The sequence below is a fragment of the Ruditapes philippinarum genome, unplaced genomic scaffold (genome assembly GCF_026571515.1).
Source record: "Ruditapes philippinarum isolate M1 unplaced genomic scaffold, ASM2657151v2 ctg4735_1_1_1_1, whole genome shotgun sequence".
NCBI lineage: Eukaryota > Metazoa > Mollusca > Bivalvia > Venerida > Veneridae > Ruditapes > Ruditapes philippinarum.
The window spans coordinates 1-65,183 of record NW_026859244.1 but is presented as its reverse complement, the minus strand read 5'-3'; the positions used below and the strand labels follow the sequence as shown (position 1 = coordinate 65,183).

Below are 65,183 nucleotides of genomic sequence, written 5' to 3'. Positions count from 1 at the left end.
TTTCTCAACAGAATGTCAAGAACTCACAGGCGTGATGCAGCCAAAGGGGTCTGGACTTAATAACCAGCTATCACACTCAGGTAAGCGTTAAAGTGTTTAAAATGACAAATTGTGTTTTGTTTTCCTGTAAATTCAAATAAAAAAACAATTGACGTTACAGAAAAAAATTATCGTTTATAGAATCTCTATACATGCAGTTTTGAAAAATGTTTTAAATTGAGAAGTAAGCGCTTTAGTATGAAGGTAAATCTTAGAGACCAGGTTTATATGTTTGCTTAAAACCGTAGAATCGGCAAAGACCGGATGCTGTGTTGGTTAATATTGATACCTGTCATAAGCTAGATAATTATAGTAGGTTAAATCTATCTATGTATTAAAAGCATTTCATTTAGATCTACCTATAAATAAACTTGTTTTTAAACGCATAATTCTAAAACAAACAAATAAAACATGTCAACCATTCACTGTACAATCTTATTGTTTTAGAGATTGAATTCAAAGAGGCGACGAGCATATATATATATTTAAATTTGTTTACTAACTTGTTTTTGCGCACTTTTAAACGAAACAAACAAAACAAACAAACAAAAACAAACCATGTTAACCACTTTCAATCTTTCTGTTTTAGAGTTTGAAAAACAAAGAGGCAAACGGGCGATAAAGGTGCAGCGGGTGACGTATATGAACAGTTACATGAAGAAAACAATTACTCACATACTTACGGAAGATTAGAAGTCAATTACGAACAGTTTGATAACAGTGTTGCAGATATATACACAAACATTACACAAGATACAAACTACGAAGCGCTTCAAAACAGGTTAAAAGACCGCAAAACGTACGATTACATATATATACAAAACAATATATGATTTTTATACGAATAAAAACGTTTGTGAAAATAATTGTTATTTTCAATAACATAACATTAATGTGTATTAATTTGTAAATAAACAGTGTATACTTTATTTATACCAAACAATATTGATAAAATCATAATTTTACTATGTTCTTATAGTATGTATTTTTAAAGAAGACATCATACGATAACAATGTTAGATATAATAAAGATAATTTTAAAGGCCGTTAATGACAATAATTTTAAATATAGGAGGACGAACAAGGCCGTAAGTAAAAGATATGGTAAAGGATAACTGTTATTTTTTTGCCCTGATTTTGAATCTTAAATGTTCAAATATTAGATTCAGTATTATTATTTCAAAGTATCTTAATGTCTTAGTGCACATTTTTTTCTAAATCCAGTGTAATTTTGGTATACCTTTACATTTATTCAAGTATCTTCAATATATCTAGTCTACCTTCCAATTCAGTTACATCGCATCTAAACTCCCGATTTACACAAAATGCATATTTTAACGGTAATTTATGCCGGAAAAAATTGAAGCTATTTTTATTTATTACAAATATGGATTATCAATTTTATGTAAGTATGGACTCCGCTTTATAAGAATGGTTTTATGACTTACGTTTGCATATTTTACAGGAAAGCCTAGACATACATATGTAAGTATGAAGTAATGTACATGTATTGTGTAGCCAAAATGATATGTACGTTCACATACATTACAGTATGACATACATCAGTGGCTTAGTGTACAGACACCCGTACCACAGGCATCATTTAACACAACCAGTATAACAAGCAAACACAAACACAATACTATCAATGCAATATATGTATTATGTATTCAAACTTAGAAATAAATAAATAAATATATAAATAAAATAAGATAAAGATAAAAAATAAAGATTTTTATAAACGTCATTTTTTTCTGAAGAAGACAAAAACGTCTAAAGCTAAAGAAATGCGTTTGTTTTTATGTAACTGATTATATTTAGTATTCAAACTTATAAACAAACACATTATTCAATGGGTATACGAGGGATGATCCAGAATTACCGGAAATTCGTTTATAATTCTGATAAATTTCATGGTGTCTTCATTAAATTTATGCCTCAGTAAAGTTTGATTTTTTATCTATTTGATCGCAAAGTATTTCTGATAAAAAATGCCATCCAGTAGTGTCGCCTGAAATAGTCATAAAGAAACACCACAACGTCACAGCTTAAAAAAACGCGATGTACGTTTGAAATTTTATAATACGATTTTACAATTTCATATGTAAAAATTAACCATTGAACATTTTGGCAATGATTCATACTTGGACATAACAAACAAGTGTGACTATACCTACCTATCTAAATTAGAAAAAAAGGAAAAACTACTTATTTTTCTTTAATGTTTGCTTTAAGAGAAAGTAAAACAAAAGTTGAGCGTTGCCATCGCCAGGCGGAGGCTCTTATTTTAAATAAAGTCCTATTTTGACGCGGAGCATGCGCATAACAACATCCGTAGACTAGTTCAAATGATTTTAGGCTGCAAAAGAGATTCAGTAACTTCAATTTGATACGCAAAAATTGATGCCGCCAGCAACAATCCTCAACACTTTGGAGAGGTGTGATTTCTCCAATGACTAGACTGTAACATCGGGTAATACATTGTAATTATGAAGTTCACAGCTGTAAACGTTGGCTTTATACAGTTACCTTAAAATGGGTCGCCGTCTTCACATTTGTAAATCAAATGGTGAATACATGTATATATGTTTAATAAACATCATAGTTACAAATTAAATACAAAGTAAATTAAAAATATAAATGCATAAGATATAGAATTTAATCAAAATTTGATCAATTTACATATTATATATAAAACTTTATGTATAAAGTATTGTTAACCAAAGAATTAATTATATATAATCAGTTACACACCCATTCATTTTTTTTCTTCTGTTTACACGCTTGAAATCTATGCGTTTTTCACTTTTTGTCGTCAAATAAATCAAACTTTTGATATTCCTAAAATAGTATTGCACAACTTAACCTTTTAATGTAATACTTTCCAATCGTTCAATTACTTTATTTTCGCGTTGCATGGTTTATTCAGCATTTTTTGTTTATTTTGTAGGAAGCTATTATCTTCGGACCAATAAGTTATAAGTAATGAGCGGAAAGTTTCTTGCACAAGGAGTAAACGGCATGCTCCTGGTGAATTTTGAATCCACGCGGTCAGCGATTCCTAGATTATTAGAACCCTAAGTATGTGCGTTGTTCTAAAAATCAATTTGATGATATGCCCTTTTCAAGTCAAATGAAAACAAAAATGAGTTTTTCTCAAACATTTTACTGCTACCTAGATACCTTTAGATTTTACCTTAAATTTATGAGTCTACAGTTGAGTACTAATCTAGGTTTTCCCGATTTGCAACATGCAACAGTTAAGAGATTTTCTACTTGTTGTTTAACCTCTTCGGATGTTTCAAAATTCAAAATTGTACCAGTTCATGTTAAATGTTGAATTCTGCTTAAGCCGGTGCTAGGGGGCGTGGACGGTAGTTTGCACTTGACAGTACCGTCCATGAACAGGCTCAATCAAACCGAGCCTGCAACATTTTTAATTTTGCCGTGTTGGGCTTTCTTTAGGGATTCTTATTTTCTCTATTTTAACCTTAAACCTAGATATAACTTTCTTTTCTAAAAGACGCCCTATTACTCGTGTCTTAACAAGATAGTCAGGAAATGAACCTGAACTTTGAAGTTTTTTATCAAATCAAAATATTTACAAAACTATTAACAATGAGTATGTCGTGGTAAAACAGGCTATTAGGAGTAAAAACCCTAGTTAAGATATGCATCGCCCCTTTTCCAATTCTATTTACCGTCTAGGAGTTGGAAGTATTTTAAAACATTGTTTAAACAATAATTGTTGTATTAGGTGAGGTTAATATCTTACTGAATTCTTAAAGTTACTTTTACTTACCTGCCCTTCACTTTTGTCTTGCAAGTATCATAATTTTGTTTGTTTCGTTTAATTTGAAATAAAGTTAGGGTTTAAAAAACAACAACAGTTACTATATAATCAGTTTTAAGTTTATTTCACTAGTAATGGCAATAACCCTGCTATGGCAGCTTGAGTGTGTCGGGGGCTGCGTCCTGTGAACGTTGCCGTCGCCTTGTTGATCTTTATTCCAGTTTTCCTTTTTTACCCTTACACCGCTCTCAATTTCTTTTCCACCGGGAAGCTTCAATATATTGATAACATTAAAGCACAGATCAATTGACCCATCACTAGTAGGGAGGCCTTCCAATAATAAAGAAATTTATCAAGATATCTGCTCAAGCATACAATCAATAATGATAATAGTAATATTAATGATAGATAGTAATCTTCTTATCAACAAAGTTAACATCCAATCCGGATAAATATGCAAGTATGTGTGTAAAATGATAAAAATAAAATTTCAGATCTATTTAGCAAAGGACATCGATTTTTTTCTTGTAGAATTTTAATTATATGCACTAGACATACATACAAATTACTTACTGATAAAGTTGACGCCTAATTGTCCTATAATGTGGCATGAAGCCAGTGCTTTCAGTGCTTTGATCCGAGTTAAGAGGAAACGAAATCGTTTTCTCTGGAATGAAATTGTGTGTGTGGTGTGATTTTTGATGCTTTCTTGTTCGTTGACTTGTATAAAAGGTATTACGGTGTTTTTTTCTGAACGGGTGTCAGATAAACCAAAGTGACCTTTGAAATAGGACCCATCACACGGTCTTGATAAAAGAAATTTTCTTAGCCTATATATCTTGATATTTTAACCATAACAAAGTTAATACATAATATTTATTAATTACACGAAAGCACTCAATTTAATATAGAATATTTGTAAAGTTTGTGTATGCCAGTTTCAAACTCCGTACGTTTAGCTAAATTCATCATTGTAACGGAGTAAAAAAACATGATTACAAGAATATAATGCTTTAAATATATTGAAATTGCTTTTGAATGATTTTATTAACAAGAACATATGCGCACAACAAGAAATTTAACAAACAAACCCATAATTTGCTCTTAAATTTATGCATTGTTGGTATGTGTCACTTTCGCACTTTCGTTGCTGCCGATACACAAAAAATTCATTGTTTCGCTTTTTAGTCCTCCCGAAACTCGTCACGTGACCGTTGTTTACATTCAAATTTGCAAACTGAAAGGCGTTTAAACGCTTTTCCCACGAAATTGGAGATAACATATGTTTCAAACGAATTGCCAAGCCAAAGAAGACATATCAATGTATCACTGATTCTGTATAAATGTCCCTAGCACGCAGGTAACAAAAAATTATCGGTTCGTGAAATTTTACTTTTTTTGTGACATTCGACCATACCTCAGTGGAGTACCTTTAATTGCCTCTTATCTTTTCAAAAAGGCTGCCTATTATCTTCAGCATGTCCTCCTTATGTTCTACCAAGGACGGTTTGACCTTGTCCTCTACAACTCTGTCAAAACCTCCCGCTGATTATCTTGTAAGAGAAATATCGCTAGAACTGATTTTCATACTCTGCCGCGGGTATATGAAATACAAATGTAAACTATGCTTGAAAACATTCAAGCCATCGGAACCGGTTTATTTAATCCGTTACAGTTAGATTATGGTTCCCCTCTATACGATGTAACGTGGATAACCATAAATAAGTTACGCCAACATAATATCGCCTTACGCTCAACATCGGACCTTTCTACGGTGTTCCGTTTGGACACTCGCGATTTTTATTTCGTTCCTACCCGCAATGCACGATGGTACGATGGTGTAAATGCCATGGTACGATGACACGATGATGAAAACACGATGGTATGATGGTGAAAACACGATGGTACGATGTATTAAATTGCAATGGTACGATGGTGAAAACGCGATGTTGTATCGCGTTTTCACCATCGTACCATTGCCTTTTCACCATCGTACCATCGCGCTTTCACTATCGTGCCATCGCGTTTACACCATCGTACCATCGCGTTTTTCACCATCGTGCCATTGCGCATCGCGGGTACAGACAGATAAAAAATCACGATTGTCCAAACGGAACACCAGACCTTTCACTCCACCTCTTGCCCTTTTGCTTCACTTCTTTCGCAAATCGACATATAAATTAAAGAAATCAAACATGAGTATTTTAGTTTGTATGAAAGACAAGTTCTTGTTACGGGAAGATATTTTTGAGACACTTAAAAAAAGAAGAGCAGGCCGTTTCCATGGTTAGAAAAAAAGTGCGTGCGTGTAAGAGAGAGAAAGTCTGTCTGTCTGTCTGTCTGAATGTATTCATGCATGCATGCGTGTGTATTTTAGGCTTATTGAGGGTCAATTCGCCCTTTCTGGCACTGAGAGTACGGACCACGGACATGACACCATTCATGTCGTTAAATGTTATCATCTACCCCAAAAATAGAGAAAAACAGAATTCCTAAAGAAATCCCAACACGGCAAAAGTTTGAAAATGTTATAGGCTCGGTTTGATTGAGTCTGTTCACGGACGGTACTGGAAGTGCAAGTTACCGTCCACACCCCCTAGCACCTGCTTAAGCAGAATTCAACATGAAAATGGTGAGATTTTGAATTTAGAAACGGTCGCAGATGTGTTCATAAGGTGGAAATCATGGTACCTTCAATGTGACACAGGAGTGCCATTCCATAAAAAGCGGCGTACGGTCCCTAAGTAAAAGAATTGGCGGAACTAAATAAATGGCATTTTGTAAGGGGATCTGAAATGTTGAAGCCTGCATATCTCAGACAATACGTCAAAAGACACATTTAAAACCACCTAAGTTGAAAAAGGCCAAAAAGAAGAAACTAGAAGTACATGTACCACATAACATGTATACAGAAAATATGTCGTGCTGAACGAAAAGGATACCTATACATTTTGAAATCAGTGATATATACAGTGATATATCAACAACAACAACAACAAAAAAAAAAGAAACAAACTAGAAATGTGTCGTCACGCCACGGATGCCCCCGCATGCAACCAAATTTCAGATTTTATAATATTTAGTTCCAAATTTGTTTGCACAAATTATTTTTTTCATTTTAAGTTCAAAGCCCTTAAAATTATTCAATGTTAACACAAACCATTTTTATACAAAGTTCAAGGCACTGAAACTATTCAGTGTTAACCTTTTGTAAATTGCATATTGCATATTTGTAGCCAATATATGTATAATGGGAACATATATTTCCACAAAAGTATGAGTGCTGAAACTGAAAATTCAAATTTTTTCCAACATTCAAGAAAGATAACTTTGTCCAAAACCATTGAACCACGACCAAATTCAAACTCGAACTGCTTATTTCTAAGATGTATCTATATGTCAAATTTGAGTTGAATGTGTACAACCATTGGGGAGATAATGAACGGAAACTTAAAATTTCTGATTTTTTTTTCAAAGTTCAAGAGGGATAACTCTGTCAGCTATCATGACCAAATTCGAACTTAACAAATCCATTCTTATGACATATCTATATCTTTAATTTGTGTTGAATATGTAAAACTTTTGGGGAGATAACGAATGTGAACTGAAAATTTCATATTTTTTTCAAAGTTAAAGGGACAAAACTCTGCCAAAAATCATCAAACCATGACCCAATTCGAAATTGACCTGTGCATTCCTTTGACATATCCATATGTAAAATTTGAGTTGAATATGTAACACTGTTGGGGAGATAATGAAAAGAAACTGAAAATTTCATATTATTTTCAAAGTCAAAGGGGCATTACTCTGCCAAAAATCATTAAACCATGAGCTTTTTAAACTTGGCCTGCACATTCTTTTAACGTATCCATATGACAAATTTGAGTTAAATGTGTAATATTGTTGGGGAGTTTGAGTTGAATGTGTAATATTGTTGGGGAGATAATGAACGGAAACTGAAGCTAAAGGGGCATAACTCTGCCAAAAATCATCAAACCATGACCAAATTCGAACTTGACCTGTATTTTCTCATGACATTGCCATTTGTCAAGATTGAGTTGAATGTGTAATATTGTTGAGGAGATAATGAACGGAAACTGAAAATTTCATATTATTTTCAAAGTAAAAGGGGCATAACTCTGCCAAAAATCATCAAACCATGACTAAATTCGAACTTGACCTGTATTTTCTCATGACATAGCCATTTGTCAAGTTTGAGTTGAATGTGTAATATTGTTGGGGAGATAATGAACGAAACTGAAAATTTCATATTATTCTCAAAGTAAAAGGGGCATAACTCTGCCAAAAATCATCAAACCATGACCAAATTCGAACTTGACCTGACATATCACTGTAGCCAAATTTGAGTTGAATGTGTGCAACCGTTACTAAGATAATGAACGGAAACTGATGATGACGGAATAACAGAATGACGGAATGACGGAACAGGGTAACACTATATGCGGCGGGGGCATTACAACCCCAAAACGCACAAGTAATATAATAGCACAAAATATTATGGCTTGAAATTATCTTTTCGTTTCATATTACCTCCGTTTACATTCATAACATTACAATCCGCACAGACATTCACTTTATGTTTATAATTTGTACAAAACTGATAATACTACTTTAATTAAGTCAATATTTGTGTTGCTACATGCGAAATGTCTATGCTCTGCACGTTGTAAGTTGGAGGAAAAGATTTTGAAGATTTGTTTACGATATAAACTTTTTCACATGTAAATTGTATGAAATCTACCCCCTATCCCTCTATGGAAACAGCCATTTTTAATATCAGTGACATTTTTGTAATTATGGCAGGTTCTCTTAGACAAACAATAATACATACCAAATATCTAAAATCAGGTCATTGTAACTTTACGTAAGAATACATACATCTACATAAAGCTTCCTTTGTAAGTGATCACTAGGTCGTGGACAATATCAACCCCAGGAGCATGTTTTGTATAATTTTGTAGATGTCAACAAGCCAATGCTTCATAAGAACATCTTTAGAAACTTTTTTATTTCAACCAAAATGTTACAATTTCTTTCCAACAGTTTAAAAGATACAGAACAAACACGAAATTTTGAAATTGATACAAAATGACTAAGTGTGACACTGAACTTGACCTTGAAAGTTTATACCTGCGCTTTGCACATTGTCTCATTAATTATAGTTAACATTTCTGCAAAGTAGTTTTAATTTTCTTGCATCGGTTCAAAAGATAAGACCAGACACAAGAACCACTAACAGACGGACAGACGACCAGTTGCATGCCATTTTATAAAATGTTACTTCCCTTAAATATATATTTCAAATACAAAATGAAGTTATTTTCTATAGGCGTGCATGTAGCTTAGTAATATTTTCTTGACATGTATACTAACATAAGATTATCAACAATTCTCAATGATTGGCCTTATGAACACAGCTTACAAGTCTTGAAAAAAATAGCAAGAGGTAAATACAAGAATATATCTTATTACAATTAACTATTTATTTCACAAACTGCTTTTCATATTCTCTCGCCCAAACACATTATCTAGGACAGATTATATGACCCAAGGCTGAAGACGATTTTTGCAAGACAAATAGTCTTTAATTATATCAAGACTATACAAATTATTTTCTACAGTCTAATACCAGTTTTTTAGTTTAATGGATTTAAATTTTACAAATACAAAGTTTTACATGGCATAATTATGACTCTTGGAAACTGACCAACAGGAACCATCCCAAAGACATGTGTAAAGTTTTCCCCCTTTTACCGTCAGTTGTTTTGAAGATTAATCCTGCGCGTAGGAATTTAGTAAAAAATTCAATATTCATAATGGGCTATAAGTCAATCAAACTAATGTCTTGCACTAGATATTTTTAAGTGTGCAATAGGGGATAATTCAGTCACCATGCACGGCAAAGAACATTAAGGTATGCGCCCCAAGGCATATTTGAAGTATTGAATATAATTTTGGCCATGAAGTCATAATAGAGTATTGGATACTAATCTTAAGTTATAATAGCGAATTTACGACTTTTATATATCTATAATAACTTGTTGATATGATAAGAAGATGTACTAAAAGCTGCACACAAACCTTAAAGGGACTCCACTGAGGTTTTTTGATTGACATGATTGGATTGAAAATATTTTTTCCAGATGAATGTACTATTTGATGTAGGTTAAGACCACAAATCTTTGTGCAAAATTTCAGATCATTCGCGCACTTCGTTTTTCCAGAATAATTATTCAAATTGTAAAAATATGACCCAAAATGAAAAGCGTTTAAACGTTTTTCACTCAAATCGGGCTATAAAAGCATAAAAATACGATTTTCAATTCATTTCAAAATATATTTCCAAACTATCTTTGCATATATTTCTGTTTAAAGTGTCCCAGCTTATTTATGTGTTATGTTTTTAGGCCTTTAAACCTTAGTGGAGTCCCTTTAAACCAAAACGGTACGGAGAAGCCGATAGTAGACTATCTCTACTTCACTTCAAATTGTCAAGTCAAAAGAATATGTAGATGAATATTAAACATTCAAGAACTATTTATTGGAATGGTAAATATTTTGTTGATTATAATAAAAAGAAAACCAATGACGAAATTCGCATGCATTTAGAAAAGTTTTTTTGTTTGGTTTTAAAAATAAAATCAATAGAAACCTAGCTTGAAGAACGTCCAAAACGGCAAAATGAAAAAAATGCTGACACGGTTAAATTGAGCCTGTTCATAGACGGTAACGGAAGTACAAAAGTGCTGCCCATGTCCCCTAGCACCGGATTGCGAAGAATTCAAAATTTAAGCATAAAAATGGTGAAGTCACATCGGCAGTCATATGGCGACTTTCCAGCCTTAGTGGTAGAGGAAGACCTTAGGTGTCCATTAATGCATTTTTTCAGGCATCAGCGGACATCTGAGTAGAACCTCCATCCTCCTGTTAGCTAGTTGGATACCTTCTCCACAAGAAATGATCCAAAGAACCTGACAGTTTGGAACCTTTAGCGAAGAGGAGCATGTGTTTTGTAGTCAGCAACATTAACTACTTGTCCACCTGGGTCCAACATATAAGATACGTATATTTTTCCTTAGTACTATAGATTAAGACGTTCTTTTACAAAGTGAAAACAGAGCATATTGGTAAAAAAACCTAGAATTTGTTTGAAAGATTTAAAGTTTATTGTTTATAATTTGGAATGTAGCTTCTCAAACGCAGAGTTATCTGTTGAAATGCTTGGTCTATTGAACTGCCACTTTCTTTTACAGTGGTAGTTGTCATGCTTGAATCTTCTTGTCGTGATTTAAAATGCATTGGGTTATCAACGTATTCGCGAAGCTCTTTCAAATTGCTGATATTCTCCAAATAACCATCTTTTCTCGACATTTCTTCTTCTCCGATCAACAAATCAATAAATTCCTGCACTGTAATGGGATCGGGTCTCAAAGCGATTTCTTTAAGCCGTTCGTTACATTTTTGAATAAGCATTATCAATTGCTCTATATTATAAGTAAGCTCTCTGAGCATTTGTTCATTTCTATCTACAATCTCCTTATGTGTCAATAACTTTCCTTCAGCTTCACAATATTTCTCTTTCATGTCGGCACAGGTTTTCTTTACCTTCATATATACATATTCATATCTAAAATCTTCTCTTTGGTGTATCTTGACATGACATTTTCCAGGACACACTTCACAAAAGCCCTCTGTATTCATAACCTTGCACATTGGTTTATCTTCACTTTCATGGCACATACAATAAGTATGGCATTTAAAACTGCACCTTTTACAGTTAACGTCATTGCCACCTTTTGGAATTGGCATTTTAATCTGTTTTGTTTCTTGAACTTCGTACTCAAAATGTCGATTTTCTTCTATCACTGACTTGTTTTCTCGAATTATTCTTTTCTCTTGCTTTAGAAAGTTATAAATTTTAAGGCCCACATCAAGACTGTCCTTCAGATTTTGAAAATTAGCTTGTAGGCAGAACCTTTCACGAAGTACATTATTAGACATTTTTAGACTTTTTGATTGAAGCTGGTCAAGATGTTCAAAAAATACATTAAAACTTTTTTGTCCCATATTCCAAAATAAAACATCAAAATCAGGTTCAACTTTATCCTCGTCAGATTTGAGAAATAGACAAGAGTTGTTAAATGAAAATGGTTTTCCAAAAGGAAGTCCGCTATGCTGTAATGCAGCCAAGACAGGCGGAGTACCGCCATCGGCAAAGGTAATGACAGAGCATACATTGCTTTCTATGTCTCTTCCAAATAATGACATAATTGAATGAAAAATGTAGGACTGTAAAGGTGTCAAACGTGCATCTGGTGCTTTATTTAGAAAGCAGACTGCATCAATAAAAGTGATACCATTTGGCTCAGTCTCGGAGAAAAGATTACGAATCTGTTCAACTATTTCCTGATCTCTTTCAATTCCACGTGTATCACCGAATCCTGGTGTATCGATAACATGCAGTTGATAGTTCAAACGGCTTCCCTTTTCCGGATTTATTGTAAACCATTTAATGTATTCTGTTTGAGAAATCGCCTGAAATCGTTGATACAAAAATTAGATTTATGCGTTAAAAACAACAAAATGCATTTTAAAATAAATTAGGCAAAGAAAATTTATATTTTAACAAGCATTTTGTTTCCATGCAACCAATTGATAAGTTCAATTAACAACATTAAAAACTACAAGAACAACAACAGGTATTTCTTCTGTACAATTATGATCATTTATTTCATGAGACATTAAATCATGAGTTAATAGAGAAAGATACAAATGTTTTGCACAGATCTTTAATATTTTAAACAAACTGTTTTCATTTAAGTATAATAGGTACGTATACTGAGCCGAAAAGAAATCTGAACTTGACACTCGGTATTTTTGTTTCAGTATTAGTGTTGAGTTAAGTTATATGCTCTGCACAGAACACCTGGACATCAGCAGAAAATGAAAACACATTAAACCGTTAAACTAGATTAATTAGTGGGACAACCCTTAAAAATGAAGTTCACGAAATGAAGAACAGTGGGGGCGAGGTGTTCACTAACGATTGTGTCTACCAAGAGTCTTGTATAGCCATACAACGTCTTCGTATGGTAATCTGAACGGTTTTGAACTTTTCCCGAGGAAGACGTTGTCAGTGTTCAACAAGGACACGCTGAAGTGCTAGCTTGCATCGTCTGTTGTGGATTGAGACGTTGATGAATTCGTCAACCTAGTTCGTCCAGCTTCACGACGGCATTTCACAGAAAAATGTACGTAATAGTTGATTGAATCAAGGGCTATGTCTCTGAATAAATGGAAGCAGCACTTCTTGCAAAATCTTCATACTGGACAGCAGATAATTTCCCCTAAAAGATGAAATCCGTGGGCATAAATCAGCCTCAAACCCTGACACTTTCAACGCCAAAACGGTCAGCTCAGACTTGTGTGTGGCGTTCAACTCGTCTGCAGTACACACGAACTCACAAACCGCAAATCTCAAGGTGAATCACCGCTCTTCACTAGAGACAATAACATTCCACTGTCTTTGGTTAAACCTTAAGTGACTTATGGTCAAAATTAGTCCGTTACGGCGATAAAGAAGTGTTAAAATTTAAAAATAAGATTTCTGACAGTTTTTACAGAACTTTATCCTTTCAGCAAACATTGTCCTACTTTTGGAAGTTGCAGTAACAAATCGACGATGATCTACTCGTATTGCCTGATCAACTCAGCAGTCTCAGCGTGACGTCACACGTAACACTCCTGATTGAGCGAGAATACAGATTTTAGAGTTCACGAGATAAAATAAAATGACCATCTTACACACCAAACAAACACACTTTCTTTTTATTTTAACCTTAAATACCATTTTAAATGAAATTTCCTCAATATTAACTTGAATATCAAAATATGTTTCCCCGCTGGTAGCCCTCAAGCTCAGACGAATTTCTCATAAATACATAAGCCTTGAACTAAAAATATGTTCAAATTCAACGTTAAATGGTGATGATATTATTTATTTTAAAAAATGAGTGATCGCTTGTTTTAATAATTAAAAAAGAAAAAGTTACATCATGCCGAGCTTATTTCCGTCATTTTCGGCTGAAGTTTACATTCAGAGGAATTTCATTTGTTTTGTCATTTACATCTATTTATAATAAAGAGCAGTGTTACAGGCAATAAATAATCGTTGACAGATGTGTAAACATTAAAAAAGACGACTAGGAATTTGGAAAACATGGACCTTTTGAAAAACTGTCTAACGAACGTTGGGTAGTTTACTTGTTCTTCTGACTGTCATTGCATTCAACATTGCATTAGACAGATTTGCTCGTAGGTTACTTACATATGCCCACATGTCATCAAGAGCATGTGGAAGGAAGTAAATTTTCAGACTGTTAAAACCCTTAACTTCACTTAGCATGTCAGCATACTTTTGGGTGAGCACGTGCATTTTTCCTGTTTGTCATCTTGCAGGCTACACCGTCATTTAATGCACGTGACCACAGTTTCAAGAAATTCACGAAAGTACAATTTTTGCATTTGTTAGGGTTACTGTTTAAAATATTTGATTTAACAGTAAAAGAAAAAATACCAGTGTCAAATTATCATTTTAGCTCAGTATACTTTTAAGTGTATTTCAAATATTGTTATAAGATATACTTCGTGTTCATACTATCACTTCATTTTCAATATTTCAATAGATTAACTACCTGGTTCAAATGTTCCTCATCCTCTACATTGGTCACCGTAAATCTGAACGGATCTTCCCATGTTACACCTAAAATATAGTTTACGATACCATCTACAAACGTGCTTTTTCCTGTTCCAGTTGCACCAACTAATAGTATTGTTTTTGATTCAACATATCCGTCTGAATGTGGATTTCCTACAATGAGATATAATAATAAGATTGATGAAGAGGGTAATATTTTATAAATTCTAATAGTTTAAGTAACACTCAGCTTCAAAATGAATTCCTCATAAAAGAACTGCAAAAAGTATTGTGTCTTTCGACACAATACTTTATCACAACAAATTTACTGATTACAAAGTAGTTAAAAACGAATAATTGGGGGGATAGATGTGTAGCATTTTAATATGGGGATTAATGAGCTTTTTTTGAACATATAATGCAAAACAATACAGAGTTACATGAAGTGTATTTAAGGTTTGCTGGTATCTGTTAATATCATTTTGGTGTTCTTACTTTCATTTTACTGTCCTCGTTTGGCATGTATTTTAAATAAGAGTCTTACCAAAAGTAAATCTTTTTGCACGGGCCCTGCTATTTTCCACTGCTTTCATTTCAGTAAAGGGCAACGAATATATAGATGATGATCCTATCGTTTGTTTGGGAGTCAAAGTCTTTGTTAATCTTAATGCAAGTGAGGGTAGTGTTCGAATTTCCGCAGTTGCCTGACTGTATGGACCTTCCTCGCCGTTTTCGTGTATAACTTTCACACGAAATATATATATGGTATTAGGCTGCAGACATGAAATTGTGGCAACTGGTACGGTGTATTCACATTCATCAACTTTCCATTTTCTATTGTTGCTTACATCCTTGTACGATATCTGGTAGTAATCCCCTTCTTTTGACTTTAGTGGAGGCTCCCATATCAGTAGTATTGAATCATAATCAATTTTTCCTGCCAAGGGTTTTCCAGGGTGATTCTAAGATAAACAAGAATTTGTTACCAACGTCCCCCGCCTCGGGTAGTTTTATATGAAGCATAAAATTGTGCTATTTCAAAAGATTGAGGTATGGATTTCAGGACTTTCAGTCCAAAATTATGGTCAATGCTAGATCTGTAAATGCAACAATGAATTTTTTAAAGAAATACTAGTAAAATGAAACACGGAATTTAAAATTCTACCATGTTAACCTTTGACCTCTAAGTGTGACCTTGACCTTGGAGGTAGTGGTGCAGGTGTTGTGCATACATATCGTCTTATTAATATCAATATTTGTGCCAAGTATTTTCAAAATCCCTTTAACTATGTAGAAGTTATAGATCAGACACAAAATATACCCTATAACAGACTATGTCAATCTTTGACCTTTAAGTGTGACCTTGGAGGTAGAGACCCATGTTTTGAGCCTGACATATCATCTTGTTATTGTGATTATTTGTGCAAAGTATTTTTAAAATCCCATGTTATGGACTGGACACAAAATATACCCTATAACAGACTATGTAAATCTTTGACCTCTATGTGTGACCTTGACCTTAGAGGTAGGGACACATGTGTTATGCATGACATATCATCTTATCATTGCGACTATTTGTGCCTAGTTATTTCAAAATCCTGAAGAAGTTCTTGATCAGACACAAAATATACCCTAAAACAGAATATGTTAACTTTTGATCTCTAAGTGTGACCTTGAACTTGGAAGCAGGGATGCAGGTGTTGCACAAGACACATTGTCTTATTATAGTGACTACTTGTGGCAAGTATTTACAAAATCCTTTATCTATGAAAAAGTTATGGACTTGACACAAAAAATACCCTGTAAAAGACTGACTGCACACAAAATATACCCTGAATAAGGCTATGTTAACCTTTGACCTCCAAGTGTGACCTTGACCTTGGAGGTAGGTGACCGGTTGTTGCGCATGACACATCGTCTCATTATTGTGAACAATTGTCACAAGTATTTACAAAATCCCTTCAAAGATAAGAAAGTTATGAACCGGACACGACATATACCATCAAATAGACAATGTTGACCTTGAATGAGCAAGTGCGACCTTGACCCTGGAGGTAGGGGTCTGGTTGATGCGCATGACACATCGTCTTATTATAACAAACATTTGTGCCAAGTTATTTCAGATTTCTTTGATAAATGAAAAAAGTTATGGACCGGACACAAAATATACCATGTATTAGACTATGTTAATCTTTGACCTCCAAGTGTGACCTTGACCTTGGAGGTAGGTGACCGGTTGTTGCGCATGACACAACAATTGTGGCAAGTATTTACAAAATCCCTTCAAAGATAAGAAAGTTATGGACTGGACACGGCATATACCATCAAATAGACAATGTTGACCTTGAATGAGCAAGTGCGACCTTGACCCTGGAGGTAGGGGTCTGGTTGATGCGCATGACACATCTTATTATAACAAACATTTGTGCCAAGTTATTTCAGATTTCTTTGATAAATGAAAAAGTTATGGACCGGACACAAAATATACCCTGTATAAGACTATGTTAACTTTTGACCTCCAAGTGTGACCTTGACCTTGGAGGTAGGTGACCGGTTGTTCCGCACGACACATCGTCTCATTATTGTGAACAACTGTGGCAAGTATTTACAAAATCCCTTCAAAGATAAGAAAGTTATGGACCGGACACGACATATACCATCAAATAGACAATGTTGACCTTGAATGAGCAAGTGCGACCTTTACCCTGGAGGTAGGGGTCTAGTTGTTGCGCATGACACATCGTCTTATTATAACAAACATTTGTGCCAATTTATTTCAGATTCCTTTGATAAATGACAAAGTTATGGACACGAAAGTGTGACGGACGGACGGACGGACGGACAGACGGACGGAGCCTATTACTATATCCCCCTTTTTTCTTCGAAAAGGCGGGGGACAATAAATATGTACATACATGAGTTTATTTGTCCATTTCTCAATAATGAATATTGTCTATAACACAAACCGGTTGAACCGGGTGATGCTCCTGAATAGTTTTGGACAAAGGAAAGTATATATTGTCACAGACAAAGTTCAAAGTATAAAAATGACCAAAGGACAATAACTCCAAAATTAGGCAAGACATAATTATGGTTCTTTTACACTGCACTTCTACTCAATAAGATATATCTATCTACAAAGTTTCAGGTTGATATGTCTTATAGTTTAAGAGCTATGTCCCAGACAATGTCCAAAGTGTAAAAATGAACAAAGGACAATATCTCCAAAATAATACAAGACAGAGTTATGATTCATTTGCACTGCATTTCTACCTGATGAGATCTATTTATCTACAAAGTTTCATGTTGATATCTCTTATAGTTTAAGAGTTGTGTCCCGGACAAAGTTCAAAGTGTAAAAATGAACAAAGGGCAATAACTCCAAAATAAGGCAAGACAGAGTTATGGCTCTTTTCCACTGCACTTCTACTCAATGAGATCTATCTACCTACAGGGTTTCATGTTGATATCTTTTATAGTTTCAGGGTTATGCCCTAGACAATGTTCAAAGTGTAAAAATGAACAAAGGGCAATTACTCCAAAATAAGGCAAGGCAGAGTTATGGTTTTTTGCACTGCACTTATACTCAATGAGATCTATCTACCTACAAAGTTTCATGTTGAAACTTCTTGTTGTTTCAAAGTCCCGGACAAGAATAGCGGACGGATGGAAGGACGGGCGGACGGACGGACAAAGCGGCGAGTTTATGCTCACCCTTCGGGGTGTAAATAAAGAACCACATATGATACCTAAATACGAATATTAAAATTATCTTGTAGTTTATACGGAATAGTATGTTGTAGTAGTTTTCTGAGGCTTTGTATTTTGATACGAGCAGTGGTGGAAAATTGATATCTCGCGACACTGAAGGTCGAGCGAGATATCAATTTTCCAACGTTGCGAGTAGAAAAATGCATACCCTCAGAAAGCTACTACAACATTTATAAGTATAAAATAAAATATATCATTGCAATTACTTTGTTTGAAATGTAATAGTGAAATACCTCTGATACCAGGTCAACTATTTCTTTTAAAACATGATGCCTTAACAACTTCATTTTCCTGTGATACTTTGCGCAACTTAAACAAAGGTGTTCATCACACATCAGACAGTATGCAACCGAGTTTCTTTGGACATCCTCTTCCAGGCACGCACCACAAAAAACATTTCTGTTTGGCTGATATTGTGAATGAAATTCATCTGTATTTCTTGGTCGCACGGCCATCATGAAAACTAAACACAAATATCAACTTATATAATTATGAACAATATTTTAGTCATAATGATTTCTAATTATGTGTAAAAAATGAAACTTACTAGTAAGCTAAATCGTTGATATTACAATTTCATTTTAGGGTGTAATGCCCTATGTTTTTCAATTTAAAATGCCTGCTAAATGAATTAGAGTACTTTGCATTGTTAAATAGTAACAAATGTCTAGAGCATTTGTATACGCTAGATACATGTATAGAGTTGTCATTGAGGTAACCCATCATTTTAATCGCCCAGGCAGTGATCACCCCTTATAGGATAAGATTTCTGCCGTCACAACCCTTTCGTCGATATATGAATTTTTCAATTTTGATATTCATTTTAAAAAGCAAACAAGGTTTTGCTAATGTTTCAAGACCGTAAAGTGTTAGATGTAAACTATACTTAAAAATAATTTCGGAAACATAAATATAATGAAAATAATGTTTTTATATCGCACCTCTTATTTCCAAAATAATGGCCGCTTTCGAAAGAGAAATTATTTAAGTAATAAAATAATTTCGATTCTACACATAACAAAAAATGAAATGTATTCAAACATATCGACACCAGAATTCAAGTTATAATGTCTTTGTTTATTACAGAAAAACAATTGTTCAAGTAACCGCCATCTTGACACAATCACGTGATAAGACTATCATCACGTGATTTGTACTGGCCGTAGCGTAACCGTTGCGCAGAGCGCTTTCTTTCGTTAACGATGATAATGACCGATAATCTTACTTTTTATCTATTGCATTTTTCAAAATGGCAACTCATTTTACTATTTATCAATTCAATGTTGTTATTTTATTACTCTCAGTTTCAAGCATAAATTTTTTAGAACCATGTGCATGTAGCAAGTTTTTATTTATTGCAAAAATCAATGGCCATAATGACATCTGACAAAAATAAACTAGAAACATGATTTAAAAAATGTAAAACACATAAACAGCAGTGTGATAACGATAAGAAATTTAAAAAGAGGATAAACTAGAACTGTCACTGCTTTTGCTTGAATACCCCTTCATACCACTTTATCAGAATCAACATTGGTCATTTAGAGCTCTAGGACAATGTCCCAACCAAATCTGGGGGTAGCATGCCAGTGCATTGCTAAGTTATGTATTCTACATGTTTTTATCGGCAAAGATTAAAGTGAGCTTTACCTTTAACCTACTGACCTCAAAAACTGCCACTGCATGACTCCGATTCATGCAGTTTTGCCTGAGAGTGTTTAATGATGAATATATGAGAACATTATTTTATGCTTCAAATATGAAAATGTGAAAATAAATACACTGTGGCCCGTCATTCTTAAGCATTTAAGCAAACAAGCTTATTCTAGTAAAAGCGCATGTGATCTTGACCTTTAACACAGCCCCCTCAAAATTAATAGGGGTTGTCTAATAGTCATAACCAACCTCAATACCAAATATGAAAACGGTTGACCAAATCATTTTTAAGCAATTGAGCGGACAAACTTTCTAAATTTAAGGCCCCTTTGACCTTTGGTCCAGTGACTTCAAAATCAATAGGGATCACTTAATGGTCATGATCATCCTCCATGCTAAATATGAAGACTGTTGGTCAAAGGATTCTTAAGTTATTAGTTGTACAAGCTTTTTTTTTTTGGTCAAGGCCCTACTGACCTTTCAACCGGTGACCTCAAAATCAAAAGTGGTCATCTACTAGTCATTACCAACCTAAATACCAAATATAAAGACTGTTGGTCAAATCATTTTAAGCAACTGTGCGGACAAGCCTTTTGAACTCAAGGCCCCTGTGACTTTGACCTTTGACCAAGTGACCTCAAAATCAACATGGGTAATCAAATAGCCATAACCAACCTTCATGCTAGATATGAAGACAGTGGGTCAAAATATTCTAAGGTTATTGGGCGGACAAGCTTTTTGAAGTCAATGCCCCTGTGACCTTGACCTTTGACAAAGAGACCTCAAAATCGACAGGGGTCATCTAATGGTCTTGGCTAACCTCCATGCCAAATATAAAAACTGTTGTTCAAAGGATTCTTAGGTTATTGGGCGGACAAGCCTTCCTAAGTCAATGCCCCTGTGACCTTGACCTTTGACCCAGTGACCTCAAAATCTGTAAGGTTTATCTACTAATCATGACTAACCTAAATACCAAATATGAAGACTGTTGACCGAAGTTTTAAAAGCAATTAAACGAAAAAGCTTTTTGAAATAAAGCTTCCTGAGACCTTGACCTTTGACCAAGTGATCTCGAAATCAATAGGGGTCATCTAATAATCATGACTAATCTCCATGCCAAATATGAAGACTGTGGGTCAAAGGATTTTTAAGTTTTTGGGCGAACACATCTTTTTAAGTCAAGGCCCCCGTGACCTTGACTTTTTACCTGGTGAAAATTATGGTCATCTACTAATCATGACCAATCTAAATACCAAATATGAAGAGTGTTTGTCAATGGAATCTTAAATTATTTGGCGGAAAAGCTTTTTTTAAGTCAAGACCCCTGTAACCTTGACCTTTGACCGAGTGATCTCAAAATCAATAGCGGTCATCTAATCGTCATGACAAACCTCCATGCCAAATATAATGACCATGGGTTAAAGGATTCTTACGATTTGGGGCGGACAATATTTTTTAGTCAAGGCCCCTGTAACCTTGACCTTTGTCTTGGTGACCTTTATATCAATTGGGGTCATCTATCAATCATGACCAATCTCAATACCAAATATGAAGACTGTGGATCAAAAGAATCTTACGTTATTGGGCAGACAAGTAAAACCCGACGGACGCCACAATCTGATTCCAGTTTACCCCCCTTATTTGAGGCATATCATGATTATTTTACAAAAAATGTCTAATTCTGTAAAGTCTGTAAATTCTGTAAAATAAATCTATTGCCACTATGCGTAAATATAGAATATTAAATAGCTAAAGAAATTAATAGTTTTAGATAATGGCTGAAAAGTCGCTTACATAATTACACAAAGAGAACAAATATTTAAATAACTTACATATTTCGTCTTAGTCACCAAGGCCAGTCGACATCTTAACCACTTCGTGTCCTGTTATTTAAATAAGTTGCGACAAAAAGCACATGTCATGAATTCAATGAAATATACGACACAACTTTGATGGAAAATTACCACTACAACTATTTATGTATAAAAAGTTTTAAATACCTCTTAACAAACATCTAATAAAATACAAACAAATATGTATTTAAGTAAGCACACCAATCAATAAATCCTCTCTCGCACATTGATTTAAAGCATAAAGCCATTGAGATGTTTCAAACCATTTCATAAAGTCGGTAATGCGTATATTGATCATGTGTGCTTTGCGTGACGAGCTTATGTTACGAGGATTGTCATATCAAGTTTAAGGATTAAGTCTCCCTTGAAAAAGTTTTACACATCAGTCTTAGTTTTATTTTAGTGACACCGTATTATCGGCGCCAGTGATGGCAGATCACAGCAGTGATGGCAGATACCTGAAATTTACCGCGAGGTACAGTTAGGTTATAAATTTGGTTGGTATTATTATATTACACAAATACGGCCCATTTCATTGCTATGAAACTATTGTCCATTGACTGGAGATGCTATTAGGTAATTTTGGACTCGTTTTTCCTGTTTTTAGACTATTTTGAGCAGGTTAAAAGTGACAGCTTCGGAAAAATCCGTTAAAATGTCTGTTTTTTGTTCAAAATATCTCAAGTTTTAACTAAATGGCAGGATTTCATGTTATCAATATAGACATTCATCCATTGGGGTCACGCAAGCCAAATATCTATCCCGTGAGTCTTTTCTTGAAAGTTTTACAGACGTTCAATCTGGTCCGGTCGAAGAAAAAATGCTGCCGTTGTAGGCAGATACTTATTTTAAATGCTGCCGTCGATGGCAGAAATACCATGAAAGTGGCTAACATTCTGACAGAAAATCAAGGTCAATCTTTTATCAATTCCTCTATTCTTTGCGCCCTTTTAGTCGGAATTGAGACGTTAAACTATCATTTCTAATATTTTCTCAAGATAGAAAAGTTATTAATGCGATATGTGCATCGAAAAAGCTTTTTAGCAACACGCAGTTACAATACAAAATGTGATGATTCAGTACGACCAAATTGCACTATAAATAGAGCAATTAACATGAAGAAATTCATTTTTCTATATTCATGCATGTGTGCTTGATCTGTTGTGTCTGTCAGTTACATGCATTCATTTTTATATATGTATCAACTGAGGAAGCTTAATAAAGCGAAACATGTTTTGATACTTAATTTGTGTTGGTTTTTGATCCAATTATCCTAGTTATATGCATACAATACCATATGTATCTTAAGTTTATCAGCGCATTATCCACTCCCTTTTCAAGACATAACGCCATTTGCATATTACAGCTGTAACTTCAGTAAGTGGATATTAATTTTCTAGCATATGACATTATTTTCTCGAGGTTTTGTTTGTTTGATTGTTTATTTGTTTCATTTTACGCCTTTTCCCAACAGTATTTCAGTCATATAGGTGGGTAGTTTCCTAACCATCGTTCCTGGAGAGTTATACCAGTACTAGACTACCTTCCTCCGCGCTAAACTACCAAAGCATCTCCCGGGGATCGAACCCACGCCAGAGAGGTAACTGGATTAGAAGTCATCGACTGTAACCTCTTAACCACGGAGGCGGTTATAATGTTCATCGCTTTATGACATATAAAGGCTGAAATTTACTTAGTCGGCGCTAATGCTGCAGATTATAATTTACTAAATCGATGTACTATAGGGAAGATTATTAACCTTGCAACTGACAAGATCTGTGGACATCAGTGTATCATAAAACAATGTATGTTAATGTAAAATGGAGATTAAGATAATACTATCGACAGTTCAAATATTTTCCTATATTATCAAGTTCGTGAAAAACACGACAACGTGGATTTCTTTTCGTTAAATTTTCATGTTTGAAATCGCGTTGTAGTTTGCATTTGAATTACATTTACTATGCTAAAATATTAACAACAGTACTAACAGTAAGGTGGACATACAACGCGATTTCAAACATAAAAATTTAAACATGATAATTTTAACAATTATCCAACTCATCAAAAATGTTTTCCGAAAATAAATGTTTCAATATCGAGCAAATGGAAACCTGCATCAGCCATATGCCGCCAACTTAAACACAAGGGACACATGGGTCTTCGCGCGCAAAGTGACGTAAATCATGCATATTTATAAGGTCAAATTTAAACCCACCATTCATGTAATTGATTAATAAAGGGCACTGGTAGTGACGTTTTAAAGGCCAAATAAAGTTTGACACTTAATATGTTAGTATTCATCCGTAGCTGTTCTACAGAAATTAGAAACATTCTCCGGTCGCTATCTAATTTCTGTAGAACAGCACGGATAACACACACATATACTTAGCTCGGCGCCGGAAATTCCATATGTCCGAGATCTCAGCGTCCATGTCGGTCCACACTAGAAGTCTCATAGTGGATGTCTTTTGCATGCCGATCTTCCTTAAACATATTCATCGTTCGTTGGTGGTTGGTGAAGGTACGACAAGTCAACCAATCGTCTTTGGTACTTGAGACGACATGACCTTGACTTGTGTCTTCTCCTCGAAGTTCACGCCTAGGGAGGAATTTAGAGAAGATCAGTCGAGCACTATCGGATATTTCCCTTATATAATCAAAGAAGGCCGGAAGCGCGATACATTTCACCGTAGGTACACTCGCTGTTCTTATTTCCTACCTCGACACATTTTTGAAGTCGCTATTTTGTTTGCAAAAACATTTTGTTTTAATTTCGCTCTGACAACTATCTCGAAAGATAAAAAATGGTCTAAAAAAGAAAATAAATCCGAACACCAATATCTTTAATTCAGTCATTAAGTATATGATAGACGTTTGAAGTGTTTTTGTTTACGTGACGTCACAATGCAGCGCAAAACAGCGGATGCAAAAACGATAAAATGATAAACTTCGCTCAGACCGATATTATTTTGATTCTACAAGATAAAATAAGGACGATCACTTATGTTATTTTTCAAGCGGAGATTACTTTCGGTGCCGAATTTCGTATAACGCTGTTCGATTTGCATCCTACTGTTGCTAAGATAAAAAAGTATCAAACAAAGGAAATGATACGAAAAAAATAATAAAAAATATTTATCAAGAACTTACGTCTCAGATTTGATTGTATTGTGTTTTCGTCAGTGTTTCTTGTATGTTTAAAAGACGATATTATATACCGCCTTTATGAATGAGTTGTATACTTAGGATGACGCCATCACGCTGCTTACGGATTGACGCCGTTTTGTCAAAAAAATTATTAACCGATATGGATCAAACCTATTGCGTTAGTGTGTGTGTGTGAGATATCATTTTATGATACAAAAACATTATAAGGAACGGTAAATATCAATAAAAATGCTTTATTATTACTTTATTACTTTAAAAGGCTTTGTAAACTATATAATCGAGTGAGAAAAAACATAACAGCCGCATATACAAGCATTCCCTTACCAGTGTTTATAGGAACTTTAACTAATACATGTAAATGCATATATTCAGATTTGGTATACTTCTACCTTAAAAAGGTAGTGGTGCGATCAGATAATTTCTATTCATTATTAATTTTTTTACAGGTCTATCGACTTGAAATAGGATTTGAACACATGAAATATTTACATTTGTTAGTTAATTTTCAAATTTGGAACGTTTATTTCTATTTCGTTTTCTCATCGACTTGACGTTTAACAGACAACACATATCAGGTGAGAATTTTTTTCTTTTCTTTAAAGCGGACTATCTTTACTCATACTCAAATATATGTTTGCTTTGAATTAAACCGTTGAATATTTTCTGTATATAAAACTTCAAAGACCGAACGGAATGTTTTCGATACTTAACTGTATACGATATTTTTATGTTATAAAAATTAATGTTTTACCTATTCCATCTATCTAACAATTTCCGATTTAAATGTTTCTGTTTAGAAGTAAAATTGTTTTGATTTATGTCTGAACTTGTCATGAATTGTGTCATAAAACATTATTCAAGTTATGGTTTTTATCTGTTAACATTATAATGTTCCTGCTGAATTCACTTAATGATTATTACTTGTCATAAAGTTGAACTACTAAAGGACAAAGTTAGAAAATGTATTATATGCTTTATATGATAGTGTTTGACAAATCAACCTTAGTAGTTTCACAATGAATTCGGGTTGAGCTGCTTTAAACGTTCAAAAATATGGCCCACTTTAACTTGCACGGATATAGATTACACGTCTTTATCTAATAGGGCATAATTCAAATATAATACTACAGATTAGATAAAACACGTTTAAAATTTAACAAAACTAAAATGGGTTAAAATATCAAAATTGTCCGGGTAGATCCCTTTATTTTTCTGTTCGTTTATCTGACTTTCATATTATATAATATTTACATAAGACTTATTTTGATGCCGGAAATGACGTCATCGTGCATGATCCCAGTCGGACCATTTTTTGTAGAAAATATGTTGACTCGGGGTAAATTTGATTTTATTATTATTATTCCCACACCCTATAAGAAATCATGATGGAAACCTTCTTGGAATTTATTTAAATGTTCCAGTGGTTACACCATGGGATAATTCTGAAGTTTTTCCCGTTTTCAGGCTTAATCCATGCTATAATTTCTCCTATTATAAGTGGTTCTACTCACGTTCTCGTTTGTACTTAAATAATGCATGTCTCCCTCCATCACTAAAGCTGGAACGTCGCCATATGACATATACTGTGTCGGTGTGACTTTAAACCCAAACAAATAAACTTTTCAACTATGTATAGGTTAGAGTGCATATTGGGTGTTCTTCGTAAATAAGAAAGCTAAAAAGGAGCGGAGCTTGCGAAGCGACTGTACATAGCTTTCTTATTTACGAAGAACATCCAATATGCACTCTAACCGGCTTAGTGCTCCGCCCAATTTTTTTCCGCCCAACACACTGCGTGACGTCACACGATAGCCTAAATGTGTATAACCATATTTGGAAGACGGTAGCGGTACACATTTTCGGGTTACATGTATGGCGATATGGAGTTTATCAGGAAGAAAAATTTTGAACAGTTTATTTCGACCACTTCATGTTTATAGCCTGTTTGTTTATCGACACATAGTGCATTTCTTTGAGATAAGAAATAGTTAACAAGTTTTAAAATACAATTATGATTAAACGGTTATCTACCGTTACTATTTAGCAAATAATTTAAATATTTAAAATAATATACATGTTGCCCATATATCTGTAGATGTATACACATGACTTTAGAAATGCTGTATTTATAACACAAACCACAAATGTTTGTTGTTGTTGTTTTTGTTAAAACATTTTTACTGTTATTTTGCCTGTTTTCATTTCAATCACGCCCGTTTAACTCACAACGAGTGTAAAATGTCCATCACTGCATCAGTAAAAATGTTGTGAGCAACTTCCGTTCCTCGTTGTGAGCACCCATCTATGACGTGTGACACGATAGACAAGGTGAGTTTTTCATAATTTTTGAAGATTGCAGACATTTATGTAAAAATATCGGAATGCAGTTAGCTAGCGATGTGTTTTCCGAGTATGCACATGTAAAGATATTGCCTGTTGGTCGACAATTTGATGGAAATACCGTGCGACGCAGTCACTCGGGGTAGCTGGAAAACTGGAGACAACTTCTCTCCGGACCAAATTTAACATTGAAAACGTCGATTCTGTTGACGTTTTGTGCATCCTAACCTAAAACAGATGCCCACAAGACTTCAGCGTACATTATTATCTGAACGTCTTCATAGAAACGAAGATATATAGCCTACCCTTTTTTGCTTTAATCCTCGTTGTGAGCACCATAACCTTGTGAGCAAGACAAGCGCAGTGCTTGTCTGGTTTTAATATGTAATTCAAATGGCGAGAATACAATTTTCAATCTACCAAAAGCAATCGAAACGTTTTTGTACAATAGTTTTTCTTTGCAATAGTTCTTCTTTTTCTACATATAAGCTTGGCCAGTCTAACATGAATGAAGCCCAGGATAAATACATGCATGTTTATATCACACAGACTGCCCCTCTATGTTAACTCTGGCAACACGAAGTATATGCAATTAAATAGTATACATGTATAATTTACCTCCCCTTATAAGTTCACCACCATTTGCACAAACAGCAAAACATTTGCAAAATCGTAGGTATATGTAGTTTTTTTTTGTTTACCATTATCTATTAAGCTAAGAATATACTTGTGTACTGTTAAAAGTTACAACACACTAAATAAGTAATCCTCCGCGAAAAATGATAGTCGCATAATCACAGGGGATTCTGTCATTTTTTTCCTTTCCCACTATATATATAATATAACATTTAGGGATACAACTCAAAATTGCTCAATTCATGAAAAAGTAAGTTGACAATGCCCCCGAAGTGGTGCTTTGTCATTTGATTTATGGACCAGATAAAAGGCCATTCAGGGGTCAAGGTAAAAAATACAGGTCCGTAGGAAGGTCTTGTGCTAAGGGATGTTGTGTTCAAATATGAATCAAATCCGTTTACTAATAAGGAAGTTATGGCCAATGTTAAAGTTTTCGGACGGATTGACGGACTGACGGACGGACAGTTCAAAACTAATATGCCTCCCTTCGGGGTATGCACAACGTCTTGCAAAGAAATGCTGACTGTGCAAAAACGTTTTAATTGCTTTGGTAGATTGAAAATTATATTTTCACCATCTGAATTACATACCAGACACGCACTGCGCTTGTCTTGCTCACAACAAGGTTATGGTGCTCACAACGAGGATTAAAGCAAAAAAAGGGTATATCTTCGTTTCTATGAAGACTTTCAGGTAATAATTTACCGTGAAGACTTCTTGGCATCTGTTAAGTTAAGAATGCACAAAACTTCACCAAAATCGAAGTTTTCAATGTTAGATTTGGTTCGGAGAGAAGTTGTCTCCAGTTTTCCAGCTACCCCGAGTGACTGCGTCGCACGGTATTTCCATCAAATTGCCGACCAACAGGCAATATCTTTACATGTGTATACTCGGTAAACACATTGCTAGATAACTGCATTCCGATATTTTTACATAAATGTCTGTAATCTTCAAAAATTATGAAAATCTCACATTGTTTATCGTATCAAACGTCCTAGACGGGTGCTCACAACGAGGAACGGAAGTTGCTCACAACAGTTTTACCGATGGACATTTTACACTCGTTGTGAGTTAAACGGGAGTGTCAATGAACCTCTTTTTTATTCTATGCCGTAGTGGCGATATACATGTGCGTGTACGGAAAAAACATGATGCATAAATATTGATTAGTACTTCAAGATCTCTGCACATGCGTATATTGCACTTTAGCGCTCTTCGAAACTTAGCTCCGCCCACTTGCGTTTTATAATATAAAACGTCCAGTTTATTTAAAATCTGTTCTATTAAGATTTGAAACCTGAAAATTTGCAAAAATCCTCGTCGGTGATTGGCTTAAAAAAATTGGCGAGCACTAATGTGTGTGTTTTATTTATTTTCCTCGTCAATAGGTAGGTTTATGTAGGCCGAGGGCATTCTACTCTATACCGTACAATGTATAAGTGCACAACAAATGCATTATAAAAACAAATGTACATCTACTGCAGTTGATTTTGTGGACATTCCACATTTCTATAATTACATAACTATTATGTTAAATATAAGTCTATCAAAAAAAGAAATTCATTATGTATATTTTAACCCCCTACCCCCCCCCCCCCCCAAAAAAAAAAGGATTTTTAATGAAGGAAAAAATGCTTTGCATATGATATGTTTTGGTTATTTGTACTTCTAGTTATCGTTTTCAAATTTAGGAACATATGGACGGATAACTATTTATTATATACTTATAGATGAAATATTGGGAAATACTGATGGAATAAAAAGCGTATTTTCATTTTCCGTATTTTCACTGTAAAAATTTATTTTTCACCGTGGTGAAACATATTTTCGGTATTTTCACTGGTGTCTTGACGGACTACTTTCTTTTAAATTCTGCCAGTACATTTAAGGGAAAGTCTTTCAAATTGTAATGTCAAAAAAGTAGAAAATGTATATAATAAACAGAAAATTCAAGTTTCTTCTGTAACCACATGATTTATTTTCATCTTGTGGCATGAAAATTAACATATTTCACTCGTGGCTACCGCCACTCATGAAATATTTATTTTCATACCACTCGATGAAAATAAATCATGTCTTGAATATTATCCTCTATGGATCTATCTTTTGACAAAAATAAATAAATAAATAAAGATTCCATGTCTTAAGGCAAGTATCAAAATCATTCTGAAAAATAATTCATAAAATATTTTTAGTGCTCGCGAACTTTTTTTTAAGCCAATCACCGACGAGGATTTTTCAAATTTTCAGGTTTCAAATCTTAATAGAACAGATTTGATATAAACTGGACGTTTTATATTATAAAACGCAAGTGGGCGGAGCAATAAGCCGGTTAGAGTGCATATTGGATGTTCTTCGTAAATAAGAAAGCTACAGTCGCTTCGCAAGCTCCGCTCCTTTATAGCTTTCTTATTTACGAAGAACACCCAATATGCACTCTAACCTATACATGATATATCATGGTATATGTATATATAATTATTCATTATCAATGTAAAAGAAAGAAGCTGATATTATATCTGTTTTGTCTGTCAGAGGTTGTCCATTGAGGTAGCCTATTTGAGTCCTTTTTTACATATTTTCCAATCTTGACCGTGATTTTACAAATGTGATTCACAAATGTGAATATATTAGGTTAATCCCATATCATCAAAATCGAGAAACTATTAGCAATAACAATTTAAAGCTCACAATTCAAAATTTCAAATAAGTGCAAAATTATTAAAAACTCAGCGCAGAAAACTTAAATCACCTTTAAAAAAGTATGAAAATTTCCAAATAGAAAAAAAAATTGTCTACTCTAATGACATTGATCGATAAAGCCGGCTAAAACAACCTGTCAGATGGTAATCGAATAGAAATTCAGTACCTTTTAAAATATTTAAGTCAATAGTTACTGTCGTAATTTTTATAATGGTAAACTATACAAAGTAGAAAAACCTATGACGTTAAGTGATCTGTTATAAGAGTATACGCGAATATAGCATACAGCTCTTACAAAAAGAATAAATGTATGCGTTTGTTTACTTATTTGAAAGTTGATACCTTTTCTTTTATGTCACAGATTTGGAGTTTTGTAATATTTCAATATGTTTTTAGTCCCCTACCGGTTTAACAGGAGGGGACTTTAGGTTAAACCTCCGTCCGTCTGTCCGTCTGTCTGCCTGTCCGCACTCACAGGACAGTAATTATGTGACTAGAGGGACAATAGGAAACTGTTCTTTCTCTTTGATGTCATTCATTCTGTAATGCTTTTATGTGGCTATTTTCTTTTGTGTGGCTAAAAAGAACAATAGAGAGAACAATAGAGTAGCCACATAATTACTGTCCTGTAAGAACATCCGTCTGTCCGTCAGTCCGTCCGTCCACAAAACTGGATCCCGTGATAGCTTAAAAAGTACTGGAAATATTTTTATGAAACTTGATATATGGATAGATGACACTAAGGAGATTATGCACGTCTTTTTCTTTTCTTCCTATGTTGAAAATTCTGGTTGCTATGGCAACAAATAGACTGAAAATATGGCAAATTTAACACATAAACTGGATCCAGTGATAACGTAAAAAGTACTGAAAATATTTTTATGAAACTTGAAATATGGGTAGATGGCAGTCTGGAGATAATGCACATTTTTTTCTTTACTTCCTATGTTGAAAATTCTGGTTGCTTTGGTAACAAATACACTGAATTTCAAGATTTCTGATTCCAGTTTTTACGCTTTTTCACTATAACTTCTTCATTTCTTAAGGTTTTTACTTCAAACTTTAAATATCCGTTTCTGGTCATCAACCACATCATATGTGACAAGGTTTACAACTCTAGCACAAAATTTATCAGAATTACCTCCCTTGAACTTAGAATTTGCATGAAAAAAATGTTTTTTTTTTAATAAGTTCTTTATTTCTTTATGTATCTGCTTCAAACTTCATATGTATGTTTCTTATTATCATTCAACATATGTGAGCAGGTTCAATACTCTAGCAAGACTATTTTCAGTATTATACCCCCTTAAACTTTTTCGAGAAATTGTTTTTTTTTACTCCCAACTTCTTCATTCCTTTTAGAATTTACTTCAAACTCCCACATCATAATAATATGACAAGGTTTATAAATCTAGAATCAATATTTCCAGAATTGTCTCCTCCTTAAACTTTGAATATTTCTTATTCATTCTTTAATTTTCTTATTTCTTCATGGATTTACTTCAAATTTAAATTAAACATTCATTATCAACACCTACATTTTTTTTTAAATTTTCATCTTTGTTACTATACATGTTAATGGTATATTTGAAAATTGTTATTTTTTTTACTTTTCTTCTTTGTGGCTATAAATGGTATCATCATGTATGACAATGTTCATAAATCTAGCATCTTTATTTAAAGAGTTATATAATTATCTCCTCTGTTATATTTAGGTTACAGTCAGGGATGTTAAAAAAATAACTTTAGAGTCTCCTTCAGTCTGTCTGTCTGTCTGTCTGTTCATAAAAACTGTTTCTTAGATCACTTTTAAAGATTTTTTCCAACAAATTTTCTTAAAATAGAGAATGTTGAAACATTATATACTTATTTATCCTGAGAAAATTGGCCCTTTTGATCATCTCTTGTATAAACATAATTTACTTACTTGGCAGGGAAACTAACACATTTCTATGATATAGTCAAACTTAGAACTCAAAAGATTTAAGTTCATTGATGTCATTCATTCATTCAATGGTATAATTGAATGGCCCATCAGAATGTTGCTGGGGTTCTAACCGGTAGGGGACTTATGGATTGCTTGCAATACTATGATAATTGCTTGTTCATTTAGTCATTTAGTGAACTACTTTAAATGTGTAATACAATCATCAACACAATAAATATTTGACTGACAACGATTTTCAGATAGATAATTTGTCTGTAAAATTGCAGTTATATCTTAGCAAGTATTTAAAATGATTCTAGAATCTTCACATTCATCAATCTTTAAACTCATCTCCCGATACAAAATGAACACAAATGAATTGCCACTCTTGATTTCAAAATTTAAAGTTTCATATTCTAATAATCAATAGTTTGTATTTTTAGGTATTGCAACATGATTGCCGTTAAAAATTCGTGACGTTGGCAAATATTAAAATGGAAAATTTACGAAAATGTTCTTTGTGTTTGGATTGTGACGATGAAGAAGATGCTTCTGTGTTTTGTAAGCAGTGTAAACAATATTTATGTACAGATTGCAAGGAAGATCATTTCGTAATTCCTGACTTACAAAACCACAATCTCGTTTCTGTCGAGGAAGGGGTTTCGTTAGAAGAACATAAGAATTGTGACTTATGTATAAAACGGGGAAAGACTATAAATGCGGTGAAAAGATGTGTTGACTGTATGTTACTGTTATGCCATCGATGCTCCCGCAGGCACTGTGTAAATACAAAAACCCAAACCCATACACAGGTTGATTTATCAGCACACCCAGGCGATGATGTAGGAAATAGGTATGCATTTATAGTTAAACATTTGATCAATATGATGAATGTTACCTATAAAAAATTGCTGCAACGTAAAGATTATAAATCATTAAATATATATTTGCTTTGTATTGTTCTAATTTCTAATATCAGTTATGCGCTATTTTCAGCAGATCGAGTAGTGAGTGTTCATCATACAGTGAATTGTTAGAGACCAGTGATCAAGATCATGAGGTATAAAACAATTTTGATATACGGTTAAACAATAAATAAAACTTCCTTTGTATATATTGCAGATAAATCCTTCAATATGGAACGCAATGACTGTCTTATGTGATAAATGTTGTGAAACGATCATATTATTTTATCATTTCAGAATGTTAACATGTGCAATTTACACCATGTCTTGTCAAAGGACCATACTGCATACACGCACATAACATCTTTACTTGTCAAATCATAATGATGACTTGTGCAAACGCCATGTTAACTTGTCAAAGTATAATGATGACTTGTGCAAACGCCATGTTAACTTGTCAAAGTATCGTGATATGTGCAAAAGACATGTTAAGTTGTCAAAATTTCATGATGTCATGTGCAAACGGCATATTAACTTGTCGAATTATCGTGATGACATGTGCAAAGAAATTGTTAACTTGTCAAAGAATCATGATGACTTGTGCAAACAATATGTTAACTTGTCGAAGTATAATGCACATCACGATAATTCGGCAAATTAACATGCTGTTTGCACATGTCATCATTAAATCTAGACAAGTTAATGGGTCATTTGCACATGCCATCACGATTCTTTTACAAGTTAACATGTTGTTTGCACATGTCATCACGGTACTTGGACAAGTTAACATGTTGTCTGCACATGTCATGATAATCTGACAAGTTAACATGTTGTTTGAAAAGTCAGCATGGTCCTTTGACAAGACATGGTGTAAATTGCACATGTTAACATGCTAAAACGGCCAAATAATATCATCGTTTCACAAGATAGCAAAAACATTGAACACATAAGATAGTCATGGCGTTCCATACTTCTCTTTTATTTTCACTTAATCTCATGTAAAATGAAAAATCAGAAAGCAAATATGCGAAACAGATAGCACACAATCAACAAGTTTTTGAAATGGGATAAGTAATAGAAAGAGCACCGAAACACGAGGCTATCTGATTTGTACGAGGGGGCGTAGCCCCCGAGTATAAATCAGATTGCCGAGTGTTTTGGTGTTCTTTCTCTTTTGTATCATAGTCAAACATAAAAACACGTTCCCTGTTAATTTTCACAATTTTAAACCCCGGGAAAAAGTAACCAATGATCGAGCATCTGAATATGATATTTCTGCCGCTTTTCCTTTCTCTGCCGTCACAATATGTAAACCCCAGCAAAAATGAGCCAATCAACGGGCATGATCTGGAGTGCGGGTAACTGATACCTGCCCTCCAGTTACCGCACTGTGCATGTATATGTATACGATTTAACTCTGACACTTTTTCAACAGAAAGGTCCCCAAACTATGATACAACAACTGATATTCTATTCATATATGTGCTTATAATAATTGAACTTTACGAGGTTTAGAAAACAATTGTACATTAATTGTTCTGCATTCAATGCAAGGACGGGCGACACAGACCTTCCCCTACATGTAAAGCTGAGGGGTCGACATTTGACTTTTACAATATATGTGTTCTAATTGGTAATAAACAAGTACAAACAAACAGACATTAATGTGTCAAAATTGACTATCAAATTAAAACTATAAAAATATCGTTTTATGAAAGAATGATATTTTCTTTTTTAAACAGGTCAGTTGCAGTGGTATGAACGTTGAAACTGCGTATTACATTCGTTTCGTTCTTCTCCTTATCAAAGGTGGAACGCGTGTTCTTAGAAACTTATTGCTCATGTGTTTAGAGAAAAAGAAAATAACCCTTGAACATTTTCTCAGGTCCTATAAAAAAATAATTCAAGCATCACAATACGTCAAACGAGAGCAGATGGAAATTTTGTACCCGGACCCACCAAAGACTTCAGACATAAGGGAATGGGATATACAACTCCTATGTTTCATTTTAATAGAGTATTTTAAGGGAGAATTGAACACTCCGGAGGAGCTCGCTGTCAAGAAAATAAGAGAAATGCGGAATGATTTCTACGCACATTACGCAAAAGCTTGTATTGACAGAAATACATATTATTCGCTATGGAGTGAACTTTCATTAATTATGACAACAATAGGAGCAAAGATGCCGGAGTATGAAAAAGAAAAGAACGACAATCTGATAAGTAAACTATGCAGTACAAAGCTAGACATGAATTCTGCAACTATGGAAATAAGGAACCTGAACGATTCAGACGAATTTATTAATAAAATAAAACAATGTCTCAACAGTAAGTCTGATACAAATAACAAAATGTATAATATGATCATTAGCATAACCAATGCAATATAAACATATTGATAATTAAAATTTCGGTCGGTACTCACTATGTCCTAGTAAACTGACATAATGTATCGTTGGAAAATTTTGCCCCCTGACTTTTCAAAAACGGGGAATAGAAAAAAGAAAAATATAGAAATATCTGGAAAAAGTGATTGACTACATGTTGTCCTACCGTCACACATGTGTCTGGTCCATAACTCAGCCATTCACCAAGGAATTATGAAATAAGAAGGCACAAATGTTTACCAACTTCTTCGGTCAAGGTCCAAGGTCGATATTGTCTGATTAAATTTTTTTTGTGTTAAGTCCATATGGTTGGTCCAACAAGGGATTTTGAAATAATCTGACAAAAATTGCAGTTTAAATGGTTTTAAAATTATAATCTTAAAGACCGTCTTTCTATTGGCTCATTTCCCTATATTTCTGTCATGAATTAACTGACCATAAAAATTTAAAGTGCAGAACACTCCTATCGCTATTCTTTAGAATTTCTTCTTTATGTCTGTTTTGTCAGAAAAAAAGTATTTTGAAATAGGTAAAAGTCCTTTCAATTTTGAAGAGTGTTTCGCTGGTGTAAACATAAACTGTACGTCTTTAAAACTTTTTTACATAAGGAATAGTTTGTGTATTGTTAGCTTTTGTTTGCAGATGTTTTTGGCATGAATCTTCATATTATCAAACAGGATTTAACTGAAATAAAAGACGCCTTGAATAGTTTGATAGTTTTAAGAAAGGAAGAAACAAGTGAGCAAAAGCATGCAAAAATTGTGAACAGTAAGTCATTATATTACGAGTTTTGTGTAAAACTTTATAAAGATGCGGTGTTCTTTGACGCTGTGTGACGCTATTTTCGAACTGACGCCCGTAACGTGACGTCATTTACGTGACGTCATAAGTGATGACGTCAAAGTTATGTATATAGTGCGATTCAATTTGAAATAATCTGTTTTCACAGCATTTAAAGTTTCATTTTAAACAGACCAGTAGTTTTGACGCTATTGAATTAGTTTACGAATTTGTTAATGCACCCTCGTATATAACTTGCATTAAATTGAATCGTTTATAGGCATATGTTTTTAAAAATGAATGGAGTTATTTTTTAAATCATGCTTTACACTTTCATATTTAGATGTAAGAGAAATTAAATTGCTTTAACACTATGAAATTTTGAATATACGCATAAATTGAAGTTGTCATTGTACCGTGTTTTAACTTTTAGCGGTGTATGGAGCTGTTCATGTCTATGCCAGGACACAGAACATTGTTGAAAAAGCTGAAGCTCAGCTCCTTGCAGCATCAAATCAAAGCACCGACGGAACTGAAGTAACAGCAAACAAAGAGCTTTCTGAAAATTTCAACAAACTTAAAGAAGACATTGAAGAAACTGGAGTGAATTTAACCAGAGGAGATCGGGGCTCTATAATATTTACATTTGAAAGTCATTCTGCGCATGCTTTATTAAAACTTATAGAGTTTTTTGAAAGTACGCGCATGAAAACTCACCTGCAAGATATATCCAAAAACCTGCAAAACATATTGGGAGAAAAGATTAATCTAACTGCATACATTCTTCGTGACTCGCTGTTTGAAGCATTAAGGCAGATGAGTATGTATTGCGTTTAATCTTATTCCATTACGATAGACATAATTTCTTACTAGTATAATCATATATACGCGTATATATGTATAAGAAAATTTATCTATGTATGGACATAATTTGTCGTATATATTAATCTATATTAATCCATGAAATATGTAAACATCAATTTAATATATTTCTCTTCTATCTCGTTACATCTGAAGAATGCCAAACGCACGAAGGAACTGTTTGGTTCAATATGAAATGTACAGGAATCGAAGGTCTTCAGCATGCTTTGACAATGTTTGAAGAAGGGGGAGCCTCAAATTATTTAAATAAGATGTCAGAGATTCTTACACACAGCATTGGCGAAACTATCACTTTGGAAACATCCATTGATATTGAACATTTACAACGTGTCATAATCATAACAAAGCAACAACTTGGTAATTCATTTCATAATTATGTTTTTAATTACTTAAAACTTATCAAAAATCATTTATAACGATAGAATAAGACATTCTCCAAGCTGTGTTAAGTCAAATGTTATAATGTATCATGCTAAGATATATTTCATTTATTTCTTCAGCATTGCCAAATTGCAGTAGATTTATAGAAGACAATGCTGATAATGTAAGTTCAAAAGTGTTATTTTACTTAGTCAACGCAACACTAGGCAAAACTCGAGTTGAATTATTTTTTAATATTCAAAGAAATATCATTAGATTTGAAAGAAGTTGTATCTCATCCATGATAGCTTATCAGAAACTACAGACTGATTGCAAGTTGTATTTCATTGACTTTATTTTTGCGATATTATTCAGCGGAAATTTATTCTGCATAATATTATATATTCCATAAAGGTTTAGAAATAAGATATAAGCAGCTTCCTTTAAGAATATTACTTTATTTGTATTTGACATTTAGTACTCATTTATAGTTATTCATATACTTCTTCCTGTCTGTACTTAGATATTGTTTGTTGACAAAAAATTATTCAAAATTACCGTTATGAAAGAAATATGTTTGGCGTGTTACTTAAGAGCCAATGACGCATGCAAACAATCAATGCTGCAATAGAAAGATATTTTGTTCCTGAACATTTTTATTTCTGTTTTTCTGTTTACATACAATGTTCGTGTTTGTTAAGTAACAGAAACATGGTAAATTTCAAATCTTTTGAGAATCTAAAAAAGGATTACGGAAACAATATAATTTTACCCTTTATACATATATAAATATTTATAATAAATATGAGATGTAGCTTTATATCCTTTAAATATTTTTGATTGTAATGTGATAAGGCTTTTACACATACACTTGCTAATACTATTGTGTTACATTCTGCAGGGTGAAATCACCAATAGAGCTAAAAGAGCAAGGCAGAATGTTAATGATGATGGTAACATTTTAGTTTAAATTTTTCTGTAACAATTACATTTTGTGATATGGAATGCTCGTTTTCAGTATATTGCATATCGAAAAGACTTAAAACCTCATGAAATATTCAAATGCTTAATCATTATGGTTTCATAGTTTGGCGACCTTTCTGTTGAAAATGTGTTAGAGTTAAATCATATACATATACATGCACAGTGCTTTACCTGGAGTATAGGTATTAGTTACCCGCACTCAAGAGCATGCCTATTAATTGACTTTTTTGCTGGGGTTTACTTTTTGTGACGGCAGAGAAAGGGGAAGCGACAGAAATATCATATTCAGATGCTCGTTCATTGGTTTCTTTTTTCTGGGGAATCATATTGTGGCAACAGGGAACGTGTTTTATGTTAAACGATAAACTATGCCCTTCGTACAAATCAGATAGCCTCGTGTTTCGGTGCTCTTTCTATTACATAAACACGTGTTTGACTAATGTGAACGATTGGGACTTTTAATGAAATGAAAGATCGAGCATTATTAACGGTATTTTTGCAAACTGCTTAAGACTGTATGAAAGGACCAAGGTGCCACCCTTAGTGTTCTATAATAGATAACTCCTTATTGGAAGTTATAAAAAGAAGAAATTCAAACCAAATTTGAATTTTAGGAGAAGATAAAATAGCAAGGACTTAATTATAATATCACAATTAAGAAACAAATTAGAAATCTTATTAGGACTTTGTGAGTCCTAATAAGGTACTAGTATTTTAAAGCCTAATTTGAAAGAAATCTCAATAACGACTTAATAAGCAGAAAAGACCCTTTTAGAATTGTATGACTCATAAGAAGTTACAAAGCCCTAATTACGCTTATATAACTTTTTAAGTAGGGCTACAAAGTCCTAATTAGGCTCTATTGAACTCCTGGTTAGGAGTAAGTTTCTTTTCATATAACATTAAGATTGGCACGAAAACACTTCACGCGTTTACTTTTATTTACTCTTTCTATTTTATTTCAGACGAAAAGAGTGCCACTCGGGATAAATTAGAGACATATGTTTCAAACAGATCGAAATCGTATGTACTCTATTTTCTATTTATTCCATTTAAATGTTTTTTTATACGCCCGAAAAATGTTCTTTATGTAACGTTTTGCACCTGGACGTTCGTCCGTCCACCTGGACGTTCGTCCGTCCGGGATATCATTGAATGATGAATGCGTTTCATTCCATTCATAATCTAGAGTCATAAAAAGTAGGAAACCGCATACACAGTGGGTTTAACATTGTTTAAGGGGAATTCATCTCTTCTCTTCATATGAAAAATTCTTAAAGAATGAATGTGGTTTCCTTTGGGGTTTTAGGGATCAAAGAAGATAAAATATATAATTACATAACGTCAACTAAGAAAGAAGGCACGAACATCCGTCTGTTAGACATTTTTTGCTGTTCTGTATCTTAAAGAGCCGAAAATTCTTTGCATAATGAGACCATGCACAGAGCACAAGTTTGGTAATACTTAGGTCAAGGCTAAAGCCACACATTATAATTTTGTACAAATCGAAAACATTCACGACCGCTCTGCATCTTTTGAGCCAATAAAATTAGATTAAAACAAGTGGCAGAAATACAAATGTGTTAATAATAATGACAAGAAAGTGTACAGAACGTGTTTTCGGCCATCCTCAGATTAAAATTGATCCTGCCCGTAATCCACTAAATTAAATAGATTTATAATAAAAGGAAAACAGGACTGCTAGAAAAGTGATAAAAATCATGTCCCACGGATCAATAATTGCCCGGCCCCGAGGCTCACTTACAAACTTTATATAATCAACATTTCCTTCCTTTAATGTTGAATTCTGCTTGAGCCTTTGCTAGGGAACAAGTATGGTAGCTAGCCATTACAACTATCGTCAATCAACAGGCTCAATCAAACTGAGTCTGGAACACTTGCACTTTGTCGTTTTTGGCGTTCTTTAGAGACTCCGTTCTTCTATACCTTAAACAGTGAAACACAAGAATTTTTAGTAAAAACGGAAAACCCTAAAGCTTTTAGTCTTCTCATGTTTAATGAAGTGAAGAATGGCATGTTTAAAAGAATCTCCCTCTTCAAATCTATTATGTGCAGAGCATTTACGAATTTTCTGTGTATAATGATGTCATGAATTTCTTTCTTTTATATTCATTCATTAATGGGTGGTACTTACCTTATGAAATAATAAATGTTTTTTTTGCTTTAAGAATATTTATGGTAAGAAATTAACATCGGGAAAAGTAGCTACAAAGCAATTTGTGATCAAATGAGTCACCCTGGATTTGTCATCGCTCCGAGCTTATTATGTTCTAGGTGATGAAATGTTATGACAAAACAATTTTTGAGTGATTAACACAAATGAAACGGCTAATTCTTGCAATGTTATTCGGTGTTTGTGAGAAATAATATTCATCAATTTTGAAAACTAAATTAAACATGGAAAAATCATCACAATAAGGAGTAGTTTGTTGTTTCAAATGTTTTGTTTAAATTCTTGATAGCTTGATAACCGTAATTTAATATAATTAAAACAAAAACGTGTAAGGGTTATAAAATTATAAGAGGAACCTCCCTTAATGTGTTCTACAAAAAGATGAATACATATGAAGCCGAAAGAATAAAAAAACGAATCCCGACGGTGTCAGATTTCACAATTTGTTCTGTCCCGGTTATAACGAGACCAGAGAGTATGTCGCTTTTGTACGGCATACGCGTAATAACACGGGCTCATGCATATGCACTACCTTACCTATGTGACTTGATCTTCTAAGCAAGAACTTTATTATTTTGCTTGAAGCTATGTCAATTTCAGAAAAAATACAGATTTTATACACTTACGGTTATGAACGTTCCCTCCTGGGGGTTATTTAGTATCAAGGATAGTTAAAATAAAATTTGTGCTAATTTTATGATTATTATTGATTACTTTAAGAAATTTTAATTCAGCCACATAGTTCATGTGGTGCTCTTGTTCAAATTATGGAAATAATGTTTTGTTTTTTTATTTAAGGGCTGCAAAATGCTTATTTCTCAAATGCTCACCTAATCTTTGAAACAATTTCAATTCTTTATTTGAACATGAACATTTATAAAACCTATATTACTTTATTACAGATATCCAGAAACAGGAAAAGATTATAACGTTTATTTGGAAAAGATTGAAAATGTAAGTTAAACATTGTATTTTTATCAAATAACACATATAATTCAAGAAATAGTCCTCTCAGGGAAAAAAGTACAGTATCGCGCTAATTTGTTTTCAAGCGGACAAAAATTGGAATCACCTTAAGCCTATGTCCTTTAACGTCTAAGTCATAAGATTATTCGAGTTATGAAATGAAGGAAGTTTATTCGAAAGGAAACGTTAGGATTAGGTAGCGGTTGTCTTTTTTCTTAAATCGATAAATTTTAAAATTTGATTTATTATATGATAATAGAGAAACCATTATTAAATATTACATTAAAGTAACTTTTTTCCTTTTTTTATAATAAAGGATCGGCCAGGTAAACCAGAAGCGTCAGAGATCTCCAGTGACACGGTAAACATTGCATGGAAATCACCATCGAAGTTTGGTAAAGAAGATTACTACCAAATATATTATACAACTGATATGGAAGACAGGAAACGTAAATGGAAAAAGTTTCAGGTTGAACCAAATTATCATTCCGCTACATTATCAGAGTTGAAGACGAATACAACTTACATCTTTCGTGTCAAGGCCGTTTATGATGACGAGGAAGGGCCTTACAGTCCGGAAAGTGATAGAATAACTACGTCTAAATCACTGGCTCTTCGTCTTTTGAATAAGGCCATTAAAATTGAAGACGGAAAACAACCCCCTTACAAGTATATTCTACCAATGACTGAAATAATATCAGCAAGAAACGAAGAAAATAAAACAAAAAAATATGAAATAGGTAGATATTAATGTATGTCGAAAGTGTGATACGTACTGTTAATTGAAAAGGAAATACATTGTAATAGCTAACTTGAGATCATCGGAAAGTGTTCAATAATAAAACGGACACTTGATTGAAAATATGATTATTATTTATAATACATAATGTTGGAACGTTTTTTACTATAAGATACAGTTGATTTAAGTCAAAAAGTTAACTATCGCATATATTCTTATGTAAAGGTGTAATTTCGATTTCGTTATCTTATCATTACTTATTTATAAATAAGGGCACACAACTTTTACACACACAAATATTTTCAAGTATACTTGAAATAACGATTGTATATGGAATAGCATCAAAATTGCTTAATTATTGAAGCGTTTATATTCAGTATTTTCTTTTTTAATTTAGGTGTGGCAGCAAAAGGATATGTTAAATCAAAAACTATTTTGTTGGTCGGAGCTACAGGAACTGGAAAAAGCACACTTGTTGATGGCATAGCAAACTATGCTCTCGGGGTTAATTGGGAAGACCCATTCAGGTTCTCAGTCTTAAACCTAGAAGAACATGAGAAAAAGCGATCTGAAAATCAGGTACAAATTTGCCGATTAAATTAAGTAAGAAAAAATCTTTTCCGTTTCATAGAGCATTAGACAATGAGAACATGTTTTGTTTTTCTATGATAGTTCATGATAAAGCAAACTAGTAACACATATAACTGAGCGCATATACCTTGCGTTTTGTTTCTCTTTAAGTGGATTCCTTTATTAAAATGATTCACATAAGCGTATTTCTGGTTTATCTTAAGTATCAATTAAAACTTTTTTACAGTGAGTATTTACTTGATAGACATAGAATTCCCATTGTTCAAATATGATTTAAGACATGTCCGGGATCATAATAAAAAAAATCCCCAAAGAACGCCACAAACGGCAACACTAGCCAAAAATTAATTAACTATCATAAAACTTAACATTTCAAGCCATGCATATTAAAAAGTACGCTTCGTTGCATGACACTTTTTGCTAAATGCAATACTTTTACATTTTTGTTATACAGGCAATAAGTCAAACAGATTGGATAACATGCTATACAATAAATCAGGAGCCAGGAAGCCGTCTCGCATATCAGCTAAATGTAATAGACACACCTGGATTTGGTGACACTGCTGGTCCAATTCGGGACCAAAAGATTGCAGATCAACTCCGTAAACTCTTTGAAGAGGAAAAAGAGCCCAAAGGGGTGACATATATTGACGCTGTTTGTTTTTTGGTAAAATCTCCAGACGCTCGTTTGACAGTTTTCCAAGATTATATATTCAAGTCCGTTATGGCTTTATTTGGAAAAGATATGGAAAGCAACATTTATTATTTCATTACATTTGCAGATAACAAAAATCCGCCTGTACTTGCAGCGATGTCAGAGATAGGTTTGCCAAAAGGGGAAACATTTTTATTTAATAATTCTGGTTTATTTGAAACAAATACATGCAAGGATACCACAAATGCAGCGTCGTTATTTTGGAGAATGGGTTTGCAAAGTTATCGCGCTTTTCTTGAATATATTGCTCGGTTACAATCCAGAAGTTTACAGCAAACAAAAGATGTTCTTGATCAACGATATAAATTAGAAGGAACAGTAACGCAACTACAACCCTTGCTTGACTTAGGTCTTTCAAAGGTTTATAGCTTAAAGCAGGAAAAAAAGATTTTGGAAGAAAACTACAGCAAGATAGAAGACAATAAATACTTTGCTTATGAAGTAGAAGAGATTAAAAAGGAGAGGCGAGAGCTACCTAGTGGTGAACGTGCAACTCAGTGTTTAAATTGCAATCTCACCTGTCATGACAAATGCGCAAATGAACATGATTTAAAATTTGAATGTATTGCGTTTGATTCAGATGGTTATTGCATGAAGTGTCCAAATAAATGTCATAGAGAAACACATAAAAGCACAACATATAAATTAGACTATGTTTCTGTCAAAGTAAAAAAAGAATACGACAATATGAGGCAAAAGTATAGAGAAGCGTCAGGTAAAGCCTTGACGCAAGAGCAAGTGATAGATAAGCTTGTTCAAGAACTCGAAAAGACTTCCAAAGATATTAAATACTTGATGTTTGTGGTAAAGTCATGCACAGATAAGCTTTCAGATATTGCTCTAAGACCAAACCCATTGAATATGACAGACTACATTGACTTAATAATAGAAAACGAAACATATGACAGAAAAGAAGGGTTTCAGGAAAGAATAAAGGTTTTGAAAGACTTTCGTAAAAAGGCTGGAATCGAAAAGGAATTTGAAAGATTCAGTGAAGAGGCAGTTCAAATACTTAAAAACATTGAAAAAAGCAAAGCTGGTTTATTCGTCCCTGACTTTGAAATGGCCAAATCGTTGCTAGATGGAGATTAATAATCAGCTGTATAAAAACTGTCCTAACAGAAAATTATAGACACAAATTCGTTTTAAGTTCATGTGTAAGATTCTTTACCTTCAGAATATTATATAAATAACACATTGGTTTGTGGGTAACAGTAAAAAATATCATCCCGAGGAAAATACTGAGGCGTAGCCGAGGGTAACAGTATTTTCACGAGGGATGATATTTTTACTGTTACACATAAACCCATGTGTTATTTATTTTATTACCCCGAACAAATACTGAGATGATCTAAATTTGTAAACTAAATATAACTGTAACAAAAATAAACCAATAGTAGCAATAACTAAACTGTCCATACCTTGCAAGTTTTAAGTGTAGTGTTGGCCTACTTGAGAAGCTGTTTTTCTTTTATTTTTTAAGCATGTTATGATATCTACCAGTCATAAACATACAATGAGCTGTGTTTAATTTAGAAAACAAAACACTAACCCATTTATAAGGTTATGATCTGTGAAATCTGATCCTTCTGTATCCTGAATATTCTTTGCACGGTTTTTGAAAAAGTGCATTTACAGAATAACGATTATATCCTTCAGATGTCTGTCCACCAACTCTATCTGTAACGTTTCACTGATTAAAATAATTAATTAATCCTTTGTTGCATTCTTAAATCGTCTGCATGTTCCAGTTTGACACAAAATTTTTCACATTACAATTACTTCCGTTGAAAACGGGTGTTTACTTTTTTGGCTATTCAACAAAAAGATATTTTGTACGCAAAAAGAACTCTACTGTGTCACATTGAAGGTTCCATGATAACCGCCGTATGAACACATCTGCGGATGTTTCTAAATTCAAAATTTCACCATTTTCGTGTTAATGTTGAATTCTGCTTAAGCCGGTGCTAGGGGGCGTGGACGGTAACTTGCACTTTCCAGTACCGTCCATGAACAGGCTCAATTAAACCGAGCCGGCAGCATTTTCAATTTTGTTGTGTTGGACTTTCTTTAAGGATTCTTTTTTCTCTATTCTACAGTAGGGTGCAAAGAACTAAATTTTATGAGAGTCGTAATTACTTTGGTGATTCCCTTGGCCCTATCGTCGAAAATTAGAATGAATCGAGAGAAAAATGGCGGCCATTTTATTTCATTTTATTTAGAAAATAGGCCACGTGACCACGTAACAGTACGAATCACTCCCAGAGGCCTATGGGAAATTAACATTACGAAAAAAGTGAGGGGTAATAAACATAAATATCATTGACAATCATGGTAAAAAAAATTATTGTATAAATGTTTTGTTATGTTGAATTAAATGCAATATTCTTAATTTATATGTAAGATACTCTGTTTATTTAAATTGTTTGATATACGTGTGTATAAATAAATATGATTGCCAGTAACATTTTCAATTTCTTGTGATTGACCAAATAATTGGTATCAAATTTTTGGTAGTAATCTCTTTTTACCAAACTTGGATGGCGGTTTCCATGAAATGTTTACCGTATCACTGGAGATCTCTAACACTTCTGGTTACCTGGCCAATCCTTATTATAGAAAAACAAGTGGGCCATGATGGCCTTTATATCGCTCACCTGATTATTGAGGCTTATTGATATTGTTAGCAATGAACGAAAAGCAGATATAATATAATGCCATAAACTTAAAATTCATATCGGCATCTGAAATAGTGCTAATGTTAAATAGGTTGCCTTTTTACGTGTTGTGGCCTATTTTTTGACCCAAGATGACCCATATTCAAACTTTATTATCATTCTAGAGGTTACATTTTTAGCCAAAAAATCCTTAAAAATTGGTCAGAATGGTTGTTTGTATTATCTCCAGCTCAAGTTTTAAAATTGGTAATTTGAAGTAAAAAGTAGGTCACAGCACATGGAAAACCTTATTATTTCTTGTCCTAACAGAAACTTATAGAGGCCAATGTGCTTTAAGTTCATTTCCCCTTACATTGTTTATGATTCTTTCCCGTCCGAATATATATGAAAATTATTGACTTTCAAAAAGCCAGCCATGGTGAAAAATTTCGTATGAAATGCCATACAATTAATGTATAGTTGTGTTGTTATGTTGAATTGAATGTAATATTTTCAATTTATGTTAGATTCACTGTTTATTTAATTGCTAAATATACGTGTCTATAAATAAATATGGTTACAATTTGATTGATTTGATTGAAGTTAAAGCTTAATGAGGGTCCATCCGCCCTTTCGGGCACAAAATGCAGCTTTCGCTGTCGAGTACGGACCCCGGACATGTCACAGTCATGTCCTTAAAGAGTTAATTTTGAAGCACAAAGTTGTGATTATTTACCTCCATGCAATTTCCACGGAGTATTAGCCAAAGATATGAATTTTGAGCCAAAAGTAGGTCACTGTACGGCGGTCAATAAGAACCTAAATGTACAGTAACCTGTGACAATAGGAAAGGTTAGCCCTGAAAAGGGCTGTTTGTGCCAGGAAAATGCCTGCCGTTCAAGCCGTCTAACCGTGCTAGGGGCTCACGCACCCTAGCACACCGTCCTCGTCGACCCAAGCGCCTACTTTGTAGGGCCACTCCCCTCGGCATTAGTCAGGACACCGGCAGCTGGTCCGCAGTTGTTGACTAAGTAGCGGTTCCGTATTGAACGCCCACGGAGGCTTCAGTTTAAGTTAGCCACCAGCCAAGCTGTAATTCTTCTGCTGATGCCCAGTGCCTTCTCAGCGACGCGCACGCTCCGAGGGGAAGTGAGAAGTGGTTACAATTTGCATTTTTAATTTCTTGTTATTTAAAGGTATATGTTTTTTATATAGAAAATGTGAATTTGAACAAATGTTTTTTTCTTGAATATACTAATTTTCCCTAAATTATTTCATATAGAACGTTGGGAAATGCTAATTAAACTCGAATATAAAACATCCCAAAGTGTTTTATCTAAGGTGTAACAAGCAAAAAGTTGTATGGTATTTCGCCATCTCATTTTAATACATTAAAAATTAAAGACTACAATATCAAAGACAAAACAATCTGTTCGAAATTTTTAAAGTCGGAAATTATTGCCTCTAAATCTTGACCTCATTCAACTACTCTGATATTATCTATTTCTTCTAAATCAATCAACGTAAACAACAATTAAAATTAGAAGCAGATATAAGACAGAAGTATTGATCTTATGAGCATAGCCATGTTTAACGAACCAATACATCATATTTCACCTAATTACGAGGGAGGATATATTAAAAGCGAAATGAACTAATTGCGCGTAAAACATTATTTGAAACTAGCTTGTACCTCTGAAAGCTCTGGCTAAGACATTATCTAGTTACATAAAGATAATTGAAATATTTTTATTATTTCAAAACAAGGGGGACAGCCCACGTATACATTTAGGTGTAATTTTATCTCGTCCGGTCTAAATAGAAAAGTTTCAAAACATTTTTGGCATAGAAGGCGATTGCGATTAGACATACATGAATGTACCGTGTGTAGTGCCAAGATACTTCTTATATTCCTTTAATATGTCCCTGTTGATGGATTTTATCTAGTGTTTCGTTTGCGTTGAATTTCTTATAAAAGCATACACTGACTTGCTTTTGAAATATGCATGCTTTTGTATCTTTTTATATTAATGAATAAGATTTCTTTGGTGTTAATAAATATGTCTTATATTGTCTGCAACTTACGGTATAATTGCAAAATCTTTTACCATTATGTTTTAACTTTTCAGAAGTGAGTTGTTGTACTCGTCTTTAGTTTCTGTTTTTTCACGCAAACGAAATGTAATTGTCCGCACATTATGGAATGTGTATATAAAATCATTTGCTGTATTGTATCATGTCATTGTTATACCAATCTGTGAATCTAGGAACAAATTGATGATATATTGTGCAATTTGGTGGTGTTAAAATTACACGGTCATGTTAAAACCAGAACACTGACCGCAACAGTATACAAGTAATACAGTTAGGTCGTAGTAGGCACAGAATATCAAGCAGATGTTTGCTTGACCTTGAAATTCACCAAATGTCTGCTTCAATCAAGCCATTTTGTTTAACATTATCGTGTACTATCTAGCCCCATTTGATAAGACTTATTCCATTTAAAGACGTTTTCCGGAGTTTTCATATAGACATTTATTAATGTTTTAGTTATCATATTCTAATTACATGCCAAGTGTAAAGAAATTCTATTGAACAGTTTTAATTTTGCCTATATGTCTATATAAAAACTCCCGAAAACATCCTTAATACAGAGCAGGCAAAAAGACAAAACAATGTTATTTTTCGAGTGACTGCCCTTAACTAACAGACAGAAAATTCTATAACATCAACTTTGCATTTCCCTAAATGGAACAAATGTTCTAGCGTTATTTTGGACCTTTCTTTATCTTTGAAATCGCGAAGATCTAAAATTTTTTATCTAAAGCTATTTTCTATTAATCAAATTGTTTGAAACTTTACGGTGAAATTTACGTTATTATGCAGACGGCATAAGATTTTAACTCTGGTTATGGTAATCATTAAGAAATGATCGTGGTAATAACACGAAATTCATGAGCTGGACGTTTGTAGTAAATTAACTGGTCAGATTTGGAGATGCTTTTATAATAAAAGATTTTGCACTGGAAACATTTTTATTTTTATTATAAATTTACGATATTTTTACAATTAAAATATTTGTCAAACCGTCATTTTTAGTCAGATGGAATCGTTAACCTGACATCTTTCTAACATCTCGTGCTTGCTGGGAACCATTAATGAGCGTTGGGTTCCTCTGAGATAAATTCACCAATTACACTTGAACGTTTATATTATCCGTGTCCGACATACATAGTTTATATCAGAACATGTACTTGGACGTATTTTATTGTACAAAAGTCTGCTTTATGACTGGAAACATTTTATTTATCTGCCAAGATTTCTTGGATTGTTCATCTGGTACAAAGTAAGACATGTGCAAGAAAGGAGTCGGGGGATAATCTTGTCCTTTACATTTCCCTGTGTCTAACGGACATTTACGTTCATTATTGTGTATTAGGTCTGTTGGGATACTTGTAACAATTTATGTACTTTATACTGCTAACATTTTACATGTGCCAGCCGATCAGGGTAATTTACGAATGGATACTATGCCAACGTCTATGGTGAAAAATGCGACATGACTTGTAATCAGATGAATCCTTTATCATGGGGTTTCATTTGTCCCTTTACCATCCTGTATACAGGGTGCATCTATACCGTCCAAGAAGTCCGTAATAACATGTATGTATAACCCCTTCACTGTTAAAGTCAGAAAAAGAGAAAGAAAGAATGAATACATAATGTTTCAAAATACAAATGTTTTAAGAAGACCCTAACTATACAAGTTCCCGTAATCAATTATAAAAATATCCGGTAAATACTAGCATCTAATGTATCAAAAAACTAAAATGTAACTCTTGAGGTAAATGAAACTGTAACGATAGCTACTTTACATCAAATAGAATGCTTTAAAACGAACAGGTTACGTTACAACTTTCAGTCAAGCTGTTTTTATATAAAAGTATCCAACAATCAATGTTGAAATTCAATCGTACCTTGACAGAAAATTAATTGAAATTTCGCCACACTTCATGTTTGAAACATGATTACTATTTTAATAAACTTCAAACAACCGATCTGTTAAAGGAATAATTGCTTCCTTAATAATCAATACATGTTAAAGGGAACCGGTGTTCTATTGAATTGCTTCAAGTTATTTGGGTAAAGCATTTACTCCAAAATAAAATTTGTGTTCATTCTTCATTGATTAATAAAATAACATGAAGCTGATCCTTTTATTATTATATCGGATATCATAAAAATGATAGTTTGTTTTTGTTATTTTCACGGAAATTCTTCATTTAGTACATTTATTTCAATGCTTTGAGTCAAAAGGGAATAATAACGTTTAGATCTATTTACTAAACCGCAACCTTTATACCTTTACAAATGTTCTGTATATACGTCCATTATTAACAGGAAACAGGTTAATTTTACATAATTTTATGTTTACCTTTTTGGCAAATGATGTCGAATTTTGTCATCATTTTTAGAATCAATGGCACTTTTTTAATATTTTCCCTTAAGAAAATCAAATCAATGACAAGGATAGATGGCTTGTTTATATTAATTTAGTAAAGCAATGCTATTCGTCTTAGCTATTTTTGCGGTAGGCCGCTTTAGTAATTTCGCACATTCTAAAGCCAGATACTATTTTGAGCGAAAATAACCAGAATCTCTGAGTTTCTATTTATTGCTCCACAGCTAAAATAGTTCTGAAAAGTTAAACAGAAAAACTCATCATAAATGTCATTATTTTGGTATCTCTGGTGTGAAGTGTCTGGAAACAAAGTGTGATAACAGTTCACCAAAAATATAATTGAAAGCAAAACTGAAATCTGAAAGAAAATTCAATGCATATGTGTACTAGTGAAGACCTTCAAAACAGTTATTTCACATTACCAGTTTTAGATCAACAAGAAAACTGCATTATCAAACTTACATAAAGTTTTAAGTAGTCCGGAGTTTCAAATCTTTCCGTCAGCTGAAAATTAATTGATTTAACATACACTGTATAGAAAAAAATAGTCGAAGTATTATTTAGAATGAAGTATATGATATATGTCAGTTTACTCTATCTTTCAGGAAACGATACCGTACATCAGTATCTTATCGTAGCTGTCTTAACCTTAGATAAACCAAAGATCAAACAAATGTTAACACTCTCAAACCGTAATCGAATTTCCACATTTTATTTTTTTTTCTCTATTAATAAAAGGTTACACATTTAGGCTAGACAAACTACTGTATTTTAGATGTTTTCTTTTGCAATCGACTACATGTAAGACTACATCTTGGCCAATGGCGATACTGATTGCAATACATTAAATAAATTGCAATCACAACAGAAATTATATAAAGTTTCCTTTATTTTTGTCAAATTCATATAATCTGATAAAAAGCTTAACTTTTACTCTTTCATTTCAAATATTGCTATACAGAACATATTATCTATTCGGTAAAACAGAAATGGAATACTTTCTGCTGCATCGCTGTATAACACTTTCGAGTCAGTTATATAAACATGCTTTTTCACTAACGATTTCGAGATAAAGAAGATAATATGCAATTACATTTTATAAGTAAATGTTAAGTTTAATGCACACTTCGGTCTACTTTTTTTTTTATTTTATCCTGCCTTGTTTCGTGTGCTGTATTTATGTATGTAAATATCATTGCATATTACGCAGCATTTTTGAAAATTATTTATTACGAAAGTCTATTTTCATTTTTTTTTTAATGACATTTTACTTTTTATCATTCAAGTCATGCTGGTACTTCAGTATGTGTTTAAAAAACCTTTCAATCTATTATTTTACCTCATTCACTAGCTTTATGAAAAACGCTTATATGGCACGTTCTTTATACAATATGTTTAACATGACAATATAATAATTAGTAAAGTTACCATGCCAACGTTATCATGTTCACCAGTAACAGTTATAATTACACTTCCTCCAGATTGCCACATTCTATTCCCTTGACAGCAACCACTACCGTTCATCCCTGCAAACGTAATTGTTAAGTTTTAAGATATTTGAAGCTTAATGATAACTTTTTATTGAATTGATAAAAAAAACTTTGTTAATAGGGTCGAACTTCAAAACAATCTTAACAATATCACATAGAAAATGTATCATATGCCCATACTATATCTAATCAAATATTACCATTGAATAAATGAATATGTTTTGAAATTCAAAATTATTTCAGTTTAAAAATCTGGAAAAAGGATGATTCTCCGGCAGCAGTTTTATTGAGTCTTTTCATGAGGGATAATGGAAAAGTGGAACATCCCTAACGCCCCCCCCCCCTAGCACTAGGATAAGCGGTTTTCAAACTAAGCACCAATGTGCTGGAATCAATCATCTCGATTGTCCAGAAAAATATATACCACATTGAAGAAAAGTCAGTGCGGTGTACCTACCCCGGATATTGCTCAATATTATGAGGAGTTTCATCCCATTTCGCGACTTTGAACGGGGAACGAAGTTGAGCTCAGCGATTTTCCAAACAAATGGCTATTTATTTATCTCAACGGGTTTTAAACATCTAAAGGTATATGTTATAGCTCTAAAAGACATCAAAGTGTAACAGGAATTTGTAAAATTGGTTAAACTACCCCTAAACGATCGGCTGCTTACTAGAAAAGAATGACCGCGATACTGTAGAATCGTTAGAAATGATTATATTACCAAGATAAAAAAATGAATCGATAATTCTTTTTATTCATAATCCAAGTATGCTTAGTCCAAATTTCAGCCAGAAAGTGTGAAAGAACAAAAAGATACAGGCCAAAAAAGATAAAAGAAAGTGTACCGAGTATTGATTTGTAGTGTACCGAGTGTTGCACATTAACTCAACTTTAGTGTACAGAGTATTGCAAAACAGAATGAGCAACTTAGAATGAAAAATCTAAATTTGAGTCTATTTTTTGCGTTTGTTATCGATTATGCCATTTTATTTTGCTAATTATGTACTGTTGACGATATTTATTCAACTATTTTAGATTCAACAATGCATTCAGTGATATTACTGTTCTTTTCTACGGACAAATACAAAGATTTAATTTCCCTTTTGATTAAAAGTCACACTTGGAATGAAATAAAGTTGAAGCGTATTATTGAGGATGGCGAAGTGTGTGCTTATCAGAGAACGCCTGAACTTTGTTGGGAGCAGGGTAGAACTTACAATATTGACGATCAAAATCTTTATAAAACATGCCCCAAGAAACTGCGATCAAGGGGATCCACATCTTAAAAAGAAAAACAAAATGTATTCAGATGACATTAATTATAGGTTTTTACAGAGGAGTGTGCCTTTAGAAAGATATCGGCACACTTAGTAAAATATTAATCCGAAGCCAAATGCCGTCGAAGTATGCGGGTATAGGCTTAAAGAACACTTGCCCTGTATCATGACCATTTTATTGCAGTTGCTGCCCTGTATCATATGAGCTCGTCAAAATCCATTATTCGGTTTGAGAGTGTAGTACCCTCTGGACAGTTATAACTCTTTGCTAATGCCGTAACAAATTTCACGTGCAGACGGTCGGTCATTGCTAGAATACAGGTGCAAAATGACCAAAAGTTACCTTGATATGGATTTTTGACATAGTAGGAAGTGAGTTGATATCAGATATTGGCACACTTGTTCAATACCGGCTTATATTCACAATATTGAGGCAGCATCAATGCACTTTCAATACAATTTTGGTTTTTTTTTATAGTAAGATGTGCAATCATTATTGATAAATTCTGCAAAGGTTGATCCTTTGATAGCATACAGAAAAATGCTGACTTTGTTCGACTGAGTTTTTTCATGAGCAGGAATGAAAATTTCACTGCCTATGGATTATTCGCAAATGTTTCCAGTAAAGTATCTCCGAACTCTGCATATTCCGCACATATAGTGTCAATAAGTATACGCAATTAGAAATGTTTAAGATTGAATGTGGTAAATACTCTGTGATAACGCTGGCATTTACTCGATAATAATAACAAATACTCGTTACACTAAAAAGCAATACTCATGACACCGACGAGCAACTCCAAAGCAATACTCGGTTCACAGACATGACATTGTATATTTATTCTCAAAATGCACTGTCATCTGAGATTTTATTGTTGATTGAAAATTTACAACATAAACATTATCATCGTAATCTCATTTCATTCGATTCAAGTTTTTCTTTAAAGGAAGTATATGCACAAAAACATGAAATTTGACTGACCCGAGCTGATTTATAACGTGGCAAAGAGCCGAATTTTATCTCCTTATTACATTTCAAAGCTATTTCTCATCATTTATGGCTTTTCGGTGACTAGAGAAATTATCAAAGTATTGGTTTGTCTATAAAATTGATAGCAAATCAATTCAAAATGATTAAACATCGTCGCTTAACTTACCGTTGTTCCAGTTCACAGTCGCGAAATGGGATGAAAGTCCTCATAAAATCGAGCAATATCCGGGGTACGGTATACCAAAGTGGAAGTACGGGTCTTTTTACAGCTGCAACACGGCATTTGACACGTGCTGTAAGTTGATGTTTAAAACATGTTTGTATAAAGAAAATGACAACTTTATGGCCAATGTTTTTCTTCATTTTTAAAACAGGTACATTCTTCTGTATAAGGCCGAAAAGGGGAGCCTTTTACATGAAAGTAAATTGGAATTCTGGAAAGTACATTTTAGGCAAGATATTGATGCAAAAAATAATTGAGATTTTTGATAATTAAAAATGTCATGGAAAAAAAACTGAGAAAAAAACTAATACTTTTGTGATTTGTCTTTGTTGGACAATGGCATGTCCGAATAAGAAATACTCGTAATCGCTGTGATATCATATTCTCCTACTCCTGCGATAGACGCAACTCAGCTGTTCATAAATTAATTACGTCACTTTTCCATCATGGTTATTTGGTTTGCAATCTGTTACTACAACATATATGAGTAATCTATCTAAAGATAACAATTTTGTTTCCCGTTTATGGTAGAGTTTTCGACAAACCAATTGTCATGAAAAAGTGACATAAAGAAATTACAAGACATTATTTCATTGGCCCCTGAGACTATATGGATATCTTTTTTATAGGGATGCCTAACGGTAACCTTCTGTCCGCCCCGAGAATATACTGGAAAAAACCTATAGACAATAAAATCTATTAGTATTTTTAGCAAACGAAAGTCTGTAAAAATGACGCTTGCTAAAGTAATAATTCAAAACGTTTTTGCCTAACTCTTTCAATAAAACTGAATTTAAATGAAACTAGTATAATTGCCTTATTTATAAACCATGTATCATTTAACAAATAGAATGAACACTTGTATAAGTATCTCAATATGAAATTAAAAAGTAAACAGTAGTAGAAATCGTAAACCTTTAGACTTTGTCAACAAAAAGATGTCCATGTTTGTTTGTTTGACTAGTTTTTACGCTTATTTTAACACATTATGATTTATGTCTCGAAGGTCAGCCTTCTAACTCATTTTCTTGAATAACTAAACATTTAATACCAATTTCTCCGCAAGTGTGCTTTTTTTAATCAGTGGGGAAAGAGTAATAACGGCAACCGTCATTTCTTTTCATTCCATAGTTACCATTTGCCAAATGGTTTATTAGCAAATACAGCATACGTGTGTGTTATTAAACGTTGATATTTTATTATACAGCATATATTATACACAAATTCGTGAATCTAATCTGATTTCCCCTTTACTAGTGGCTTTTTACAACGACAAAAAATTATCGTTAATTCTGTTTTGCTATAAACGGTACTCTCTTTAGATTTATCACACCTGTAGAATAATGTAACAATAAATAAATATTTAGTCAAAATTCAATTCACCACAGTCATGTGTATTATTGTTAATTAAATTTTTGAAGTGGAACTCATGATAACATGGCTTTCAATATCAAAGCTGCCAAATAGATTTATGACAAAGCCTCCAATCTTTCACAGAATATTTGTTTTGTTTTAATCCCTTCCGAGGATCTATTTTGTTGATTTTAAAATAAACATTTTCATGTAATTCTTTCTTTTCTTTTTTCTTTGATATTGCATTTTATGTAGCTTTTAAACTGCGCAAAAAACAAATTTTATTCTTATCATGTTAAAGCATATTTTTCTCATCATAATTTTTCGGTCTAAGAAAAATAAGAATCATTTTGTATAAAATTATACAAAAAAAGAGAAAAAAGTTTACTTATTTGTCCAGTAAGGCGAAATTGAAAAAATGAGCAATACTCGGGGTTTTAAAGAGCGAAAGTACGTTACAGCATGCAAAGCAGAAACTACCGTCGTCCAGTTGATGTTTAACAGTTTTGTAAAAGTAAATAATTTTGCCCAATGCCACTTTTGAAAATCTCTTCTGCCAAAGAACAAAGCTTTACAAGAAGGAATTCAGGAAACTTTTCACAATTTTTGGCAGATAGTTGGTTTTTGTAAAGTGGCCGGAAGCTAGTATGTGGCTGGATGTTTGTGGAGAAGGGGCTTACCTGAATGAATCCAAGTTAAAAATCTCCCTATCTGTAACATAGCGGTCAAATTATATAACCTAAATGGTTATTTGGTGCAACTTTCAATTGGAAAAAGCAATTTTTTTTTTCCCTTGAGGTAAGAGTTTGCCCTAATTGAGAAAAATGGCACGAATACAAACATAATTTTTGGAATTTTGGAATGGGATCCTGGCAATTTTACAGATATATGTAAAAACGACAAAATTAATAAAGCAAACACAATCTAAAGGTTGAAAGTATATTAAATTTTTAATTATTCAAATTAATAATGAGCATTAGGTATAATCAATTTTAAACCATGTATCTTAATTAGTAAATTTAGAGTTTAAATTTTAAAAACGTAACAGTCCCAAATAGCCAAAACCATAACTTTGTTACTAGATGGCCTTTTCGTGTTATGACGGAATCTTTTTAAGTGATAAGTAAGGTGTTTGACCATTTCAACTGTACTGTTAAAAACAACAAAAGTATCTGAGGTAACATATATCCGAATCTTCTCAGAAATATTTCATTTCTTCATGTTATATTGAATTCATTGCTTGTCAATGCAAATTTGAAATAAAACAATTTTAGACTTATATTTAAACAAAGCTTGTTCAATGAAAAAATGGATATTAAATATTTTGTTTTCCTTAAACAACTTTGACAAAACATTAAACCACTTTTTCTATTCATATTTCATCTTCTATCAAAGAAGAAAAGAAAAACAAATTACTTATTTCATAAGTAACCGTTAATAATTTGTGGAAATTGCATAAACAATATTTCAATATACCAAAATAAATTCATAATTACAGTTTATGTGAGGGCATGTTCCCGTGTATTTGTTTACAGTTTTTTTCAAATAATCATTTAGTATATCTTAATTGAATCTTGGTACTTTAGCATTTTAATGTTGTTCTAAAAAAATTTTCTTTCAAAAATTTTATAAAAAGTTTGGTAAAAAATGTATAAAATTTTAAATTTGCTCCCAACAAGTTACTATATTAAGCTATTTAGTCTCAAAAATATGAAATTGATTTCATCTTTTTTTCAAAAGCTTTAAGAACAACACTGTCAACGAAACTCTGGTACATTTTAAGATAGAATCTATTTGAAGTAGCAATCTTAAACAACGCCAAATGTAAATCTACAGTAAAAATTTTTCCGATTCAGAACAAATTACATTAATTAATAATTATATTGGCAAGCTATTGTGTTACTGTCAGGAAAATTTACGCTTTAAATACTAAGAATGAAACTTGAACTTATGACATTTAATTGTCTAAATGTCACGCCCTTAGCATCTGACATGTTGGCCAGTCCCCACGTGTATCCATTTACACCTGGATGAAGTTAAGGAATGCGGAATATTTGCTTTTTTTGCTTTAGACAATATAATAAAGTAGTACAGGACTGAAAAGAATTAAGTTAAACTTTTTTTACAATAGAACGATAAGTTTTCTTTTGTTTAACATATTAAACATAGTTCAATACATCATTTTAAAGTATCTAATTGCATTGCAAGATTGTTACAGTAATTATTAAGGAATAATTGACTCAAACAACTATTTCAAAAACAATATTTAGATATGGATATTACGCTTATAAATATATAAATTATTTACAATCAAGACTAATGAAAATATTTCTATATAAATTTAAACAATTAGTAAATATGAATTTCCATTTTTGTTCTAGAAATAGTTCCAAATTTTTATATTGAAAATGGGTAAACATTTATGTTTCTTTGTTAATGTCACGATCCTCTGTTTGGCAAACCATAGCACGCCCGCATCATAAGATCAAAATAGCTGTCATCATCAACTGTTGAACTGACACCAGCATAATAGTTCATGAATTCTTCACGTGTTACTTTACCATCTGGATTTCCAGGTGTATCAATACTGTCCAAGAAGTTCCGTAGCACCTGTTCTTCAGTCCATTCACCGGATACAAACTTTGGATGTCTTCTAGCGTTTGTAGAATAGACGACTGAAATTATAAAAACACACTTGTTCATTTTCATTAATTAAAATCAATCTAGATTCCGCGTTTGTTTTGCGTTAAAAAGATAACGAAAACAAATGATATTTTAACATTAAAATATTTTACAATATAAAAGAAACACTTCTTTCTTGTAGTATGTATATAAAGATATTTCTTTTTCTGAAATTTTCATTGCTTATTCAAAAAGAGGCGTATGTCACAGTATAATATCGTTATATGTTTTTGTTTTCGGTCTCTCGGTACAGTTTTAAACCACGTTGGTATATTCCTTCATGGTTTAGTAACTTCAAACTAAAACGTAAAATTTACCATTTACCATGTTTGTATCATTAAAGCTATCACGAATACTAAACTTTACAAAGGAATTAAGCATTTAAAGTAATACGCAAATATCGTTTCAAAATTGATAATTAACACTTAAACATTTTATTAATTTACATAATTACATGAAATGAAAACACTTATTTAAATTAACATACAACCTCCGATATCTAGTTAAGCCAGACAAGTGTGCATTTTTGCCTTTATAACATTATTCATATCCAATAAATGATCATTCTTTTTTCAAATTTTCAAAGTAGCCGTTTTAGACTTTCACATATGAAAAACTACCTACGCAAACCTATAAGGAAATGTTAGCAGAGAATATTGGAAATTAAAAGGATATTGCTCACATCGGAAGGTAACACATCATTTCAGTTGCGTTGCAGTGATTCAACGATTTCTCTAATCAATATCAACACAAGGATTACCTGTAACAGAACTAGCTGTATCGCCTAGTTACAACATTGATTATTTTGATTGCCCTTTTTATTCATTCGTGTGTTTCTAATTACATTTAATTTCCTGCTTATATTTTTCATTATGATTTGTATTGAGAACAATAGCTAACACTGTATGTCAACTGCCTATTTATTCTATCATATGTAAATGAAAAAGTATTGATAGTATGCTTCATATTTAACGATTAAAACGATTTATCGAAATAGGTTAATGGATGCATTTCTTTTCGAAAATAATTCACATTAAAATGTATGTCTGTGTTTTACTCACTCTTCAAATCTTCCAATTTTAAAACACCATCTTTATTTGCATCTAACAAATCAAATGCTTCGTTTATGACATCGGTTCTAAGTTTTGACATAGGAGGTCTGAGTTTAGCAATTAGCTCCAGAAAATCTATTCGTTTATTTCTATCCCTGTCAAATGAATCAAATAACATTCGAAGATCACTTTTATCAAATTGAACACCATATAATTTCAATCCTTCTTCAAACTCTTGATAGCACAAACACTTTGAAAAGTCAGTATCCATTCTTCTGAAAACAACAGCTAGTGATTTTAATCCACCAACACCTTTTAATAAACATTGATCCCGCATTTTTTCAAGAAGTTCAAATACTCGTTTATGTTCAATTTTAACTTGCTTATACATATTGTAAGTTGACCTTAAGGAATCGGATTAGAACTCAGATTTATTCTTACATCATATAACAAATTCATATAATCCTTTTTAATTTCCCCTTATGTTCACATATTTCCCCCTATGTTCACAATGTCTTTTGTAGATCAGTAAATCCAAAAAAAACAAAAACACTTGATAATCGCCCTTTGCTATGCTATGAAATATGTCACAAAAGTATTTTCATTTTTATGAATTTACACATTTTTAATATATTTCAATCAACTGGTGTTAATGTGCTTAGTATTCCTCAGAAATATTCATGTAGAAATACGGTTTACTTAGTTCCATATCCTTACACAATAAAGAACCGAGCAAACTCAACTTCATCTACGTTCACCCTTAAATTGATCAACAGCTGTATACCTCACTATACAAAGCTTGATTTGAAAATAGAACAGTGAGTAATTTGTAACCGATACCAGATACGATTGGTGCAATTTTCGCGTTTCTTTGAATAACAGGTAAAAAGACAATAATATTATTATAAATTAAGTGGCGTAAAGGTAAAAGCTGATATTGGTTTTTCCCAACTGGCAGGCGGTTATAAAGCAAGTCGAGAGCAAATGTATATGTTATTATCTTGAAATTTTGAATTGAACATACAATGTTTTTGTGCAATATTCTATTCTCTTTTTCCTTATTAATAAAATACATAATTTGTGGAGTGTGACTGCGTTGAGTAACCATAACATGGATATAATCAACACTGCTCTGTAGCAAAACAAAAGTAGTATATAAACAAACAATGATGCAGTCTTTTTTAGTTTCTTTCACATCATTTGCTTAAAAAACGTATTGCATATGGATTATAGACTTATAAATGGCGCATTTTTCTAGAGAATATTTAATTTGAAATTTAAAGAATTTGAAGGTTATTATTACTATTTTATTTTAAGATGTATGATTGTGCAGTAATTCAGTCCCTTTTCAAGAACATATAAAATTGATTGATTGATTTACATTTAAAACTGTAATGATAAAAACAAGAGTTTGTCCATTTTGAATACTTGAACTCATCTCTTGAAAGTTAGAATGTCGCTTGTAGCTGGGGACATATTCGAACTTCGTACATGGAAAGATAATTTGATGATATTGTAATGGTGTTTTAAAGGCTTGGAAATATTGAAAACATTCGATATTTGTTTCTCATTCTAGCTTGTGAGTAGTAAAAAAAAGTATTGAACTATTTCTAAACGCTTACAAAGACTTAACTGTTTTAATCAATCGCTTACTGATAATGCAAAAAGGAAAAATAAGGCACCTTCAATAAATTTTTCGAAGCATTAACATAACTATTCTGACACTATTATGACATTTTTGAAGTGCACTGTTTGTAAAATATGATAAACAAGATCAACAAGGAAAGGCGGCGTTCAATGAACGCAACCCGCACATGACCCAGCAACAAGAACCAGTGGCAAGGAGTCCAGACGGACCCCAAACAAAAACAGGACAGGGCACAAGGCAGAGCACGGTCAGGCTAATCACTAAAATGATAAATAATTTGTAACTGACAAGGAACACAAAGAAAACAAACAATTGATCAAATAATAGGAAATAATTTGTTACTGACAAGGAACTCAAAGAAAACAAATAAATGATTGAATAATAGGCCCACAAAGTTAACGGACACAGGGGAAGGGCACAGGAGACCCGGGGAAGGGTGGTAAATTAAAGAAATAAAACTAAGGGTAAAGGGGAAGATACTTACCGTAGACGAGATAACAACAAGGGACACAAGCAAAAGTGTCACCAAAACAGTATAAAACAACACAGACATACATTTGAGGAACACCACTTTAGAAGAATCGGGAGGATTTTCTGAAAGGCGGCCCATATTCATATATTTCAATGATTGACAAATATAAATTAACATTAAATTATGTTTCCCAAAAGTCTTGTTTTTGCCTCTGCCGTCTGTCTGTCTGTCCGTCCGTCTGTCCGTATGCTCTAACATTGTCCGGGCTTCTTAGGTCAAACTTCTGGTGGGATTTCAATCAGACTTTAAAGGAGTGATCAGTACCATCCCTAGTTATGCATATCACTGGCTGGCACGTTCCGCCTTGCTGCAAAAAAAGGCCACCAGAGCTAAAAATAGAAAAACCTTGTCCGGCTGTCACAGGTCAAACTTCTGGTGGGATTTCAACCAAACTTCACAGGAATGATCAGTACCATCCCTAGTTGTAAAGATCCCCAACACGTCCGCTTTGCTGCACAAAAATGGCCACCAGAGCTTTAAATAGAAAAATCTTGTCTGGCTTTCACAGGTAAAACTGCTGGATGGATTTCAACCAGACTTTACAGGAGTGATCAGTACTATCCCTTGTTGTGTATATCGCAGGTAGGCATGTTCTGCATCGCTTTATAAAATAGCTATCAGAGCTCAAAATAGAAAAATCCTGTTCGGATATCACATGATAAGCTGCTGGCGGAATTTCAAGCAAAATTCACAGGAGTGACCATACATAGTTTTGGAAGACATTTGTTTTTTTTTGTGACAAAAACCCTACTAGTTAAATTTTAGGATTAAAAGATGCGTGTAAACGTTTTAGAAAATATTGAAATTGTGTTTTTCAGCAACTCTGAAATTTTAGGTCCACTGAACCAAACCAAACTACTGCATAAATCGAAAATCAAAGCATCTTACTTCGTTTTAATGTACTTCTTTCAATAAAATAAATAAATAAATAAATAAAAAAATAAATGACAAATCAAAAGGAAGCGTGCTAAATGCTAATGGAATATTCGAATATTTTAATGAACTGTGGGTTTCCCTTCAATGCATTTATTTACGTTTGAAATTCGTTTGAATTTTATTTTAAAAACATTTTAAAACTATAAATAATTAATGATTTGTAGTGATGAAACATTATTGATTAAATTCTAATGAAACAGACAAAACTACTATAGTAACTAGAGAATAAAATAGTGCATATTCAGAAATATACCAGATGCCTAAGTACAGAGAAAAATAGGGAGATACATAACATTGGGGGTTAATGTATGTTATAAATATTTATAGATATAATAAATAATTATAGATATAAAAGTCGAAATATAATTCTATTTCCATCCACTAATACATTCCTTTATATAAATTTAATGTCTAAAACATAAAATAGGTCGAAGAAGATGGAAGCAATTCCAAAACCGATGCATATCCTGTGTGAAGTAATACATATAAATAAGTTCTGCGATTTGAAATAATCCTCCGTATAAGTTAAGATGAAGTTAGTTTCAAGCCAAGCAATATATGCATTACATTTTGTTTGTCAATACTAGTGGAAAAGTTAATTGTACATTTTTTAAATGCATAAATGTATGGACAGAAAATTGACGAACTATGTGTTATAATGCATTATTCTTATTACTTAAATACTTTACCAATAACTTACTTGTAAGTTACTTTGAAAATATAGTTTGGCCACGTCTATTGGCCATGTTAATATATTTTGATCACGTATAGATAGTTTTGCCACGTCTATATAGTTAGGCCATGTCTATTGGCCATGTTAATTTAGTTTTGCCACGTCTATATAGTTTGGCCACGTCTATTGGCCATGTTGATATAATTTGGCCACGTCTATATAGTTTGGCCACGTCTATATTGTTTGGCCACGTCTATATAATTTGGCCACATCTATATAGTTTGGCCACGTCTATATAGTTTGGCCACGTCTATTGGCCATGTTAATATAGTTTTGCCACGTCTATATAGTTTGGCCACGTCTATATTGTTTGCGAACGTCAATATAGCGGGATGATTTTAATGTTGCAGCATACCACTATCAGAGAAAACAACTGTTTAGGATAAGAAATTTTAAGATATGTTTGTTTCACATTTCTCATTATGATTTAATATATGGGAAAACCAAAGGAGTTGTCTCACCTTCAAAGTACATTAATCCTTCCCCGCTTTAGTTATGCGAATGGTTAATCATTTCTTCCTTTCTTTTTCTTATATTATTACGTATACACTTCTAAAAATTTACCCATTTATTCGAGCTGAGTTGAGTTTATTTGCTAACCTTTATATAACATGCATAACATTGGATGCATCTATTTCATTAATTAACATTGCAGGGAAACGACTAAAAGTTGAGATGGCGTATTTATGCAATGTTTTATTATCAGTTTATCTCCACGATAATGCAAAACATTACATTGAAAATCTACCAAATGTAAACAATATATAAAAACAACAAACTTTCAATGTACGCATGTTTGGATTCCATCTTGTTCAACCTTTTTAGCAACTCAAATGATGGTAAATGTTTTTTGTCATAAATCTGTTCGATATATTGGAATTATTTAAAATGACTTATGTAAAAGTAACCTACTCTAAAGAACCTTTTTCAATCGTGCATTTTGTTTGCTTTTAGTGAAATCATCTAATCTTTATCAACCCCAATAGTTTAGGAGTTTTCATTTTCAATATTGAATTATTCTAAACATTTGCAAT

At 33.0% G+C, this 65,183-nt stretch overlaps 3 protein-coding genes across 4 annotated transcripts; 1 reads left to right on the top strand and 2 right to left on the bottom strand.

Annotated features, from left to right (window-relative positions):
- Positions 1-10,926: 10,926 nt before the first annotated feature.
- On the bottom strand, positions 10,927-22,051 carry LOC132755759 (uncharacterized). The gene is made up of 5 exons (XM_060746674.1): positions 21,809-22,051; positions 18,554-18,783; positions 15,094-15,511; positions 14,548-14,723; positions 10,927-12,388 (listed from the first exon to the last, which is right to left on the bottom strand). The coding sequence occupies exons 2-5, from the start codon at positions 18,776-18,778 to the stop codon at positions 11,018-11,020; spliced, it is 2,190 nt and encodes a 729-aa protein (XP_060602657.1). The 5' UTR covers positions 18,779-18,783; positions 21,809-22,051; the 3' UTR covers positions 10,927-11,017.
- A 3,383-nt stretch (positions 22,052-25,434) lies between these two features.
- LOC132755758 (uncharacterized) lies at positions 25,435-46,568 on the top strand. Of its 2 annotated transcripts, none has more exons than XM_060746673.1 (14): positions 25,435-25,575; positions 33,050-33,459; positions 33,606-33,666; positions 35,254-35,839; positions 36,541-36,666; positions 37,112-37,498; positions 37,696-37,917; positions 38,061-38,104; positions 38,822-38,873; positions 39,870-39,927; positions 42,001-42,052; positions 42,381-42,804; positions 43,201-43,382; positions 43,849-46,568. In XM_060746673.1, exons 2-14 carry the CDS (start codon positions 33,101-33,103, stop codon positions 45,199-45,201), a joined length of 3,906 nt encoding a protein of 1,301 aa, XP_060602656.1. In that variant the 5' UTR covers positions 25,435-25,575; positions 33,050-33,100; the 3' UTR covers positions 45,202-46,568. The 2 variants fall into 2 exon arrangements, with proteins under 2 accessions (XP_060602656.1, XP_060602655.1); XM_060746672.1 differs by having other exon boundaries at positions 33,603-33,666.
- Positions 46,569-58,559: 11,991 nt separating this feature from the next.
- LOC132755760 (calcyphosin-like protein) lies at positions 58,560-61,121 on the bottom strand. The gene is made up of 2 exons (XM_060746675.1): positions 60,310-61,121; positions 58,560-59,241 (listed from the first exon to the last, which is right to left on the bottom strand). The coding sequence occupies exons 1-2, from the start codon at positions 60,689-60,691 to the stop codon at positions 59,006-59,008; spliced, it is 618 nt and encodes a 205-aa protein (XP_060602658.1). The 5' UTR covers positions 60,692-61,121; the 3' UTR covers positions 58,560-59,005.
- Between the last annotated feature and the right edge of the window lie 4,062 nt (positions 61,122-65,183).

What these genes read in the sequence shown, in the direction of transcription:
- LOC132755759 (XM_060746674.1), bottom strand. Translation starts at nt 18,778, where the DNA reads ATGATGGCCGTGCGACCAAGAAATACAGATGAATTTCATTCACAATAT. An exon ending in TGCAAAAAGATTTACTTTTG is followed by an intron (nt 14,724 to 15,093) that starts GTAAGACTCTTA and finishes ATCTCATTGTAG; the next exon opens with GAAATCCACATTCAGACGGA. An exon ending in ATGAGGAACATTTGAACCAG is followed by an intron (nt 12,389 to 14,547) that starts GTAGTTAATCTA and finishes CAACGATTTCAG; the next exon opens with GCGATTTCTCAAACAGAATA.
- LOC132755760 (XM_060746675.1), bottom strand. Translation starts at nt 60,691, where the DNA reads ATGTATAAGCAAGTTAAAATTGAACATAAACGAGTATTTGAACTTCTT. An exon ending in AAAATTGGAAGATTTGAAGA is followed by an intron (nt 59,242 to 60,309) that starts GTGAGTAAAACA and finishes TTATAATTTCAG; the next exon opens with TCGTCTATTCTACAAACGCT.
- LOC132755758 (XM_060746672.1), top strand. Translation starts at nt 33,101, where the DNA reads ATGGAAAATTTACGAAAATGTTCTTTGTGTTTGGATTGTGACGATGAA. An exon ending in ATTTGGAAAAGATTGAAAAT is followed by an intron (nt 42,053 to 42,380) that starts GTAAGTTAAACA and finishes TTTATAATAAAG; the next exon opens with GATCGGCCAGGTAAACCAGA. An exon ending in AAAAGCGATCTGAAAATCAG is followed by an intron (nt 43,383 to 43,848) that starts GTACAAATTTGC and finishes TTTGTTATACAG; the next exon opens with GCAATAAGTCAAACAGATTG.